The sequence below is a fragment of the Limanda limanda genome, chromosome 11 (assembly GCF_963576545.1).
Source record: "Limanda limanda chromosome 11, fLimLim1.1, whole genome shotgun sequence".
In the NCBI taxonomy this organism is placed as follows: domain Eukaryota; kingdom Metazoa; phylum Chordata; class Actinopteri; order Pleuronectiformes; family Pleuronectidae; genus Limanda; species Limanda limanda.
Window position 1 is genome coordinate 9,721,691 of NC_083646.1, and position 72,089 is coordinate 9,793,779.

Consider the following 72,089-nt stretch of genomic DNA (forward strand, 5'->3'; position numbering starts at 1 on the left):
TGTAAGTTACATGTATTATTGTCTTGTTATCATTCCACTTCTTCTAATAAGGATGAATGGACCTGTAGTCTGAGTGCCAGCTCAACAACAGCCATTCTTGTCGCTCTGTGAGGCTACGATTTCACTATTTAGCATCGATCAATTAATCATCAATTAATCATCAATTAATTATTAATTTAATAACTGGCACGAGACAAACTACAGCTGAGACTGATGAGGGTATATTTAAAACTAAAATGACCCTTCACTTCGCTTCACTAGATTTCTTGGAAATCAGTGGCGTAGTTTTTGCAAAACCCCTTTGAATTAGAAAACATAACCTTTTTGGAGAAGGTAATGGCAATCTGTTATAGAGGTAACTCCAAAACATCCTCCTTTAATGTGTGAATTAGGTTTGATCACCTGTAGCTGCTGCTGTGTTTCAATAAAGAGCTTCTGCGTTCTGTGTCCATCTGCTTTCAGTCATTTGTGCAGAAATTGCTTCATGTCATGTTTCAATGTTTCTGTCGATGTTTTTCTTGCATAAGAAAGTTACAAAATATGGTTGCACAGTTGATGTAATGGTGGATACCTGCTTGTGCTTTTTCTCATATGCAACTGGCCACTATATTTTTGAAAGGGTACATTGGTCTCATCATTTCCTGGAAAACATGTTATGCATTTTTAAAATAAAGACAAGATAATGGCAGAAAATGGCGTCGGCATTATATAATTTTATTTATTGTTAAGAAGTGGTTCACAAGGAAGATGAAATTGTTTTGTCGAAATTGTTTTGTCGCCTGTTTCCTCTCTGCTGCATGTGAATTAAAGGGACTTTGTCTAATGCAGAGCTGAGTTTTTTGTGTGTTTCACCCAAACTTTACATTCAGGCCTACACTTCACATATTGCTGCACGGGGAAATAAGCTGCAACTGAAAAGCAACTACACTCGGACTGCAGAACTGGGGTAATGGTTGTGCAATAACCGCTTTGGCCAACCTCACAAAGTATTCTGATCTGTTGTGTAAGGAAGTTGGTCATAACAGGAAAAAGATGTAACTTGGCGGTATATTGTGACAGGTTCTGCATATCTGCACATGCTGACAGCCAATAAAACTGGAAAAGTGCAGTAATTACCATCCACTGACCTATAAAAGTACCAAGATAAAAATGATGCAGTCAATTTTAAGACCATCTTCCTGGTTGTTGTGTTGAACCTGTTTCAGCATTTCCTTTAATTAGTAACAACTAAGAGAAGTCACCAATACTTCTCTGTGCTTCGCAGGAATTTACAAATTAATCCCTAGATGATTCAATTGATTTGGTTCTAATGTAGAAACTCTTGCATCTTGTACACGTGACATTTTATGAATCCAGATAGTTCGTGGCGGTTCAGTTTGTTTCCTTTGTAATAGTCTTGCTTAATATTTAAAAAACGTCTGAATCTTTAGTTCTGCCCTCTGCCTTTCTGACAACACATTTCTACCACAGCGTTGCCTTAAAAGGAAATGAACTCAACCCATAATTAAGAGTAAAGGAAGCAACGTTCTGATGAAGGCAAGATAACTGTGTTTATCTGGAGAACAGTTTAAAGTTGATGAGCATCATTATTCTGCACCGTGATGACTGTGTATTCTCAAAGTAACATCAGGAAACATTAGCACATTTCTGTAACATTGAAAATCTAAATGAATTTGGGTTGAAATCAATTGAAAAACACTTAAATTGTAAAATAAAACTAGTAGTATAGTTTACGATGTTTCTTTTCAGTCAATTCCAACATAAGATGTGAACAACAGAATATAGAGACTCTAGGAGAATGAATTTAGAAGAATGAGTCTACAGCAGCTTCAGTTTTTAACAGAGGAATTAAAATCTGTTACTCATGTTTTTAAAAAGTCTAAATCCTGTTTGCCGGAATCAAACATTGTCCTTCATGTCCAGACTCAAGTGTTTCTCTATATTTCCATTATTTGATCACATGAGGTCGCTGTTCTATTGCGAGTCACATCCTTACTGGAGGAGGCCATTGAACCATTCTCTCCAGTAAAACCATTTAGAGATTAAACACAAAAGAACTGAACTCAACACGCTTGTCTTTACTCAGATGTGACGCTTCAGTGACTGAGCTGCTGGGGTGGAAATAATCTGGAGTTCTTCCTCTTGATTTCTAAACAGCACCATATTGTTGTATATCCATTGTTTGTTTCACTTCCTTTTTCTAAATCTATCAGATGCAGGTGTGGTGTTCTGTATTTTCATCACAGTCAGCAAATAGAAACGAGCAGCATCAACACATTTGTGAGAAAAGTGAGATTTTAACCTATATTCAGAGTCACATTCGCCACCTTTTTTTTTGGACTTCAGTTTATTTCTATTTTAAATCTGTATATTTAACAACAATCACGTCTAATGTATTTGAGGTGTATCTATTATTCTGTCCAGCCCCTGTAAAGTGGATCCAGAGGTTGATTTATTTCACTTTAGACCAAATATTTTATTCTATACTACGATGCTTTTTGAATGTATGTGGCGTGTGGGCTGAACAAAAGATGGCCATCTGCTCTTATTTAGAAATAATCAGTGTAGTTGTTAATATTTTCTTGAACACAGAGAAACGTTTAATAATAATTTCCCATCTCATGAACTGGTAAACAAAGCTGCTTCACAAAAGTAAATGAAAAGGTAAAAAGTTAATTCTGTTAAATAAAGTGTTTGCTTGGTTCTACTGTCGACTTTGAACTTGAAATAAAGTAATTTCAATAAATCCTAATAGACCGAATTATAATAATCCTTAATGTAGCCTTTGTGTTTGCTGAATGATAAACTACAAGTCAGATACAGTCAAGCTGCGAGAATTTTTCCAGTTTTTTTTCCATTTCTCTCTTGCTTCTGCCACCATATCACCTTATATTTTTTTGACAGCTCTGGAGGCAGAAAGAGTCAGCGTCTGGCCTGAAGTGACTGGATACCTGGGGCCTGATGTCGCCCTGTCACACCGGTTCATCCAAAGACCAGAATAACAGATCAGGTTCAGTGGCGTCTGCTGCCACCAGAAGGAAAGAAAACCACCATCACCGCTCCTCATCGCCTGTTTCTCGGGGGAATATTCCTAGTTCTCTAGATTGCAGGGCAGAGAAATTATAAATGCGAGGTCGCACATGTGCAGCGGCCTTGTTGTTCAGTGAGCATGTAAAGCATTTTGAACAGGAAGTAGAGAGAATCCTAGAAATGAGCAGGAGCGTTATGGTCATCACATGAGTGGTAAATAAAATAGTGGGAAATTATATTTATAAATAAATAAAAAAGTAAAATAATGTTCTTACACAGCAGAAGGGTCTTGAAGTACCTTTACCTCTATGTCTCTCCTTTATTCAGCTACTTTCACGACCATAAAAACCTTCATAAACAGGTGTCTGAATTTATTATCAAATTATTGGGGTGAATAACAACACTGAAGTTATGTTTGAATTCATTTTAAAATAATATCACTGAGGATAGCGCCACCATCAACAGATGCAGATGTTACCAAGGATGAATACTGCAGGAGTATTTGTAAAGTGCAGCCACAGTTTACGTCTTTGTGATCAGAAAAAGTTTAACAATGTGTGTTTAGGTCAGATTCCATTGATGACAGAAAGGAACACGTCATGAGACATTATCAATATGGGGGCGGATCCAAGATATTTTTTTCTTTGCTTTCTTTAACATTGTGAGATCGGGCGTTTTTCAAATGTTTGTTGATAAAAGAATTCAGGCATGTTTAGGGAACTGTTGTTCACAAGTGTGGGGAATTTAGTGCAGATCCAAATACAAACCTGGATCTAGTGAATTTAAATGTTGTTTCATAAGGGGTCTGTCGGGCCTTGGTGCAGGTATGAGCTTTAATGAGTTCTACTCTAGTTGTTTATTGTTTTATTAAAGCACATTTAAGAGTTTGCATTGGTTGGGATCGAATCTCCTGAACTCAAGTGGTCAGACACAAACTATCACTCAACACACTTGTCTTTACTCATATTTGACGCTTCGGTGACTGAACAGCTGGGGGAAACTTCCTCCTCTTCTAAACGGCACCATATTATATTACACCCATTGTTTGTTTCATTTCCTTTTTCTAAATCTATTCTTCCGGTCAGATCCAGGGGATGGCGTTTTTTCTCACAATCATCAAATAGAAACGAGCAGCATCAACAAAGCATTCGTCAAACTCTCAGAGCTCTGACTTCCCTGCTCTGTCTGTGGCTTTCTGCCAGAGTCCTAGATCTATAAAAAGCATTTACATCATGTAGTTTGACGTTATTCGTTTCAGCAGAGCCACTGGGTGCCAGTGTTTCATTATAATGAAGGAATGTGTCAGCTGATTCAGCAGCGGCTCATTAATGTGTTTGTGGACAATGGTGGATCAATGTTGGTTTTGGTAACAGGACATGCATGGTTTGCAAAGTAGCATCATCAACATCATCATCATCATTTAACAGGCTCATTTTACAGGCTCATCTTTGTTCTGTTCATTTTTTATATTGAAATTGAACAAATAAGTTGATTAGATGCGACAAAATTATTATTTTTTTTGTTTAAGTATGCACCAGATTTGTATTATTATTATTATTATTATTATTATTATTATTATTATTTGTGGTGGTGTTACATTAGGGTTTCCTGCAAGATGTTACTTGTGGTCATGCTTGGTTTCTCATTCTCAGGCAGGATATTGTTTTTGACCCTGTGTGTGTGTGTGTGTGTGTGTGTGTGTATGTGTGTGTGTGTTTTTTTGTGTACGTGTGTGTGTGTGTGTGTGTTTGTGTGTGTGTATGTGTGTGTGTGTGTGTGTGCGCGTGTGAGTGTGTGTGTGCGCACACATACAATATAACAGGTTTTCCACAGACGACCATGGTGTTTCGGAGCTGATTGGTCAAAGGTCAAAGGTGAAGGTCAACAAAAATATGGTCAGAAAAACACATTTTCCAGGATATCTCCACAAATAATAGGACTAGAGATACAATACAGAACTTATATTAATCAGAAATGTATACCCTATAATAAAATATCACATGATGAGTGAATCCTGGAGAAGTCACGATGAAGTCTGAAAGTGATGTCATGCATAGTAGATAAATCCTTTAGGACGTTGGACATGACCTAAAGCTTTTATGTTATCAAAGAATGATTGATAATCACATGGTGAGAAGGATGTCGTCATGATTTCACTATAAAGTCAGATAATTACATCATGTAGTGAGGTAACGCTTTGATTTGTGCAACCAACATGATTTAAAACCTCATCAACAGCCTCTTGAAATCAAATTATCATTCTCATTACAATATAGAAAGTCAGTATTGCCAGATTAGGGGTTTATACAGTGCACATGCATCACCCCTCTTATTCCTCATGTACCATAGAGTTTTCATGTCTTCTGTAGTGTTGGGATGTAACTAAGTTAATTTACTCGTTACGCCTCTGCACCTTCTCGCTCCTTTTGTCTCGATGCATCAACTACAGTTTCCTTTCAGATCCATGTTTTGTATTAAACATGAGGAACTTAATAAAACACTCTGCACTGCGACTGGCTTTTGACTCCCAGGGGGAAGTCAACATTTTTTCCACAATTCAAACATTTGAGTTGTGAGCAGAACGACAACAAAGACATTTCACAGAAACACAACAGATTGGAAAAATGGCCAAAATCTAATATAAGAGTGTATTAGAACTTCTTTTATTTTTCTTCCCTACCCCATAAATCATCTCACGACCCCTCTTGTGGGCCTTTGAAGGAGCCTGATCCTTAGGTTGGGAACGACTAGACTAAACTCCCAAGCATGTGGTTGTATTTGAAGAATTTGAAAGTTGCTTCACCTCAACAAACTTCCAACCGTGAAGTCAAATGCGTCATGAGGGACTTTCCACTTGCAAAGCAAAGACACGTGTCACTGTGCGACTGTTTGTATCATTTTATTCCAAAAGAAGTTTGTGTGTCTATAGGTTTGAACAACTGGGCGATCGCTCTGCAGAACATCATTGCACCTTCAGCCCTGATGCCTCCCAATCACCAACCTGCACCCACAAGCACACGATAGAACCTCCTGCTCCTCAGTAGGAATAATAACAACAATTTAATCATAATATTCATCGTCAGTTTTAATAATCCATTTAGCACTAGTATAGAAATATGAAAAAATATCAAAGAAAAGAACATAAAGGTAAACGAAAAGGTTTGTTTTGCTGAGTGACCGTTCAGACACCCCTTCGGATTTGTTTTGTGACCCTCCCTGCCCTTCGCTATTCGTACTGGGGTTATGGTTTGTACCGTCCTCTTGCCTCTTCACAATAATGCATCGCAGCAAAACATGTTTTAAAGCTGTAGATGGCCGACTAATAGCTATATGGTGCTGTTTTTTAGGGGTTTTTGCACATTTGTTTACAGAGCAAGACAAAGACGACGAGGGAGAGAGATTGCGAAGACAAATTTGAAAACAATAACCTTTCGATAACAAGGAATCATGATGTGGTTGATGAGCGTGATTGGGTTTGTGAGTGTGTGTTTGTGTGTGTGTGTGTGTGTGTGTGTGTGTGTGTACACTGTGACGTCTTGTGGAGACAGTTCATCTCATGTGGTGTTGTCAGCATTCCAGACGCAGGCAGAGGTAAACAGAGAAAGAGACGCTTCTGCTGACAGCCATCATTCAAAGCAACAGCAGAACGTGTGCAGAGCAAACAATGTTATCGGCCATTATCGGCAACACAACAGCGTGGAGAAATCTGTTGCACCGAACGAAATGATCATTTTATACAGCACGGCAATTTTAGCCCCGACAACAATGTCTGCATTTATAAAGGGATTTATAAAGGGATGCATTGATGGTTTTGCACGTTACCTCAGACACATACTGCTGACTATACATGGGAGGGAAGCAAGTGAGGGATCATGTACCACAACAGTGTGATGCTATCAATGATGAAAGCATAAAAAACCTCAGCTACAGGTGAAAGAGGCAGCTGGTAGCTCTCCACAGACACAAGACTCGTGGAAGCCGCAAGTTAATGAGACAAGAGGATCTTGGCCCAAACGGGGAAACTGTCATTTTAAATTAGTGAAGAAAAAACATTGATGCATTCAGGGAACAGGAAACATTGACTTCTGAGAAGTGGTAATCAGCGTCTGAAAAATTACATTCATGATCTCTTCTGTCAGGAAATCAAACTATTAAAGAATTGGCAAATACGCACAGCATAATGGGAATTTGGCAATTACATGCTTTGGAAATGTTGAATCAGCTTACTCTCAAATCGTGAATATCTGTGTTTCCTTGAACACACCAACCAGAAAGGCTTTTCATAACTGCTGTATCAAACTGGATCTATTAACCACGTGTACCCCATGGTTCAGCTCAGTGAATCAATCAACAGGGAATATTTTGAGAACTGATTGGTGAACAGATTCAACAAACACTGAAGCTAATGCAGCGCAGTGTCGTTTAATTCTGACTTAGATGTGATGTCTGAAGTAATCATGTATTAAGGAATAAAACAGTACAGACTGACCGAGTTTAAGTTGCTTCTGCAGGGATTCTTTCAGTAAGGTGGGACACCACAGACAAATCCTCGCTACTCCAAACCTAAACTAAAGAGAAATCATACAGCAACCAATACTTCCTGATGTGCCGCACATTCAGTGTAAATAGGATGACTGCAAGTCATTCCTTTATAAATCAGCTTCTAAACGTCGGTGGAGAGAAGCTTTTCATTCATTTCAGCTAATTATGATGATCGATCCGCCTACAAACAGCTGAGGGAGGTGGTGATGCAGCCTCTCCACATTCAGTGTTTTCTGTTTGACTGTAAAATTAAATAATCTCATGTTGTCCTGTAAATACCGTGTAAAGCAGAGTGTGGGGACTGAGTGTGTGCAATTTTGTGCAGGTCCAAATAAAAATCAAGTGAATTTAAATGAGGTTTCATGAGGGGACTGTGTGTGTGTTTCTTCCGACTGCCCTTCTTATTTTGTTAATGTCTACAAATCTTACGTAAAAGACCAAAACTAACATTGCATTTGTCCGACTCTCAATACTTTCACAGCCATTTGTTTCCAGCGAAAACGCAAAACAAATGCAACATTTGTAGAGTTTCATTGCAAAAAAAGTAAATAAAAAAGGCACAGTAAATTCCTAGAGGAGCTGGGCACTGAGGCTTTAAGCAAATGTTAGTCAAGCAGAATAGTGTCTGTGTGGGACTATATTCAGCTGTGGATTCATATGCTTTTGAGTATTAGAATTAAAGTACAGGCGGAATATGAAGGTTTCAGATCTCCTCTAGCGGCCGCAAGTACGACTCTGACCCGGGCCTTTGCTCTGCGTCTTAATCGACGCTCTCAATTCACACCTAATGTCATATTAACAAAGATAGAATGCCTCATTAAAAAAATAGTAAAAAATGCTATTTAACTGAGGTGTTCATGTTCATGGTAGTGAATGGTTTGGCTGTTTGATGACAACAATGGAGCTCTATGTTTGTTTTGGTCTTTTCATGAGATTCCTTGAAAATGAAAAAAATAATAATTTATAAAATAATTATAGCCAGACATATTATTTAACGATCCCCTATTAAACATTAACATAATTTGTAATGAAAGCAGTGGCTACTTGCAAGATTAGGAATCTAAATCCAGGGAAGGGTTTGAATAATCGTCGGCAGTTATGTGAAGTGGACACACATTCAAAGTTAAAGGGCTAAAACATGCAAATCCACCAGTGTGTTCCTTTAAGTGCCGCAGCGCATGTACTGTAGAGTTCAGGTTGTTAGTGTCGGACAGTATAGGGGCTGTGACATTAACAACACAATTAAGAGAGAGCGCATTCTCCACCCAACCGCAGTGAAAAACATGTATTTCCTCCAAATCTATTCATCAGCATGTTTTCCTGTGCTCAACCCTCTCCTGAATCGGTCCCCAGCCACCGAGGGGAGTAATTAGGCAATCAAAAGCTTGAGACAGTATTGACGAGGCTGTGTTGAGTCTATCACTCTGGCAGGAGTCTGTGCTGTGGACGGCCAAGTCTGTCTGTTAAACAGAGAGAAGGGAAGAAGCTGCAGCTACAGCCTGCTGGCGCATTAACAAGCCCCTTAAAAGATGCCCAGAATTAACAGATCAGGACAGATCTAATAATGGAAGTAGTTCAGTTCGGGATTTCTCATTCAAATTCTGCTGTGTACTTTCCCTCTCTGCCTCTCTCTATCTCCTCTCTCTCTCTCTCTCTCTCTCTCTCTCTCTCTCTCTCTCTCTCTCTCTCTCTCTCGCTCTTCTTCTCTATCTTGTCCTCCCTGGCTCCGGCTCACCCGGTCTCTCTATCTCTTCTTTGCCGTGTGAACAGAGGTGAAAAAAAAGGCGTCTTGGCAAGCGTTACCCAGGATAACGAGGGACATTAATTTCACATTTCAAAGCCCCCTTGCTCTCTCTCTCTCTCTTTCTCTCTCTTTTTTCTCCCTCCATCTCCCCCGGTCTCTGGCCATCTGATTAGCTAACATTAGTAGAAGGGTGCTGGGTACATGGTTCTCCTCAGTGTGAGTAGTTACAGACAGACTTAACAGGGAGCACAACTTTTTACAGACACACATACGCACAGTGTAAAGAAAGGCAGGCCATCAGTTTCCTCTGCTAGTGTTTGTATGAAGCTGTTTTTAAGTCGTTTTATCCACAATCACTGACACCAGCCAAAAAAAGCAGCTATGGGGCACAGGGAGGGACACAAAACATCATGAACACAATTAACCATAGTCAAGTTTCTTAGTATGTAATAATCCACCATATTGTCACGCACAGTCTGTATTTAATTCCCACTTAGAACAATGGTAACAAAACAATAAAGACAACCAAAAACAAAAAAACAGGAAATAATTCTCTGAAAGTCTTTTTAGTTGCTGTTTTTAAATCACATACGGATACGGTATGTCCTCCAACAAGGCTTCATTTTACTAGAGGGGTGATTAACTTCCAGGCAAGTGTCAGTGGAAGAAAACCAACGGCCTCACATCTAAAGGTTAAGTGACAAGGGAGCGCGGAGAGAGAGAGAGGAAGCCAATGACGACCGTCGTCTGCGCGTCTGGGCTCAGATTTCTCCAACTGAGTCGATCACAGAAGCTTTAAACAACGGATATCTCTTTGGAGCCAGTTCTGTCTCTGCGGGCCTCAAGCTCACCTGGAGAACAGGTTTCAGTCTTCCTTGTTTATTCGTTTGCCTCGCTCTCTATTGGACGACCTTGCCAAGTTCAGTTTTTCCCCCTTTTGTTCTCCGATGAAATTCACCTGCGGAACCGAGCAGTGTTTCTCTGAGCAGCACAAATGTCCCCCAGTCACGTCATTGGATACCTGCTGCCCTCCGCCCCCGCCCACACGCCTCGGGTCTCAGTCCTGGTTCACCATTAGGTCTGTGGTGTTGCTGCTCTGTGGAGGTGGAAGGGGTCGGGCAGTATGAGGTGGGGGGCTGTGATGTAGCCGCCTCGGGCTGGGCCCCCCTCCGCCCTCACTGTCTGTGTTGGATGAGGATGGAGGCGGGGGAGGGGGTAACCTGGGCAGGGGTGCTGATAAAGGTGGTATCCTTGTCGAGGTCGATCCTAAACTGGTGCCTGACCTCAGGCTCTGGATCCTCCGGCACTCCTGGCAGATCCTCACGTGGGTGCAGCTGCGGGCGGGCAGCATCACAGGGGCGGGGGCCGGTGGAGGAGGGGTGGTGTTGGCGCCCAGGGGATCGTCCAGGAGCCGCTGCGGTCCAGGACCAAGATCTGAAAGCCCTGGCCCTCCTGCTCCACCTCCTCCACCTCCAGCACCACCTGTCAGGGGGCCTGCTCCACTGTAGAGCTTTCCGTTGCTGAGGCGCATCTCCCGAACAAGGCGCAGGGGCCGCGGGGCCCCCAGAGCGATGCGTGCCGGGTGGCGCAGGGCCGCGGAGCTGCTGAGGGGCCGACGGCGCCGCATACGGGAGCTCTTCTTACAGGAGACGGCGTTTCGGAACTCTGTGATCATCTCCTGACAGACAGACACCTAGAGAGGGACGGGAAGGGACGAGGAAGGACAGTAGGAAAGACGGAAGGGAAGGAAAAGGGAAGGAAGGGAGGCAAAGGTAGGAGGGGCGCAACAGACACAAAGTAGGCAGGCAGCCGAACAAGACAGTGGTAAGGCAGTACATGAATAAGAGAGCGCAGGGAAAACACAAAAGAAATGAAAGGACAACGAAAAAAAGGGAACAAGGCAGAGAAAATAGGCGTAGTAAAGCATGGTAAACGAAAGGTTTGCAGGAGAAGCGAGGGCACAGAGATCAACAAATGAATTTTGAAAACAGAAATGAGGAGGTGGAGGGGAAGGACGTGGAGATGGGTAGAGATGGGAGAATAACCGAGGAGCAGAGAGTTATTACAATCCAAACACACAAAACACCAAAATGTCGTTTAGTTTATGGGCACTTCATTATGACACTGTGCACTATGAACGGACAGGCAGGCCTACAGGTGCACTAACACAAACCCAGTCACACAAACGGCACAACCCCACACACACATCCCCATGTTTAAATAATATCTACAGGGATACACGACGAACAAAATGCACCAACACGTCCACGACAGACAAATACCACTCTCACTGAAATCATAATAGAAGTCATGTGCTCACATAAACAGAAACAGGACTCATAATCGGAGAACAGACACTGATGGCCGAATGACGGGAGGTGTGTGTGTGTGTGTGTGTGTGTGTTTGTGTGTGTTTGTTTGTGTGTGTGTGTGTGTTTGAGAGAGAGAGTGAGAGAGGGAGACGCACAGTGAGATGGGTAGAAGTAATCCAAGAATGGAAACGAAGAATACCAGCGTACATGTGAGGCATGTAAAAGAAGATACATCATGACATTTAATGCCAGGGGAAAAGATCACACTACTTCTTTATGCAAGCAAATATTGGCATCTCTCAATATTGCTTATTCGCACCATCAAGTTTAGCTCACAGACACTTGAAACTGCCACACTGTTTAACACCAAACACTAAAAAAAGGGCACAGGGACTTCAAAACAGGCACGGCATGCAAAGTAGAATCCAAGTCTCTGTTTGTTTTTTATCGTCTTTTGACACCATAGCAGTTCAGGGGCACATTCCTCTCATCTCAACATGCACATAACCTCAAACGTTACACAAGCACAGACCCACAAACGAACATATCAGTGGAGGCAAAAGGAAAAAGAAAATCTACCCACACTCACACACCCACGAAACAACGTAATCAAAAGGGTTGGCGGGGTGCCATGGGAACCTACTGGGGTGTGTCTGTGGTGTCGGCGAGGGCAGGTATGGGGGCATACCTCATCGGTCTCTGTCGAGCGGCGCGTCGACCACACAAACTCCATAATGGCCACAAACACGGCAATGATGAGGCCACAGATCAGCACCACAAAGATGCCCCCAATGTTCTCCATCCCCAGACCTGAGAGCGAGCCACAGGAGAGAAAACACATCAGCACACACATGCAACACTTTGTCAAAAAGGCCATTTTGTCTTGACTAGACACAGGGAGTATTGCGCAGCCAGTAAAAACTGTTGCATAATCTTTTCTGTGCCACCAGAGGAACTCTGTTAAATGGATGGTTCAATATTTTGGAAAGTATTGGCTTATTTCATTTTCTTTTTCTAACTTCTTGCCAAGAGTTAGATGAAATCAATAAATATGAAGTCATAGACAGCAGCTGATTAAATACTGGAGACAAACTCTGTCCAAATGTACAAGCTTCGTCCCAATGTCACACAATCAGCTTCCCATTTTGTCAGATACTGCTTATCCTTGGAGGATGGCGGAGGGAGCTGGATCCAGTCCCAGCCGACTTTGGGCAGAAGGTACATCCTTGTTACGTCGCCAGAGTGTCGCAGGACCCAGACACAGAGACAAACAACCATTCACTCTCAGTCAATTTAGACACATAAACCGAATTTGCATGTCTATGAAAAGTAAGAAGCTGGAGAACATGTTGCAAACACAGGGAGAGAATGCAGGCTCCACAACACAAGCCAGGAACCTTTTTGCTGTGAGGTGTTAACAACCAATTTAGAAAATTACTCGATCAGCCACTGGGTTGACAGCCTGTGTTAAGTGAGGGTCTGAAAAGCCTCTCAGTATTTATGGACCTTTTCTCTTCCTAAGGACTAAAAATCACAATTTCTCAGCCTCAAATTTGACCCTTCTTTTTAGATTTGCTCCAACCTTAAGAAAGTGCAAAACCAAATCGCTGGAGTGCTCCTCCAATTGAGTTAAAATAAAGATGAAATGACCCATGATGAAGTGACTGAGAGGGAATTACGGAGCCTGAAATGCTGGAGTGTTGAGATGAAGCTCAATGATGCTGAAACATCCGGCACAGAGTATTTTGTTCAAAGTTATTGAAACCATTTTTTAAAAGAGGTTTTCCTCTGACAGCAGCGGCTTTAAGTCAGAGGCATTTTCATTGTCTTTGTCATGTACGCAGGCACAGACTCTTAACGCTCTCACACACTCACTCACACACACACACACACACACACACACACACACACACACACACACACACACACACACACACACACACACACACACACACACACACACACACTCACACACACACACACATTTGCCTCGCACACAAAAACCGTCACACTCTCTCTAATATGATTTCCATTACACACCACCTGAGACAAACAGGAGACATTTGGGAAAGTAGATTGTGCTAAGCACCCTTCACAAGGACTTTAGGTTAGGCATTAGCCATTAGTGGGACTGGAGCAGAGAGTGAGGAGACTATTACTGGGGACATTAGAGAGAAGAAGGGAGTGGAGACAGACAGCTGCGGTCAACTGACCCTTGGCACGGTGGTCCTCCTCTTTAGGACATTGGCCCCCCTCCCACCACCTCCTCTTCAGTATCTCCAGCCTGTTGTTCTCCTGCAGCTGGAGGATGGCCAGCGTGATCTCATCTCTGAACGGAGACCCTGGCAAACGACAAGAAGGCAAGGATAAGAGAGCGAGCGTTGGAGGACGGGAAAAGGTGCAGAGGAAAAAAACAAAACACACACAGCCCAGACAAGAGGAGGATTATTCCAGAGGAGGAGGAAAAAAACGTGGAATGAGGAAAAATGTGAAAGAAACTAGGAGGACGAATCGCAGAGTATGAATTTCTGCTGCAGCCGAGAGATGGCTACGAGTGATCTTATGGTGAGAATAAAGAGCGGATTAGTGAGGGATAAAGAGCGAGAATACATCCAGACTGAGCCCAGCGGAGCAGCTGCTGGTCAGAGGGAATAACAAGCATGTCATGAACTAGATACAGTGGAACAGGCCGAGAGGAGTTAAAGGGTCTGCTAAACCTAAACCATATATTTTCTTTGAAAACATATGGTTATATTAGTGTTTGTATTCTGCAACATCTGTCTTGCTAACGAGTTAGAAGGAGGTAATGTTTTCATTTGCATCCGTTTGTCTTTCTGTTTGTGTTTCAGCGGCATTACTCAAACATTACTTGACGGATTAAAACAAAACGGTGTGGAAGGATGCAGGATGGTTCAGGGAAGAAGATTATAAAAATCATGGTGACTGTCTGCCGTTTTTTGGCATTATCATCCAGTTTCCCAGGCAACATGGATCGGGAACTTATATCTTTGAGTGTGTGCAAATTGGTGCAGTTTGATTGACTTTAAGGGGGGGGGGATGGGCCTTGGCAGAGGTATGCGCTCTTCTAAGCTTCTTCTAGTTTCATAATAAATCAGAACCCTAGAAATCCAAACTGTTGAAAGAGCAAAAACAAGGAAACATGTAACCCAACCCCAGTATCCAGGACACTAGTTCAAGCTGTTATCATCTATAAGACGCTATAAATCACCTCCCACCATGACAAACAATTTCAAAAATACAATATTTTTCCCCCCACCTCAATGCAGACCCTGAAACCCTCTCTCCATAAAAATCCCTCGCCCTCCGAGTGGGTTACATTGCACCTGCTGTGCACTGACGCATGGAAAGCAGCTCATACAGATGTTTCCTCTCCCAGGTAACGAGTGATTATCCCTTTTCCTGATGAGGTTCAGGGTTTTGGATCCAAGATAAATCCTCATCCTTCATGTTGAACCCTCCTGCTCTGTGTTGAACACGCTGACTCACACCTTTTCTATTTCTCTGCCAGAACTTGTGTTTACCAGCAGCAGACTCAAACAGCACTCTCCTCCTCTACAGGTCACTGGGGGTATAGGTGACCTACTACCTCACTCTGTAAATAGCTCTGAGAATAAAGACCCCGTGTCCTTGACTATTTTTGGAGTCCACTCTCTGTGAAGAAACTCAGCCTTGAGCTTAAAGGTCAAATATATAAGAGATTTGAAACAGTACGGCAGCAAACAACTGTTTTCTATTGAAGTATGTTTGTTGAGTAATGGCATCCTGAGCAGAGAAAGAAGCTCCATGGGACCTCCACGAATTTACAAAGCACAACGACGAGGCCAGCACAAAGTGCTCAGGTGAAATCAAGCTTTCACGATTCCCTTCACTGAGGAAACCGTGCTATTCAGCAAAGAAAGAGATTGAAAGGGCTCTGACTGGAAAGAGAAGTGGCTTTTTCTCACTATAGTGTCAGCTTGGGCTAATGGCTCTGGGTGGATTGCTATGCTGTGTTTTTTGTGCTGTTGCGAATACAGGGAGGTTTATTTGTGTGTTTTGGGGTCAATTTTGGCATTTGTTCTGATTCAAGATGCTGGTGCTCCTGATATGACATATTTTGTATATATTTATCCTTTAAGCATAGAAACAGTCTTTTAAGATCAGCATTTTTACATAATCATCTATTTTTACCACAGTAGATTTGACAATTAGGGACTTAAAACATGTTTAAATCCCCAACACTGCACTGGAGTTCTGCTTCTCTTTTTATTTTATCAATCTGGTGACATTGTTGCTTCTATCTCTTCAGTTCCTTGTCTACTGCAGTGTCACTATTGTCCTCTGAGCCCTCTCATATTAGTAAGTAAGCTGAGTCTGCTGATGTCCGGGTTGGGATGTCTGACATGGTGGAGATGAACAAAGCTCCAGTCTCGGGGTCAGAACCTCTGAAAGGGTTTGCAAAATGAGTTTGAAGTGCAGTGAGATTATTACCATAGAGGGAAATAAGAAAATATATATTCAACTACATCATTTGACATTTATTTTTCTCCAAACTTTCCTTTAATTCTTTTAATTTCCCTTATTTTTTCTTGTGAAAAACTGTGCATGCTGTGTGAAAAATGAAAAGAAACAATGTAATGAGAGAAAACCACACTGTTCCAACAAACAGTCTCCAGCCTGTGATTGGTGGCTGCAAGCGCATGTTGCTTTGTATCAAGACATTAAAAGGCTTGGAGCCAGTGTGTTAACATGCTTTGTGATAATATTTCTTTTCTTTGTTAAAAGCCTGATCTCACAACTATTGTTCTGTCAATGTTTTCTTTAACTACTGGATGTAGAACTCAGAAGACCATACATATTTAATAGGTTCCTGCTTTAATTAGTTCCTGCTATTCCTTTGCCTTAATCTACAAGCTACGGCACAGTTACAATAAAATACTGCAGGAGCGTTTGGAACCATAAAAAACGGATAATTGTTACAATCCTCCTGGTTTCGTATATAACACTAGATGCCTTTTTTTCGATTTCACAGTCGATCTAGGGCCTTTATGGATAAATTGACATGACAGCTATATGTGTGACCTTCTGTGACCTTTAAACGCTTGACGAGGCCAATCCCAGCCTTGGACCTTCGGGCGAGTGAGTGGAGGCAAAAAGACAAAAGCTGATTGAGTGTTTGCCATGGGGGCTCTTGTGCTTTTAAATGTACAGCTTGAAAGAAACGACCCTGAATAAATCAATACTGATGTATAAATCTCCTCTCAAAACATTTTCATAGGCCCACTGGAAGACTCATACATTCATTATCATATTTTAAACTGTGTGTAATTGCATCCTCTCCGCTTGAGGTGTTTTTTGTTTCGGTTGTTTATTTAACATAGCAGCAATTTAAAATGTTACAGATTAAAGTAAGTCAATATTCAAACGTAAGAGCCCACTATACATGAATGGATTTATATATATATTGTATATCTCTAAATAAGAACTATAATTGAAAAGTAACAACTTAGCAGATAGCTTTACACAATGATTATCTCTAACTGTGACGATTACTGTGACGCACTGTATTCCAAGCAATTTAACTTATGTGTGCTTATATTTTATATTCGTCTTATTTGAGGGTATTACCTTGTCAGTCATGCTGTGTCAAGAAATGAAATGGAGATGCTAATAAATGTTCTAGACTGCACTGCTGCAATTCCCTTTTCACCTCTCTCACTAAATCACCACAATGTTGACAAGCCATTCAACGTGCTGCTGCTATTGGCTCCTAACGCAAGACAACACAAGGTCACATAATACACTTATTTTTACCTCTCTGGCTTTATGTTGATCAAAGATTTCATTTAAAAACTTTTATAACCCTTATAACTTCGGGGGGATTGTGATTTCCAGTCAGTAGCACCTAAACATTGGAATAGTTCCCCGATAAGATTAAGGCATTTGGATTCTCTAGACTATTTTATTTGCTTTCTTATGTGTTTTTGTTTGAAATTCTCTTTTTATTTAGATTTTATCACTTTTCTTTGCATTTATCACATCATCAGGTCCAACAAGGAGAAATTTGAAAATACAAAATAAGCGTTGTTACCCAGTGGCATGCCGATGCCGTAGCCCTTGGTGTCCAGCAGGCCTCCGATCTTTGTGAGATTACAGTTGAGGCCGCGGTGGTATTCATTCATGGTGCTCTCCAACAGGAAGGCATACTTTGAATTGAGCACACGGGCAATGCCCTCCTCGGTGCTTTTCACAAACACACTGGGCTGCTTGGAGTTCATGTAGTTCCACATGCGCTGGTAGGTCTGGTAACGTGAGTTCTGCAGAGGAACGAGAAGACATCAACACAGATTCAACACTGACCGCAGACATCGATATGTTATCATTGGTATTTAAAGAAGAAATCAAATGGGAAATACACATAGGTCAGAAAATCTAGCGTGAATAATGACAAGTAGAGTACAACGTCAACAGCAAATAGAGGGTAAAAGGAGAGAGAGGACAGGAGAGTGAGAAAAAGTGAGATGAATTAAGGCAACAGATTATTTGCTCATGGCGCAGCTGATGCAACATCTTTTCTACAGATGGAGGTAAATCAGCACACAGGAGGGGGTGCAGCACTCAGCAAAATGAGGCACGCTCAAAACTGAGGATTGAGTGTTTAATGTGTACAATTACATGTTGTTTTGAGTGTAGATAAGGTGTGTGTGTGTATGTGTGTGTGTGTGTGTGTATTTGGCAATGAGTGGGGTAATATATACCACACTTATTTATATACGCAATATTGACAAACACCATGAGAAAGCAAAACACACAAAAACGAACATTGGCATCTAGCCATTTCCCATACATGCACACAACTAAACAAGTAGATTTTTTTTAAACATTCACCTACACAAACACCCACATGTAAACACACCTACGCACAAAGAAAACACACACACACACACACATGCGCGTGCTCTATGACAAACACAGATGCCGACACAGATGCCGGAAGCGCTTTCATAAGCAAACACAGGCAGTCAGCCACTTAACACAAACAGCCATAAAGAAAACAATAGAGCAACTCAGATATAAAGTCGCAAAGATGAGGACAAGCGTTCACTCCAGGCCCGACAATAAAACAAAAAAACACAAAAACTTCAAGATAAATGGTCATAATAAAGAGATTCAGGGAATTGTCAGATTGAGTAAATCCGGCTGCCATCACAAAGAGCACAAAATAACATCTACACACAAACAGTGCCAAACACAGAGACAAATCATATATTCATCTGCAGTGGCTCGTACCATGAAGAAGGTCATGGTGCTCCCTCCATGGATGGTGCCGTACCCGATGTTGGTCTGGTCGGCCAAGTCGTCGGGGGACTCGATGGGAACCTCCATCCTCTGGACAGTGAGGAATGCCGCCAGGTTGGCCGTGTAGGAGGAGATGATGATCAGGGTGAACGCCCACCTACGAGGAGGAGGCAGAAGGAGAAGAAGAGGGAAAAGGGTTAGTGTGGGGATGTGTGATGTGGACCGAGATGACATTTTAAACAGAATATCAATACACAGCTTTGGGGACTTAAAATAAATCGTGTAATACCATCAAGACGCCATCGGATCTGTCCCAAAACTATTCTGCAGTACAACAACTAAACCTTACCACAAAGAGCTATGTTCAGTGACAAGAGGAACAAAGAACCGGTGGTGTGGCCCCCACAGAGCCCTGATCTCAACATCACTGAGTCAGTCTGGGATTACAGGAGAAGACAGGAGACACTGAGACAACCTAAATCCTACAGGAGAACTGGGGAACCATCTCAAAGATGCTGGGAACAACCCTCCTGCCATAATAAATGTACCGAGTAGAGGCGGTGCTGGTTTGGCAAACGCTGGTCCTTTAGGTTATTTTCTGCTTATGCCAATTGAGAAATGGTTAAAGCTGAATTTGTTGTGCTTCTCAAAGTTTTGCGAAATGCAAATGAAATACAAGACAGATCGTTACTTTATCACACTGATGTTAAAATCATGCACAGCCACTATTTCCATTAATCAGCCCTGCTCATTGATTTGCAAAACCGCCTGAGTAGAGATTCCTCTGCATGAACAGTATAGAGATGTATAGCATCTCACCATATATAAAATACTGTACAATTAGAAACCTGAGCTACACTACACGTCTAAAAACTTTCTTCCAGAAGAATATCATGTACTCACTTTATTTAATAATCACTTCTATTTCATATCTTGTTCAACCTCAGTGTAATTTTCCCTTCCTGTCTTCCTCTACCCTTTATCTCCTTAGCTCTTAGCGATTATTATTTCTTTCTCAGCACAGCTCTCTTTCTACACTCACTCTTGTTGCCACAGGAAAATGATTGGGCCAGTATTTCTGTGGGCTTAGCGTTTTCTGTTTGCATGAAGAGCAAGCCCTTCAAGACCGAAACTTATAAGCTACGCGTCAGCTATATGACGAAAATCCCTAAAAGTCATTATCTTACACAGCAGATGTGTGGGGAAAAAAAGCATTAAGGAAAAGCAGATTGCAAATGCAGGTTCTTGATTAAGGAATGAGGTAGCCAGTAATTGATTTTTGACTTTAATAATATAATATATTAATAAACTTTATTTACATAGCACTTTTTAATACGAATTACAAATACAAACCATCATAAAAAGAAGCAAAGTAAAAGGGACAAATTAATAAAGTAAAATAATATAAATTAAACAGAGGTTTTAAGAATACTAATTTTATAAAATCTGTGTAGTAAAGTTACAAAATTAAAGTAAGACCAAAAGCCTAGTAAAAAGCAGTTTTATAAAAGCTATTTATTAGAGTATAAGGATTCAGCCTTGGATCTCCTCTGGGAGTTTGCTCCATAGAGAGGGTGCCATAACAGAAAAGACCTTGGTCCTCATCCTCGTATGTTGCTGGTCTCAAATTCTTGCCTACTTCACTAAAGTCGATCGATCCTATCCATCCTAAATGAATGTGTCCTTCAAATTTCCAAATTCCACTATGGAAGTTGCACAAAGGACAAAGATTTGCTTCCAAAGTAGTTGTAATGTCACAAATCAGACCTGCACAAGTCTTGAGCTCCGATTTAAGCTGAGCACTGGGACATTTTCCCCCTTTAGCACATGAAAAGGGCTTTCAATGTCAAACTCTAACACACAGTGAGGGTGAAACATTCAAGAGTAGCAACAGTAAGTCAAATACATGTTTTTGAGTGGAGGTGGGCACACACATACACAGCAATTCAGATACTTACCACACCCCACTAACACATCTGGTCGACAGGGCTCTGGGCATTATCTCTGATCCCTGCTGCATGAAGCCTCCAACAGGGAACCACAGGCTGTTTCCCAGTGTGTACTGGTTCTCCAGCATGTCCCTGCGCTCTCGCAGACACGGGTGAGGGTTGTACCACTCGTAGGGGCTCAGCCTGTCGGGGGAAACAAGGGGTCCAGCGGAACCGGGTCAAACTACAGAACAGTAATGCACTTCTGCCAATTCATTCATCAATCAGTCACTCGATACTTGTCAAACTGTCTGCAGGAGGTTGTGTTGGGTAAAAAACATCCCGGTATGTGACAAGCAACCCGTGTTCGACAAGATAAATGGTGATAGAGCGCAGATGTGAGCTGCAGATTATCAGTACAGTGTGTGATGTAATGTATTGACCTTGCAGCCAGGAAGAGCACGCAGCTGACAGCCAGGTAGGCGAGCAGCATAAAGAGCCAGACAGCGGGAGAGAAGGGATCGAGGAAGGAGAAGTAACCAGGCTTCCGACCCTGATGCGGTGAAAAAGAAGAAGAGGAGAGGAAGGACAATAAAGAAACAGAAAGGCGCCGACAGACAGACAAACAGGCAGGAGGGCACACTGTGATAGAAAAGAAGGTGTCATGTCCCAGAAGTCAGTAATTGTCCCTGCTGCACCACAGGAGGGCAGTGTCCTTCACTGCACTCCCACTGCAAGTCTGCAGTGCTGTGATACGCTAATGCTACAATCCATAAATGCTCTATTTCACAATGCCTACTGCCGAAGCATACTTGGCCTAGCCCCAAAACCTCATTAGCAATGTACAGCTGCCACAGTCACAGAGTTACAGAGCACGGACTTACTGGGCAATTTAAACTACACCAATAAATTTCACTATGGACACAGTGGCTGCAGCATCCTACTTTCTATACAAAAACAAGCTTTAGCTTCAGGAGACGAGATCCACAGCCTGATTCCTGAAGTGTCGTCTAACAACTGTCATCGGCTCCTGTGTGACCCTTGCTCGCTTGAGAGCAGCGGACACGGTAGAAATGAAATCCAGTCCAAGGTCCGGAGTAAGTTTCACCCAGTGGTCGCCCCGCAGCCCCGGATAACACCCTCACCAGCTGAACTCTGTACAAGATGCTGATCCCCAGGGTCATGAACGGCTTAGAGAAGTCGATAACTTTCTCTCTCTCTGACGTGATGGTGAAGCCCGCCACGGCCAGGTCTGCTTTCTGTGGGATCGACAGGGAAAGACAGATGGGCAGACGGATAGATCATAGTGGGGGGGAGCAAGAGAAAGACAGAGGTGTTGGACAAAAAAAAACGAGAAGTGGTCAGGTAGCTGTGCAAAAACACTGGACGTTGCATGAGAACATTAGGGTACAAATAGGAGCTCACATGTATCATGGGAAAAATACAATTCTGTCCTCACATTTGAAAAAACATAAAGACATGAACTGTGTCCACTTCCCCATGGAACACACACACACACACACACACACACACACACACACACACACACACACACACACACACACACACACACACACACACACACACACACACACGCACACGTTATCCCCGTCCAAATGAGGCTAATGGAAGTAAGCACTGGGTGTATGGTCTCTCCACCTGTATAAAACCTCGCAGGTCTCTGGTCGCTCTGCCTTCCCTCCATCTCTTCCATTAAAAGCTAATTGATGAACACGGGCCGCTAATTAGAGCTGAGTGATCAGGCAGTGGGGAGGGCAGGGAGGGAGGGGAAGCGTGGAGAGCTGGGGGAGCACCAGTGTGGCAGGCCCCACACAGGGACCACAGTCTGGTAATTGAAGTATACTGTATGGTAATTAAGCAGAGAGGGGCTCTCATTAGCCTGCTTCAACCAGAGTGTGTGTCAGAGGCGCACTGGGCCTGGACAGGGGGGAGAAAGGGGAGGGGCGGCGGCGGTAGGGGGAGGCGGGCTGGGTTATGGGAGGGTTACTGTGTAGAGGGATGGCGCAGACAATTTTAGGCAATGCTACCACTCTCTTTTGGGGAATTATCAAGTCAGTTTTTGTCCTAGATAAGAGCCTTACTCCCCTCTGAGGGCAATTTGAGACATGGGAAGTTACAGCAGAGTTGTGGTTTGGGGGCTAAAGCGCGAGTGTGTGCGTGGGTGGGTTTGTGTGTCCATGCTTATGTGTGTGTGTGTGTGTTTTTGTGCGTGCCTGTCTGTAGAGACACTTGTTTGAACATTTGAGCATTTTTCTGTGTCTGTGCTTTTTGCATGAGAGTCGGAGAAAGAGGCAGAGGGAGAGGGGGAGTACTCACCCTGTTGATTAACTCTCCAACCATGCCAGTCCAAGAGCCGTTGGGCTCTGGAGCCCCGTACAGCCCATCATCCACCAGCTTGATCTTGAAGGAGAATTTCAAGATGTTGGCCAGCTCCCTCAGCATGTCGACGCAGAAGCCCTCGTACTGGTCGTTACCCTGGTACTCCTGGTAGTTGTCCCTGCGCATCACATACGGGTTTTCCTGCACACGGGGGGGGGGGCACAGGGAGGCTCAATCCAAAACAATTCGCATTCTGTTTGAGCAGAGATTTTAAGGCTCAAAGTTTACAAAAAGAAAAATATTAAAATTATATTAAAGGTATAGTTCTGCAAGGAAATATGCTAATTTGCTTTATTTAGTCTTTCTAAAGCATTCTCAATCTCTACTCAAAATAAATAATAATAGAATAATTAGAACGTTTATTTGTGTAGCATAATTCATGCATTCCATTGTTCGGAAAAAAATGTACAATACAAAATATATAACGTAGATCTCGTCATTTTTAAAGATTCAAAGAAAGAGTTGTCACATCTGATACCTTTATAACTGGATTTTAAAGACATTGCAGGGAGAACATAATAAAAAGATGAGTTGCATCACAGGATTCAGATTTTCATATTTTATAGAATATCGTGGCCTTGGCTGAACAAATTCAGCTCATTTTCTTTATCAGCTTCTTGTGAGTCACCCCTGGTGTTATGGAGGTCCAGTCCTAATTGCTCAAGTTCTTTGTTGAAAGTCATAACATGGCTGGTGCAAAACGCTGTAGTGGATCGGATCAAAGACAAAACAGACAGAAACAGTGACAGCCTTTGAAATAGACCTGGGTACAAAGAGAAGACAGACGGCCGTCTTCTCCACCGAGCGTGAAGCCAAATGAAGAAATCCTTCACAAAGCTTGAGTCATATGTCCAGAAATCCCTCGACACATAATCAAGGGTAAACTGATCCTGGGAGAATAAAGCAAAACAGCTTGGTTGGCTGGGAAATATCTGCGTATAAGCTTGCCACAACAAAACCATATAAGACTCCTCTTTGTTCTACTATTTTAAATTCTAATAGGATTATCCTCCTTACTGTTTTTAAAGCACTCGGTGGTGCAGGCAATTTCCTGTATCAGGTTGTTTTTACACATCTATTTCCAACCTGATGATGATACAGCAGCATCATGCAAGAGCTTTATTGATTTTCGGATGTTACATTACTCATGAGGAAACCAGCAGGAGACAAATCATAGTATTTGGATTAAAGCAGGCGACCGTGATTTTTGCCAGTTTGAGTTCAGTAACACGTCTCTCTCTGCGCTGTGTCAGTTTCTATGACAGCTACAGTGACAGCAGAATTAGCAGAAACAGACCACAGCGCAGCACGGGCTGCGGCACAGCTTGCACGGCAAAACACGAAAACATCTCCGACCTCGCCAGGGCAGCAGTCCAGAAAGTAGGCGCGACCTTACCAGTATGGTGGTGACAACGAGTGTCTTGTTTGCCAGCGTCTCCGAGACATTGATATCCAGACTGGTGGAATTCATCGCCAGGGTGTTGTTCGAGTACCAGATCCCAATCTAGCACAGAAGAGAAAGTGAGTGGAAATCAATGGTCATTGTGGGATAAATAATGTGCTAAATAATCTCTAGGTACGCTGCAACCGTTACGCTGTCACTTCAGGCTACAAGTAAGCATTCCAGTGAGTACATTAACCCTATTGGTCTGGTTTATAGTACCTTTGCATGTTGAATATTTTATGCCTTGCGTTGTTACCCATACTGTTACATGCTGCATACACACGTTGAGTTAATTGTTCCCACTGGAGCTATATAAGAACCTGCAGTCTATGCACTACTGTTAAAAAACCCCGATGTTTACGGGCAGAGCAACGAGCTGAGACAAGATGGCAAAGATGGTAATGAAAAGCATTCATGATCAGGAGCTTCCCTGCCATGTGTATTTTCCTTCACTTACACCATTTTTAAATTGCACTTAAAAAAAGGCAACATATTTCCATTTTATGGAGACAGTAAAGTCACTTAGGCACATAAATGCGTGATTAAGACCTCGGCAGCGCGCACGGAGGACCCTGCGCATCACAGAGGAATTTCTTCGGAAATTATTAATGTACATCTTTCAGTAGGTCAAACGAGAGGTAACGATTCCTTCAGAGAGAATTACAGTTTGTCTTTGACACTCTGTTTCCAGCTCTGACATTTAAGTGGACTCGATTTTTTCCTTTTCTTTCTGTGAACCACCGCAGCCGGGCTACAGAGCAGGTGCTGCCGAGCTGAAAGAGGTGAGTTAAAACGATAATTACCACAATGCAAGTCTCCCACGGAGATGAAGTCTTGATTTAACCGCGGCTATCAGTTGGCATTTAGTGTTTACACAGAGTGCAGATGGCCTCATGGTCAAGCCCGAGAAAACATATAAATGGAAGGTGACGAGAGAGTGTTTCCCGGAGTCAATGAACCGCAGCGCAATTCGCTCAGTCTGGCTCAGCAGTGATGGGTGTATTTATGCTTCATTTAATCTTGACTTTGAAACACGGGGGGAAATGGATTTTGATTTCTAGCTCCCCTCACTTTCCATCTAATGTCCATTGGAGGAGTCTTCATTGACGGAACGAGGCACTCAAACGGTGCTTAATACCTCGTTAGCTCGGACCGCCGTCGTTTTACTTTGGTTCCACAAATTGTCCAACAACCCCTTAACAAATGTGTTGTGGCTTGTTACTGATAGATCAAAAACATAAATAAACACCCGAACCGAGAGGACAGATCCTGTCCGGGAAGATGAATGAAAGGGAATAAATGCATAGAATGAAAACTTGAAAGCAGGATGATAAATATTTTAGAAGAAGAAACACGCAATAAAACACACCCTAGCGCGGTTTAACACACATGCTGCTGCAGATTTAATTGGTCTGGATTATGGCGATTTACGTATACTAACGTTAGAAAAAAGATATTGCTGAAATACGTAACACAGTGTTTTAATGACTTGAATTGCTTTTGTTACACTGCACTCCGACAGTAGTTTATGAGGAACACCTGAACATTATCTATCCAACCAGGTTGCTTACATATATTCAATGCATATGAAGGTCAGGAGCTTCACGTTAAACATTCGAACGAGGAGAAATGTCTGTGGAATATTGGGCTGAATATTTCAGTTTTTTCAGTCTCCAGATATATTTCAGATTTAACAGTCTCCAGAGTTTTCTAACAATGGTGAAAAAAACTAAAAACATCCTTTGAGCAGCGGTTCTGCAGACGAAAAAAACTCCTCTTTGATGAAAGAGGTCAGAGGAGACTGGCCTGACATGTTGGAGCTGACAGAATAACCGGATAACCGCTCTTTACAACTGTGGCGAGCAGAGGACCGTCTCGGAGTGCACAACGTGTCGGACATCGAAGCGGACGTCAGCCAAGAGCAGACATGACGGCCTGCAGTGGGCTCACCAAACACCGGACATTTGAAGAGCTGGAGAAATGAAGCCTGCTCTGATGAATGTGGATTTCTGCTGGGGAGATGGAATCAACAGCATCAATCCACACAGCCAACCTGCCTCGTGTCAACAGTTCAGACTGGAGGTGGTGGTGGCGTAATGGTGTGGAGAATGTTTTCTTGGCACAGTTCGAGCCCCTGACTACCAATCAATTTGAACGCCACAGCCTATCTGAGTGGTGTTGCTGACCATGTGCATCGCTTTATGGCCACAATTTACCATCGACTAATGGCTACTTCCAGAATGATAATGCTCCATGTCTGGTCCCTCTGAACCGTGCCAGTTACAAACACTGATTTCCACAAATTAATGTCATTATTTATGGCCATGGGTAGAAAATAAACTAACATTAATGAAATATCATCCGTCAGATGAGAGAACGTCACGTCAACGTGCAGCTGTGGCCGAGGGAGGAGAGATGCACAATGCTACACTCAACACCGCAGACCTGCTAGAGATGTAGCATCTAAAATTCAATTGATGAAGTATGCAGGCAGCTAATGTATTCTAGCCTTCAGATAAAACAAATGTTTACACACATTATCAGATGGGAGGCTGTGGTTCTGTGCCGTCAGGTGAAATCCGAAAAACTCAACCAAGTAAAAATATTTGGCTGCTACCAGGGGACGAGGCTGACCTCAGAGTCAAACCCGCCTCTGAGCGTTGTTCAATCAGACAGTTGATCTACTTCTAACCCAAAGCCTTAGGCCCATGTGACCTGGCTGCTACATAATAACTGGTGACTCCTGACCTCTTTGTGGCCTCCTCTGTGTTTCTCCAGGATCCTCAGGGTGTAGTTGGTCCTCTGACCTTTGCTGTTGAACTCCACACGGCCTGTCAGACCATCGTACTCCACCTGGAGGGGGCGGAGGTGGAGAGGGACACGTGAGGAAATACACGAAGGATGCAGGGCAAAGACAAGTCAATGAGAGGAGATTGGGTAGGAAAAATGAGGATAGATTGCGAAATAAATAAATACAGGCAATCTGCTCTGTGAGACAAAACATTCTTCTTCTCACTATCCATCACGATTAGACAAACAGATCATATCAAGAGTGATTAGGAGGGAAGAGTGGGTAAGAGACAAAGAGAAGGAAAGAGCAAGAGAGACAGAGACTGTGTCTGAGGCTGGACCAGACAGGGATAATCAGTTTCGGATCAACTAGGAGAAAGTGACTGAGTGAGAGGCTCAGACAGAGAAGCAGAGAGAGTCAACAGCTTCCTAATAAGACTTGCACCTCGCAGCTCAGCTCTGCCGCTCCAAAACCCAGGTGCTGGCACAGTTAGCGAGATCTATGATGAATGGCACGCTGCTGAAGATGGAGCACACCATGATGTTGACTAACAAAGACAGATGTCGGGTCGGTGGGGCGGAGGCAATGAGAGATGAGGCTCGGGCTGCCTTGACAACAGGTTGTCAATGAGACTCACACACAAACACACGCGCACACACACACACACACACACACACAAACGACCAGAGATGGGAGGTGACAAAGAACAACAGGAGACAGAGGTTACATTTGACACCAGGCGAGGATGATACAGAATGTGGTTGTACTGTCGGCATTCATCAATAAATCAATCAGGAGGAAAATGAATCACCTATTCATGGTCATTGTTTGAGCCATTTTCCAAGCAAAAAAAAACTACAATGGTTGTACAATCTCAGATTTGATGATTTTATCCTTAGTGATTATACATTTAAAATTTTGGCTTTTGTTCAGACAAGACAGATTCTTTTCATCGTCAATAAATATATATTTGTTGGTATTCTCTTTGGTTTAGCAGTCATGGTTTTGTTTGTGTGTTGTCTACATTTTAGAGGCTGGAAGCAACAAATGTTTGACTTTTTGCTTTTAAATGAAGGAAAACGATTAATATTTCCAAAACAACTGTCAATTAATATTCTGTTTATCTTCAGTCATTTAAAAACAGATATGTCTAACATTGGCTGGTTTCAGTCTCTTAAATTAAAATAAGACAGATCATTTGAACTCAGGCTGCAGATACTGTTTGTTTCCGGCATTTTTGCTTCTACGTGACTGATCAATGTGAAGATAACGTTAAATAGATTACGAAAAAATAGTTCATTCATTTTGAGACATTAATCTACTGATGGTTTCTGCCTCAATATGAAGGCTTTGTCTCAGGAAATGGCAAATGTCTGTGTCACTATTTTCAGACATTGGTTATTTATCACTCCAGTTGATATTGTCACTGTGCATATGATGGCTGTGTGTAAAGATAAGAAAAAAAACATCAGGCTCCTTTTTCACCCACACTTCTTATGATGTATGCATGTGCATGTTCATGCGAATGAAAATTACCATGGGGTACATATGAGGGGGTGATTGCACATCACGTATTGCTCACAGGCCGACTGATCAAACGTTTACCATGCGCAGGTAGTTCATCAGACTGGTCCCGTGTTGCCAGATTTGAGGTGAGCTGCAGCTGAGAGGCTTCACACCGATTTCCTGACTGCGGTTCAATTCCCTCACCGCCCCCACCACCACATGCACCGCGTCAAACATCAGCGCTGACGAGAGCTGTGGAAGAGGAGGTGGTAAATGGAGAAAAACAGAGGGGGGATGGAAACATAGGGAGGAAGGACAAGGAGTCAGGAGGAAAAAAAAAAAAGGCAATAAGGAAAGAGGAGAGAGGTGCAGGCACAGATGATTGAGTGGTTAACAGAAATGGAAGGGGGTGGCGGATAAAATAAGAGGGGAGAGAGAGAGAGAATAGATGTGCAGTATGAGTAAACCAGTGGGGAGGATACACAGATGGATACATCAATACCCATTAAATACAAGCAAAAGACTAGCTGAATCTCTTTAACAGCTCCATGAATCAGTGTGAGGAATAAAGTGGCTTAATTTTTCCTGGCATGCAAAACAAAGCTGTAAAAATTACTGGTGGATGTGTGCATGTGTGAGTACGCCTGAGTTCCAGAGACTGACCGCGGGGCCGGGATATGTGAGGTCGCAGCCCTCCCTCCAAGAGAGGTTGAGGCTCCTGATGAACTCCAAGTAGAAGGGATGTGTGGTGTTGAACATGGAGAAGCCCACAATATTGGAGTGCTCATCCACTATATCATCCAGTCTTAGGAGGGGGAAGTCCTAGAGAGAGAGAGAGAGAGAGAGAGAGGACGAGTGGGAGGGGGGTGTTTGTAGAGACAGAGACAGAGACAGAAAATTCAGGTGAGTGACAATGTTGACAAAGCATCAAACCTCTGCTTAGAAGAAAAATACGGTGCAAAGAAGAGTGTGATAAAGAAAAAGAGAGGCTGCGGGGAGTGACAACATCTAATCTCTAAAGGAGAGAGAAAAAGGGATAAGGACAACTTGGGAAAAGAGGAAAATGGTGATAGGTTGATGAATCCAGTATCGTTTCACAGAGATACACACACACACAAGACGCCGCATCTGAGGCACAAGAGAACATCACACAGAGAGGGCCAAGAGAGGAGAAAAAAATAAATCAGGTCTGCAGCATAAAGTGACACATTAATTCAAATGGCAGGAGGGGAGGGGAGTATATCAAAGCGGCAGATGAAAACACTGGAAGAGTAAAGAAGGTGGCGGGTGGCAGAAGAAAAAGGCCACATCTCGCTGTCATCATCTTCACCTCAGACCCCTTTTTACTTCTGCTTTTTTCCCCCCATCCTCCTCTGCACTTCCACATCTTTGTACAGTACGTTCATTTCTCAGATCTCGCCATCCTTCATCTCCTCTGCCTGTCACCTCTGTCTTCGCCCTTAATCGAATACTTTCTCCGCCTTAGCACCTTCGGTGGCTCATAAAGAGACAGAAAAGGAAGAGCCGAGGGGGAGAGAAAGAAGGGAGCGGGGAGGAAAAGACGACAGAAAGAGAGGAAGGGGAAGAACTCTTACCATGGTGGTGAGGATGTACTTGTAAAATGCTGATGTCATCCCCAGCTCGGATGCCTGTCGAAAAGAAAGAGAGAACATAAGATGAAATAGTAAGTCCGGGGGGGATACAGGATGTGGAAGCAGAGAACGAGGGAAGATGGAGGGAGATTGGCGGAGGGAGAGATGGCGAGGGCAAAGGAGCGGAGTTATTGAGAAGCAGAGAGCAAAGGAGACGGTCGGGGGACAGAGTGGGAGAGAATGTGGGGGAGGAGGCGGGCAGCATACGTTAATCACAGTTTTACATCATCAGGCTAACACTAGGATATTTCGCTGAGGGGCGACATCCGCTCCAACGTGCCCAGTGAAAACAGCCCATACGCATTCAAACTGTGAGTCACTGGGCTGGCTATCGGCGTCACAGGCCGCACTATGAATCAGAACAAGCCTGGGTAACATCTGCACCGCATCCCAGCTAAAGATGTTCTTTTGTCAAATACTTTCTTAAGAGAGTAAAGTGATTGTTGCTGGCAGAGATGCATAAATATTGTTCGCTCCGCTGCTCCGGGGGCAGAGAAGGTAAAAATAGATGTTAATTCTATTATAACAACAACTGCAGCCTGTGGAACTTTGAGCGATACGTGACTGTAACCTGAATTTTCCAAGCGGATGTACAAAAGAAAAAATACACAAATCCCTTTGAGCTATACCGCGTGTACTGTACACTGGAGTAACTTCAAAACCTGCACATGTGTGGGCGGCTCAGAGAAATAGATTGATCCTTGAGATCTGACCTTCTTGAGGATGAGATAAGAGACAGAGGCATTGGCGTCGATGATGATGGTCGCCACTTTGTCATCACGGATCTCCTTCAGCAGCGGCGTGGGGTCCAGGTTGTCGTCCAGCATTCTGACTGACAGCGTCTCCCGGGAGATGAGGAAGCGGCGGACCAGCTCCTCCAATCTCAGCAGGCCTGAGGCAGAGCCGAAGCAGAGCCGGGTTGCATATCATTGTCTGTATCAATAGACATAACTCATATTTCCAAAAAAGTAAGCTTTGCAGGACCTCTGAAAATCGTATCCTCGGATGCCTATATATTTGTGTCATTTTTGCAAAGCATGATTGATGGTCTGTCTAAATCTCCAGGAAATGAAACATCATTTAATGTGCAGGCTACATTATGTCTTCATTCATGGCATTTTTTTTAGTGGGACTCGTTTTTCTTATCTATGGTTCTGTTTTCAGGCCTGTATTTATGATTGTCCTAAACCTAAGAGAGAGATGTCTTTGTTATTTGAAAAGAAGGAGATAGGCTATGGGCTAGGGAAGTGAGTGGTGTAGATAGCGCCACCATGAGGCCATTTTTACAGCGCTTTATTATATAATCATAACTGCATGGATGCACATTTACGTACGTCCATTCACACACTAGCTATTTTGAGTCAATAAGTGCATTGTTAATACTCGGATTGTGCACTCAAACGTGGGTAAAACAATAAACACCTGTCACTCTAAACAGTCTCCAGCTTGCCTCTGTGATGAAAAGTGAGGGAGCATTAATGGATTTTCTTTTTTGTGAAAATGGCAGCCAGGTAGAGAGTCACGTTGTTGTCGCTGCTGCAGACATTCCATGTTCCATGACTCAGAGAGCACACAGAAGAAGGAGCAGCACAGCAGTAGATCACAATCACTGTCACATGTTGCAATGGTCATTCACCCCCATGTTCGATTTGGGACACACACTGTGTACAGAATGTACAGAATGTACAGAATGTACTGCACGTGCATGCACTGACTGAAGTCTCTTGCTTGACACACAGCAACAATATTTTCCCCAGTGATTCTTTTTACTTTCAGGCTATTTGTTTTCTCCTATGAACATTACAGGCTCCTGGAGGGAGGCAAGAGCACAGACTCGTTGGTGTATTTTTTAATAAGTTAAGCATAAAGGAATTTCTGGCCGTCAGCCTGGATGTCGGTCATTACATTTTATGTCTCACATCATATGCATGCATCTTCACTTACTATTCCTCTTTAATGTCACTCCTAAAGATTTCATCTCATCTTAATTTGGTTCATAAAATACTTGGATGAGCCAAAAAAAACGAACATTTTGAGAAAACATAACTCAATCAATTGAGCCTTTGAGTCTGAATCATTTGAAATTCATCTTTGTACAAGACCTTAATATTCTCAGACAGGGTTTATGTATCCTCCAAAATTCATGGCTGCCATCAGCCAATCAGCGTGACAAATTTCTAAACATTTGCTATTAATAGAATAATACATTTTGAGGGTTGTGCAGCCTTGGCAGAGGTACGCGCTCCTTCAGTGCTTTGTAATTCGCTCGGTCTGTTGTCTTATCCCTCAATAATTGCTTTTCAGTGGTTTGAGCCACGTGTGCTGTGAATGACACAGAGTGTGTTCAGAAAAATTTTAAACCGTAAAATTAAACAACACAACAGGGAATGCAGGAATACTTGCTAACCTCGAGCCAGAAATAAAGATGGATGGAGAGAGGGGCACAGCTGCAGGAGCAGAAAGACTGGAATACAGTTCTTGATACAATTTGCCCACTTCAAGCAAGTTCCTCTTGAAAATTATCACAACCAATGGCAGTCAAGACTCACTTGACATTGTGTGCAGAATGAGTCTTTACTAGAAAGTCTACCCTGCTGCTTCCTAATTGTAATTCCATAGTAAAGCTCCCCTAGCTATGTAAATAAGTGGTGGGGCAGGCATCCGGGGGCTGGGGGTGTGAGGAGAGAGTGAGGAGAGGAGAAAGAGAGAGAGGTAGCACACAGAGCCCTTCAGCAGGAGAAAGCCTCTGTAAGCAGTGGGGTAATCACTGAACCAGGCCAAAACTTTAATTAGTTTGAGGAAGGAGGGGAAAAAAATCAATGCACTTTACAGCTTCCTCTCCTCCCCTCTCTCACTCTCCTTCCTTCACATATTCCCTCTCTCACACGGCTCTAACCTCTCTGTCTCTCTCGTCTTAGTGCTGTGCTCTAGTTAGTTCTGTCTGTCTTTATCCATCTCGCTCCTGTGCCGCCACCGTCTCCTCCTCCTCGAGCTCGGTCTCTTCCTCTCGCTGTCCTTAACCTCATCCATCTCATGAAAACTGCATAATGGAATTAGGCTCAGATAGCACGTAGTGACCCAGGCACCGCGAGAGAAGCATACGTCGGGAAGTGACCCAAAATCTCCCACTCGCTCTCGTTTAACTGAATATCTTAGGACTGCTGCACTTGCACAGGCTGGGTGGAAAAGTCGGATTAATCCCATTAACAGGCGGTTGCAGAAATAATCGGTCGCTAAATACGTTACTTAATTAGAATGCACGCATGGTGGTGATGTGAATGAAATGTGTGACTTCACACATCACTCGGCTCACTGATGAAAATGTAAGAATGTCTACTTCACTTGAACGCATCACTCTACACGGGGGTAAACAAGATGAATAAAACGGGTGATCTGGTGGTAAACATTGTCTGATGTAGAACCCAAGCAGAGCCACACACACACAGAGACACACACACACACACACTGCTAAATGCATGAAGTAGCACTCAAGAATACGCACATGTAGAGACAAAGTAAAGCAAGCAGACAAAACATTTTTATATCGAACGTACACAAACACACACAGTCATTCAGCAGGTGGAACAAGCCTTTTGAGTGGCAGTCAGCACCTATTCTGCAGCCATGGCAACCAGCTCCATGGCGATAGATAGCGCAGCCAAGTGGGTCAGAGTCTGTGAGTGTGATAACCTTGTAAAGATCACCTTCAAGCCGAATGTATTGCACACACACACACCCGACGGTAAAAAACGGCATCTTGTGGCCCGGGCGGTAAGCATCAGACTATCTGTTGCCTCTAATTCTTCTGAGAGAAAAGCCTGTTGAAAGACGACGCTCTTATCTTCCCATTCAACCGATGATCAAAACTAGGAAAATATGTCTGATGCCATTTCAAAGCTCTCGCAGTTCAATGAAATGACGAGTCCGCAAGGAATTCAGCTTACTTTCAGGAAACCGTGGGATGGCTGGCAAACTGCTGGCGAGATAATGAAAGCATCTCAGTGATTAAATCATGTTTTCATAATGCCCCAGCATTTGTTTGTCATAATCTGCCCGAGTCACACTGCGATGAGAAGTGTTCAGTCTTAAATAGCCGCACTTATTCTGTATGTAATTGTCCTTCACTCGTTCGGTTTCTACGTGGCTGGTGAGAGCAACAACTCATCCCCAGCTCAGTTTCCGTCAGGGCTGCACAAAAAGAGTCATCGACTATTCAGGGGGAAAAATATATGATTTTTGCAACCTCCTGCTGCACGTATAGTGTATTCCGTCATTGTTTTTTTCACGAAGCCCTGTTTGAATACTACAGCCACCATCCGAGTCCAAGCCCTTTAATTCCTGCCACTCTTGATAGGGGAGTGCATAATAAATCAATAATGCACTCTTTCAAAATGAAAATAAAAGAGGGCTAGTGACTAAGCCTCAAATCCCTTGTAATGTTAAATCGGTCTGAGTGCCTGGCAAGTTAAATCAAACGTCCCCTAAGTTCCTCCACAACTTGAAAGCATTTCACACACGAATATTTATTAAATGGGTTTGGCCTAGCAGCGCTCTGAGGTGGATGAGAGATAGTGCGCGATGGCATGAGTAATGAATAGGAAAGGCTGTAGCGTGAGCCATGTTCTGAACTCTAACAGCAGACAGAACTTTATGACCAGACTGTCAAACTGAGTGTCCAGCAGCACAACACTCATATCCGCCCATACAGCCTGAATGTGCCAACACTCCCACAGAGGCATTCGCACACAAACGTACACATGCAGTCGGTAATAAGCTCGGAAGAACACAACTGATTTGTGCGTTTACACCCACTGAAACGCCAACATAACCTAATGCACTGTAACATCCATACAGCAGACAGCATGGGTACTCACACTCAGCCTTGGCACAGACCAGGCTGGCTGAGGGGTAACTGAACGAGCGCAAGATGGCTCCGATGGCCAGGCTCAGGTCCTCGTTGCTAGGGTACAGAGTGACAGAGGCGAAGCGCAGGTACGGCAAGCGTGGCGTCTCCTCGGGTCCAATCTTTACGTGAGGGATCTGTGAAGAGAGAGAGGGAGGAAGGTAAGCAAATGCTAATGTGACATGATTGGGTCCCCTTCCAAACACAAACAACGGGGAAAGAAACACACAGTTGCATGAGGAAGATCCATTAGAAATGCTTGAGGGTGAAAAGGGAGATAAGAGAGTTGGCAGAGAACAGAGAGACCTGAGGATAAAAGGCTACAGGAAGAAAGGAGAAGGCGGTGGGGAGAAGAGGATGATGGTAAATTAGGTGAGAAAAGGCACAGAAAAGTGAGTGTTTAGAGGCATTCATCACGACGTCTGTGTGGGTGGGAGGTGCAGCGAGTCAGAGAGAACGAGCTACCAGTTGTGTACATGTTTGTGTGTTTACCCTCCACACTCACCTCCTTCTCTCCACATATGTGACTGACAGTGGAGCCAGAGGCGGGGCTGGCAGCGGGACCTATCACAGACACGACGCCTTTGGGTAGAATCTGACACACTGAAAGGTAAAAAAAGAAAGAAAAAGAGAGAAATAAACACACCTGCCCTCTGCTTCATTCCGATGGCAGCACTGAGCTGCAGTCAGGGGGAAGGTGTGGAAATACAAGAATGCAACAAAGACACATGAGGATTTCAGTTAAACCACTGATTCAAGTGTAACAGCACAAGCCGTCTCATTTTAATCTGATTTATTTTGTGATAAAGACTCGGAGGACCACAGCAGGGCAGCCCACGGGCGGCTTCATGCTATTATTCACTTGTTTAAACAGATTTTTAAGACAATTTTCTCCCATTTCATCTGTGGCATCAGAGCAGCGCTGGTAAATTGGTCACCTTCAATTAACCCTTTTTGCTGTGGGACAATCCCTGAGAAACAGTTTCACGTATTTGTCTAATATTATTAAATTACATGTTTATTAACTCAGAAAATCTCACTGTTAAGCTTCCTAATTGACAACAAATGTCTCCATTAATCTCATTTAGGCCTAACTCACTAATTTCACACCTTTCCTGTCAAACATGTGCAGTTATCAATTTCAGTCATTTACCACATTTAACTGTATATTTTATCACTAGTGTTTCTTTCTTTATTGTATTCTTGTAAACCTCTACATGTTATGAAGCCTACTTGTTTAAATCATGCAAAACCAGAGCTGGCGCCAGAGGAAATAGCCCAGATATCATGTGCTTATTCATTAGCTTTGGCAGAATGGTAGGTCGATTTTCTTGCCTTTGGATAAAGCCAGATTATCTGTTTCCCCCTTTTAAGGGATTTATGCTAAACTAAGCTAACCTCACTAACTAAGCTCCCAACTGTTTGTACACTCATCTAACTCTTGACAGGCAAATTAATTGGTGCTTTAGCCAACAGGTATTTCTTAAAAATTCCTTTAAAATGATCTCAGAAATCTCTGTCTGTCAGTATATTGTCTGTGTGACAACCCACGACAACAGCAACATCATCTGATTCTCCAGGTTGGAGCTCTGAGTCAGACTTCACTGAACTCTGAATAAACAGGCAAACAGCTCTTTGTGCAGCAGCAGTGGTTCAGCTTCAGGGGTAAGAAATCTGCCAGCAGCATCACCACAGGCCAAGAAAACAGCCCATTCCAAACTGGTGGTTTTAGAACAGGCACTGCACTCGTTCCTTTTAAAATCAAAAATCACACTGAACAGTATCCATCACCGACAAAAGTTGAACCTTAGAATGCAATATGACTAAAACCTTAAGAAATTGTATATTTTTCATAAAGCACAGTTATCAACGATAGTTTCTAAAATGTTTTCATATATACAACAGAAAATAGTGTGGTGACTTAACTGTGAAATTCTGAGAGTCAAAAAGTTCTTGTTGCTATTTTAATTTATCCCAATTAGTCCTCCTCAGTTCCTGTCATTGTTAGTCTGTGTGTGTGTGTGCCTGTGTATGTGTGTGAGTGTGTATAAGCCCACACTGTGTTCATGTGTGTGGGAGTTTGTGTGTGTGAGTGTGTATATTCCCACACTGTGCCCGTGTGTGTATGCATGTGTGAGCATGTGTGTGATCGGGGGTGCGTGCCTCAGACAGCCGTAGCTGTAAGATGATGAGTTCTCTGATCCAGAGACCAAAAAAAGGGCTTCTAGCAAACAAGCCTGTCAAAGTCTCCTGCCCATCGGTCAAGGACACACACACACACACACACACACACACGCACACACACACACACACACACACGCACGCACGCACGCACGCACACACACACGCCTGTAACTCAAGCATGCAGATATGTACATAGCCTTTCTCAAGCACATACAGATATTTTGCCAGTAGCTTGTGGCACGGTCAGTGAACTGTTGGAAGAGGAGGGAAGAGGAGGGGGGGGGTGGGTCTGTCTCTGCTGTGGTTGGATTCAGCCGAGCGTCTCCGTCAACTCCTAACATTCTGTTTTAAGTCTGTGTATCGATACAAATTTAATGGAGTGTCCTCTGTGGTGTGCTGCTGCGTGCTGCTGGCCTGCACTGCTGGTCTGTGTTAGTATTTGATGGTTTGTTTTGGGCTTCACAGTAGCTTGTGCCAGCTGTTACTGGAGGGCACTGGTCCCCTCTGAGAGGCTTAGTGGTCCATTACTGGTCTCCAGTGACATGTAAACTAATCAGCTTGAGCTCTTACTGGTTTCCTAATCACACGTAAGTGGTGGTCCTTTATCATTCTTGTCATTTGAGGCATTTGCTTTTTAGAAAATGTAATTATATCAGAACCCCTCTTAAGTGTTTCGGGATAAAACCTGCAGTAGACACGAGGCAATAGTTGTTTTAATTCATGGACTAGTTACTATTTAATATTAATATACGATATTAATAATAATATCAACTGGCATTTTAATTGGTCACTTTTTGCTCGAGCTAATTAGACACCATGCCGTGTAATGGATTTTGCTGGATTTCATCACTCATGAGGGGTCGTGTGAATCTGCTGTACTGGTCTTCTCCGACATGCAGCGGCTCCACTCACTGGTGTCTGTAGTGTCGTACTGGGAGTCTTTCTGCAGCTCGTATATGTCCACCTCCACTCGGGCACGGGACGCGCCCTCCATAGCGCTGTTGATGTTCTCCCTCGCTAGGGCCAGCGCCAGCCGCTCCCCGCGCCCACACACTGACTGGTCATCCAGGATTGCAGCTGGAGAAGCAGAAAGGGAAGAAGGGATGGGTGAAGCAGGGGAGAGAAGACGGAGGGCACCGGACAGAGGAACAGGAGAGGAGGAAGCAAAAGTGTGTCAGTGGGAATGTATCCGGGAAGATGAACTTTGATGTTATTCAGAATAGTAAGTGATATGAAATCCACAAGAGCTAACTAATTAGCCTAGCTAAACTAACTGGCTGCTGGCAATGGCTTAATCTATACTGACCATAGATTGTATCTAATGATAGATGACAGCTTCCCAATAACGAAGCCAAATCATCTTGATCGCCCCCTAGTGGCTGGCTGCATTTCCATATTAGTGGACTGCACATAAACCAAACCACATTGATGTTAGTTCAAGAGCTCATTTAAGCTTAATGTGAATACAGTGTTTTAATCATTTAATCAGTTATTCAGTTATCAATTTAAAGATGGAAATCTGAGACTCGCAATTGGCGTTGAATCTGATTTGAAGAATCTGGCTCCAATGATGTCAAATGCAAGATGGTGGCATCTTTTTTATAGAGACTAGTACAGACATGACAATGGTATCAATGCGGCTAGAGAGCAAATAACCAATATTAACCAATATGCTGAACTAGTCCTTTGAAGAATATAATCTTAATGACTATAGCCATGAAATCAAATTAAAATGTAATTAACAATACAAACATCTGTAAAAAAGGTGGGTTATATTTGTTGGTGTGATGAGTCTGTATTTACGACCTAATAATAAAAATAAATATAACAGTGGAATTTCTGATCTCAGATGGTGAGTCATTACAGATTTTGGGCTCAATCGGGCTCTGGGAACCAGCAGAAGACCATCGGCTGATCTGATGGGAGTCAGCAAAACCTTGACATGCACAGTCAGGAGCTCACACACAAAAATAATATTTCTAACTTCTGATACTATCCAGGAGATACACTGATATTTTAAACTTTCAAGAGTAAAGTGGTTGGTTGCATGTATCTGGCACCTCTGCCTGCTCCTGGTGAGGATTTCATGGTTCAAACGGAAATCTTGATACTGCAACAGAGCCTCTGAGAGAACCTGTCAACTGCCAATCACTCTTTGGCTTGCGATTGAGAGAGAGAGAGAGAGAGAGAGAGATGGCTAAACTTTTGCTGCAAATTTCTCCTAAAAGGTTTTACTGCATTAGCTCAGTTAGGACAACATTATAAGTGCTAATTTGGCTTTGAAATGCTTTCCTGTCACCCTGGCTCTTACTGTCCAGCTCAGTGTGGCATCAAACACTTTGGGGCACTGACGCAGGCTGAAAACCAACCATGAGAAGTATGTGATGAGCAAGGTGAGGAGGAAGAGGAGGAGGAGGTGGAGGAACAGCTGACCACTCACCCATTCGGACCGAGGAGAGCAGGGGGGCCTGACTGAGGGAGCGTGGCGGCATGGTGACTAGCAGGAAGGAGAGGATGTGTATTGACAGCAGCAGTGCTGGCAGAGCCGGCATCTTCTACTGCTCCTCATGGAGAATGGTCTGCTGGCTGCCTGTACCACCACCTGGGGAAATATAGGACAAACCGCTTGTTACTGAACAGGCACACAACCGTTCTCATCTTCCTTTAAATTGTCGTCGTCCTGCAGCTTATCTTCCTCTGCCGTTTCCATGTAGTGGGTGTACCTTTAATTGGACAGCACATAGAATACACTTTTATCCTCAGCTGTGAAGATGTTCATTGTCACATCACAAAGGCAGTCCGGCCCCGTTCACACGCACACAGCCCATTTCATTATAAAATACAATACACACACACACACACACACACACACACACACACACAGCCCATTTCATTATAAAATACAATACACACTCACACACACACACACACACACACACACGTCTGTAGTAATGTCTCATGTAGAAAGTCGGCCGTTTAGCGGTGACAGGACTCAGCCTTGAAGAGATCTCCGGAGGCAGCTCAAAGACAGCATCACAGCAAGTGTGCACGTGTCAGCGTGAATTCACTCATCTGCACTGTACTTATACATGCATACATTCATATAAACACATGCAAACACAGCCACATAGGAACACTGCATCACACACACACACACACACACACACACACACACACAAACACACAGACTCACAAGCACAAAGACAACTGCCTTGAACACGAATAAAAAAACATATACTACACTCCCACACATTTCCATAACTCCCACCGTCACCACTAAACACACACAGGAGAGATAAAAAAAAAAAAAGCACACAAAGGGCGCTCGGCTGGGCACTGACTGACAACATGACACGGCATGTGAAAGGATGGAGAAATGAAGGGAGGGTTGAAGACAGAGGAGAGGAGAACGAGTGTTGTGTGACAGGCAGGCGAGGGACTGCAGAGGGGGGGGGGGCGGGCTGTTGACCTGGGATTGTTTCAGATGTCCGGTTCACCGGTCCGAGCTTCAGACGGGCCTGACAGACGGCTGAGATGCTCAGTTCACGACCTTAAATTGACCCTTGCAGAGAGGGGGGGTGTGAGTGGCAGAGGGTTGACCTTTGACCCTGACAAGTGCATGCGAGGGGGAAATGAGTCCACATGTGTACATCAAAGAGGCAGACGCCAGTGTTGTGTTGAAATGGAACTCATTATACAGAGCACGTTTAACCAGGTGAGCTACGAGCGCGGCCCCCCCCCCCGTCACCCTGTTTAACGAACATCCATCAGCTCACAACACGCAGCCTGTTTTACTTTGAAATCTTCTGTTTCTTCTTTCTTTCTTTCACGCTCACCTTTCCAACACTTGTCTCACTTTGATGTTTAAAGCACATCAAAAAAATTATAATCAGCAACTCTGTGCTTTGAATTCCTCTTCACCTCTCACCAACCCACGATGACGTCTTTGTCCGTTTTTGTGTGTGTGTGTGTCTGTCCTCCGTGTGATGAACTGCCCTCCCTCTCCTCCCTTTCCTCCCTTTCCTCCCTGTCTGACTCCACGTATGTCTTGTTTTCGGGGTTTGTTGTGTCAGAGGATGGGCCAACGTGTGCACAAACACTTTGGTACTACTAATAGCGTGCGACACACTGTGCAAGTAGACGCCTTGCTCTCATTACGGTTGCCCCGGCTCAAAGTGAACAGAGGCAGGGCTTATGTAAGGCCATCTGTACGTGTGACACAAAATAAAATAACAGCCACACAGTGGGAGTAACCTCGTTTTTTTTCCCCCCACACGTTTCCGATAAATCAGTCTTGTTCTAACACATTGTGTTAGATTAAAGGTGCAGGGGAATAATTACTTCTTCATGCTGTTTATGTATTTGTGTTAATGTGTGTAATGCTGCACATGTAGACCTACGACACAGACAGTTATTACAGAGCTGATTATTGTGACCACGCAGAGAGGTGCAGTTAATGACCGGCAGAGCTGCGTGTTGTGTTGCACAGTCTACTCCATTGTGTTGCCTATTAACGCTGTATTCTGTTTGCCTCTCACACCAGTGTTCTCTTTCTCAATTTACTCGCCTTCTCCAAAAGTGTGTGTTTGGCGTCTGGACCCGTGTGTTTATTCCAGGGCATGTATGAACCAGAGTGCGAGTGTGATGGCATATTGATCGAGCCCGGCTGAAGTGGCGGGCCCTCAGGTGCAGTCAATCAAAACAATGGGGAGCCTATCATGGGACCACTGCATTTCACGGGAGCCATCTGATTGGCTATTACCAGGAAGCAGATTGCCATGATGACGAATAAGATCCTCGCTGAGGCTATGCCTTCATCAATGATGGGATGGAACCGGTGCTATTTCATTGTTATTGAGAGCTATTGACAGCATTAGACAGAGAAGATTACAGCATCTATACTCTGAGGAGGAGAAGAAGAAGTAGAAAAAGAAGAAGATGAAGAAGAAGAATAAGAAGAAGGGGTTTTGATGGAGGAGATGGAAACCCTTGATAGAACTAAAGGGAATGAGAGAGAGAGAGAAGAGTTGAAACAGAGAGGAATAGGCTGAGGACGGTGAGGGAATAAAAGAAGAAAATTGAATGCAGAGAGAAGAGATTGGAAAGTGTTTCTGCAGAAAGAGAGACGCAGAGTACGGATAGAGATGGAAAATACAGAAGTGCAGCGGTGGAAAGTACATTTACTCAAGTGCTGTACTCAGGCTTTTATATTAGCTTTTACTTTTCATCCACTGATTTTCAGAGGGAAATATTCAAAGTCAACCACATTAATTTGATGTGACTAATTGCAGCTAAGATTATACTGCGCAGTATATGATCTACTCATATAATGTGATTCATGGTTCTGAATGAAGCAGCGAACATTAGACGTGGTTAAAATTAGCTCCACATCACCAGACTACAACACTAAAATAATGATTATATTATACTAATTCATCAATAACAATAATCGGATACATATAACACATATATTCTGTTTTGTTATGTGGCTCCATCATTACTTCAGCATTAAACCCTGTTTATCACCGCGCCGGATGTTTTATCACTAATGAGTCGTCAGTGTTCTCTGCTCTTACTTACTGACAAGAATGGATAATCATGGCATCCGTCTCTGAAGCTCGGCTGCCAACGCTTCCAGACACTCTCATTTAAATCCTGTTGAGCACAATCCAACAAAAACATTACCTCAAATATCCCAGACTTCTTACCAACCTTTATGCAAAGCACATGTTCTGGGAGTTTAAAACCTTACTCTTCGATATTCATCATCACTCATCTCACTAATTCTATTTTTCTATTTGTTGCTTGATGTTCCTCCTGTTTGCAGGTTGACTGTTTATCCGTGTGTCATTTGAACGGAAAAACCTCGATCTGGGTGAAACTGCATGATTAAAACCACATTGTGACATTAGTAGTTAAATGAAGCCAGGGATCTGCCCCGCAGCGCTGCAGGAGAGCGACGGGAAACAAGTTGATGTAGTCGAACGAGGCGGAGGGGAAGCAGATACACTCGGAGAGAAAGGAAAACAGAGAGAGTATTGCCGTGTTTAATCTGCCAGGACTGTGTGTCTGGGTGCTGTACGTGCTCTGTTGTTGTAGCAGTACGAGGGCTGAGTCCCTGTAGCAGTCGGGTGTCAGTCTGCAGGGAGCTGGAGCAGCGAGAGGGCCGAGCACAGCCAGACTCGTCTGAGCCTCACAAAAAAAAAAATACACACTGCCTCTAGCCCCCCCCTCCCCTCGCTCGCTTTCATTCTGCACCCTGCTGTAAGTCACCGAGCATGCTGGCACCGCTGAGAAATACACAAAAGCAAAAATACATAAATATCCTAACTTGCTCCTCTGTGTGTGTATGTGTGTGAGTAGGAGAGGGAGAGAGAGAGAGAGAGAGAGAGAGAGAGAGAGAGAGAGAGAGAGAGAGAGAGAGAGAGAGAGGGGGGGAGAGGGGACGTTCATCCCGGTTGGAGATTTAGCTGCTTGCTGCATGCATTCATCTCAGTGTGTGTGTGTGTGTGAAGGCAAATGCATTTTTTGTGTGTTTGCCGTTCTTCTTTGTGCGTGCGTGCCGGAGACTTGGCGGCTTGCTCACAGTGTCTGCAGAGCCTATTATAAAAGAGAAAACCGTAAAATCAGAGATCTTAATTATCTGGAGAGGGAGAGAGAGAGAGAGAGACAGAGAGAGAGACAGAGAGAGAGAGAGAGAGAGAGAGAGAGGAGGGGGGAGGTGAGGGAAGAGAGGCAAAGGGAGGGCCAGAGTGGGATGGAAGGAAGGAGTGAGGGAGGGAGGGAAAGGGGGAGATAGAGAGGAAATCAGAAAATGAGTGAGCGCTATCTCGGCGTACACCCCCGGGCAGATGAGGGGAGGATGAACAGAGAGTGAAGCAGTGGAAGAGCAGGATGAGCGATTGCAGGGGAGGAGCGAAGGGAAAGAGGGATGCCAAGAAAGACAACAAGAACTCCACTGGAGAAAAGCAGCTTGAGGGCGGGAGAGAAGGGTGTCGTTGTTAGGGGATTGGGGGGGGGGGGGACTGGCAAATCATTTGTTTTGCCCCTTCTGCCATATTGTATGACACAAGAAAATCTGACAGTTATCATAATGGAGGGATGACTCATTCCCATAATTGAATTTGCGAGTGGAACGGCTTCAGTGGATTTAAGACGACTGCACTGCCAGTCACTGAGGGACAGACGTGTTGTTCTGTCCTCTCACAGTCTGGAGTCCTTGTTGACTAAAGGCAGCCGGTCCCCTGTCGCTGGGTGAGCAGGAGGATTTGTTTACCCCGAGACAACACGGGGGGGGAGTCTGGTGTGTGGATCAGAAGGGTCTCACCTCCTTTGGCCTCCTGCATCATTAAGTGTTTGCTGCTTTCTAATATCAAAGCAGCATCACGTGGTCTTCATCGTGCTGACTCTGCACTTTCTCCCTCCACGACCTCCAAACTCAACCTCTCTGCCTTTCTCCTCTGTCTTCCCTTCACCCTCTTCCCCACATCTCTCCGTTCCTCCCTTTCTCTTCTGCGTCTACATTTCCTATTTTCGGTGGATTTTTCCCTTCACATTTCCTCCTTATTGACTCCCTTGGTTCTCTGGCTTTTGAGAATTTTCGATTTCAGACATGCCAGGTTCAACATTTGAAGTAAATATGATTAATTCATGTGATGTTGTTCTGCCTGGGGAGCCGGTCTGTACATCTCAAATTAGATTTCTGAACCTATTTATCTGAAAGCAGAATGTTGGGTTAAAGGTGACATTAGCTCGGTCAAATGTAATAAGAAAAGGAAAAATGCGGTGAACTATTCTAAATGCAAAGTAAATCGTATAAAGGGGGCGGACAACATGAACATGAGCAGTAGAAGTGCAGCATGAAGTGTGTTGAGGCCCAACTGATTCACTAGATCTGGATTTCTGGGGGATTCGCACCAAATTACACACACTCATTAATATATGGATCCACGAATTACTCCCCGAAAAATCAAAGCAAATATGAGTAAAAATGTCATGGATCTTCACCAAAATTAACTGGTTTCCTTCTGTGATCATTCCTCAGCAGTTTCTGTATAATAATGTTTACTAACAAACAAACGCAGACGGAAACATGATCTCCTCAGCGAAGGCAAAGAACCACAGTTCCCACTTCTGACTCTCTTCAGTGACGAAAGAAAGAAGCATCTGATGACGTCTGATACAGGAACATCACAAACTGCAGCTTCAAAACGCTGCTGAATCTACATCAAACAGAAGTTATGAGCAGAGAGAACATTGATGCTCTGCACGATTCTGTAAAACCACAGAAAACATACAATCCTTCTCCACGGTTAAAGTGAGGGAGTTTTTTAAAAGTGCACTTGTATCTATTAACTTGCACCGAACACATTGTGACAGGTATGTTCAATATGGATATAAATCCAGTTTTCAAAGAGAAGTTTAAAACATGCAACTTTTATGAGAATGACAGACAATTAATCATTAATTTGACAACATTTGAATTATTTATGAAGTAACATGGACTTTTCAAATGTTGAATTTTTTGCTTTGAACTGTTTTCTGTGTTTGTAGGTTGAATCTCTTTGGGGTTTTTCTTAATGTTGGAATAAAACCTTTTTGACAAAGTCACCTTGGAACCCGGGAGAGTTTGATTTAAGTGGAGGAGAATTTGTAGAGCAGGTGAAAAAAGTCAGACAAGAGATCACAGCTCTTCTTGGTCTACTTAAATTAATAAATACTTTTTTGGGGAGTTTGACGTCAGTGCCCAGATGTTTCATTTATGCAGCGAAGTGATTTGCACGTATGGTCTTTTGTAAATTGTCGGAGAAACGGTCAAAATAATAAAACATGGAGGAATAAAAAGGGGGAATAATCCTCAGGTGCAGCTTTAATTCAGAAGCTTTGAGGGCTGCTCCTGGATCGTACAGGTGTTGACGTTCATCAGTCAACACGTGCCTCCTACACGTTTTCACCTTGTCCTCCCCTCAGCAGGTGTGCAGGCGCGCCGATCGCTCATTTCCACCTCTCCGCCCCCTCTCTCCAACACCACCACCCCCCCCCCCCCGCCGCCTGTATCTCCTCTCACTCAGCCACCATCTATTTTGTCTCTTCGCCTCAGGAACACTCCATACCCCTGTCTCCTCACTGACCTCTCTCTTCTCTCTCCCTATCTTGGCTCTTGCCCGTCTCCTCAATCTCAACAGTACACTTTCTCTGTTACAGTCCTACCCTCCACCACCACCACCACCACCACCACCCCCCCCCCCCCCCCCCCCCACACACACACACACACTCTCTCTTGCCTCTCCCTCTCTTCATTGGACGTGGATAAATTCTTCCCAGAGTTCTCCTTGACAAAGAGGCCCTCAGCCAGTGACACCGCCTGCTTGGGGAACCACCGAGCTCCTGAGACACTGTCACATCCGAGTATGTCACGCCTAAACATACACACACGCACTGGCGCTACACACACACACCCACACACACACACACACACAACACACACACACACACACACACACATACACTCTTGAGGAAGGTTCAAGGAACATTGTCTATGCGTGTGTGCGTGTGTGTGTGTGTGTGTGTGTGTGTGTGTGTGTTTGTGTGTGTGTGTGTGTGTGTGTGTGTGTGTGTGTGTGTGTGTGTGTGTGTGTGTGTGTGTGTGTGTCTGTGTGTGTGTGTGTGTGTGTGTGTGTGTGTGTTTGTTTGCTTGGTTCAACGTGAGAGCATGTTTTTTTGTATTCTCGACGGCAGAGCATGTCTGTTTGTTTGTACATGCCAGCAGTGAATTTGCATCTCAGCCTTTCTTACCCCCCGCTGATCAGATCAGAGTGTGTGTGTATAGTGTGTTTGTGTGTTTGTGTGTGGGATGAGGAGGACGGGGGGTGGAGCTCAGAGCACCGCTCTCCCCAGGAGCTGTTTTAAAAAGATGTGCTGTTCAGTGTCACTAGCTGTCGACGCAGGTCCCACTTGTTGCAGCTGTGGCTTATATAAGCGCAGCAGTTTAATCACAATTAGGAAGCTCTCCTTGAACTCTCTCGCCCCCTGGCTTGTTTGGAGAGCTCGAATTTGCATTCGGTACAAAGCCTTGGAAAGAGTGATATTATAACACATGGCGCTGCAAAGAGAACAATGTCTGGGTGAGAATAGAGCGCTGTCAGTTGGAATCAGTGTTAACCATCGGATGGACGTCACAGTGGATTTTCACTTCCATCTCCAATGGCTGGTTCGGGTTGTGTTGTAGGATTTTATATAATAACATGGTACATACTTAAGTGCTTGGCTTATTATAATCCCATTGTTGGACTGTAAATCCCTTGTGTTTTGAACTGTTACAATTTTCTGCTCATTCTTAGTAGTTTTCTTCTTTCAACTACTTTTTCCTCCGCAGAGCCAGCCAGCCGAGGAGGAGGAGGAGGGGGGGGGGTGTCTTTTTGAATTGCCTCTCCTGAGACTTCTTACTTTTTTTTTTTGCGTGTGTGTGCTTCAGGGTTTCATGAGCGTGTGTGAATAGTATTTTTCTTGTCTTCTTAGACAGTTTACACCAGTGGTGTGAGCTCGTTAAGCCCATTGAGATGAACTCAGACGTTGGTATGTGTCGTACTGGTCTTCGCCGATATCCGCTGACTTGATTTGACGAGGCATCAGGACGTCACATTAACACAGAAACCTCCGATACGTTTCAGCTGACGACTGACGCAGAGCAGCAATGTTGCATGATGAAAGCGTTTCAGAGTCAGAAGTCTTTCCGATCAGTCGCAGCACAAAGGCTGAACAACGCAGACGGTTTGTGGATCCCGGCAGCTTTGAAGTAACCGGATATTTACGGTGAAAACGGAAACAACACTGCTGTGTACAGAGGGACAGACAGAGGCGGGATGTGTGCACTGCCGTAGCTCGGTGGTGAACCGATGAACCGACTCCACATAGCTCTCCCACTTAGACACCCACACACACACACACATCAGATATTCACACACACTACAGATACATAGAGATCCACGCAAACATGCCCAATATATTCACCTTCATGGCCGCACACACGTACACACATACAAGGGTGGTGGATTAAATGACTCAGATGGCATTTGTTCTCTCTGCCTCTCTCTCTCTCTCTCTCTCTCCCTCTCTCCCTCTCTCATTGTCAGGTTTTGCTGCCGTGGCAACAGAGTCGGAGATGAGAGGAGGAGGGAGTGGGAAGTGGGGAGTGTGAGGGAGATGGAGAGAGCCAGAGAGAGAGAGGGAGATGGTGATGGAACAGGTAAATGAGAGATCGGGGAGTCAGAGCCCACTGGTCATGTGAGGCGGGGCTCTGTGCTGCTGCTGCAGTGTGTGTTTTTCAGACCGAGATCCGGCAGAAACGGAAAGAATGTGTTTTTTGCTACGTGACTGGGAACAAGCGTGCAGGCGGCGCCGGATTCGTGTGTGTGTGTGTACATACGTGTGTGTGTGTACTGTATGACTCGGACATGTTGCGGGTCCACTCATGTTGTTGTATAATTCTGTAACCCACGACTACATCTAAAATTGGTCATCTGAAATCAGGGCGAGCCATCACACTCTGAGCTATGATAGAGGAGGAGAAGAGAGAAGCCCAGAAAAACCAAATAAAGGGGCAATGGAGTGCTGTGAAGGGCTCTTGTGTTTCAAGTTGAACCCACATGTAGGATTTCTGGCTCGTGTTCTTTTCGTCTGTACTAATTTGCTCTGCAGAAAATAAGCAGCCTGCTCAAAATTGTTTCTTTGTTTTGTTGTTGTTTGGGGGGGGGGGTTTTCAGTTGCCCGGGGCAAGAGACAAATTCTCTCTGACTGCACTTCTCAGATTCACTTCAACATCTGCGATGGATTCATTTGCAACTATGCAAAGTAACTATGCAAAGACCAAAATATGTAGGGCAAGCTACTGCTCTCATTCAGGAGATGGATGACGGCAACTCTCCTGCAGAGGTAAACCGTTGAGGAAAAAATACATAGTTTCAGAGGATTTCACAATGACATCTGCGAGAATTCGTTTTTCCTTCTCCTGCAGGAACATGTGCATGGATGTGTAATAAATGAACAAGAGTTAAATCATCTTTAAGTTAGAGGGATTTTCACGATCACTGCAGGTATTATGAAACGTTTTTCGAGTCTCTCAGTGAACAGACAATAAACTTAATCGTTTTAATATCCATCCATCTATCCATTATCCATATTATCACTTCACACTCCTGAACAGCTCGCCAGCGTATCACAGGGCCAAACAACCACTCACACTCCCATTCACGCTTATAAACAATATGGAGTCTGTGTTTTAATAATAAATAGTAATTTGTAATAACGTGCTGCCCAGTTCCACCTTCTGCCTGAATTCAACAACCTCTTCCCACATCACTTCTTTCTTCATTCGTTCCTGAAACACATTTACATTTCAGGCAATAAATTAAAATAAGAACTAAATATAATGAATACAAATAGAGTAATTATCTTGTTTACTTCATTTTTCTTCATCTGACATAGTTTTCTGGTTGTGTTAAGGGGATTGAGCCTCGGGATAAACGCATGAAAAATACAATTTACTATTGAAGCAGCTGCTGAAATAGATGAGAACTTTGCATTAGTGCCAGATGGTAAATATAAGCCATGAATAATACCATGCGACTCCAGACTCCAGCGCCAATCTGTGTTGACTCAGTGACAATCTGAAGTCTGTGTCTTCGTAGATAATACTGACTTTGGCCTTCCTGTTATTATAATGAGAAAATCCGACTGTCACAGAAAATAACTAATTCTCAATCCACAAGTATATAAATAAAGAAACCGGAAATAACACAAAACCATTCAAGGTAAGTTTATTTCCTCTAGCTGAACGTCTGGGTGAACAGACAAAGAAACACAGGCCATCCCAGTAGCTGTATCGGACTAAACAATTGATCAAATTATTTATGAGCAATTCCATTAAACAGAAACAAACCAGCATCATCCATATTGAAAAGGCCATAAAAGCGATCGGATAACGATAAAACCCTGAGGGATGTTTTCTCATCGCGTCTCATGAGGACAACAACGCGGGTACGAAGGCAGCTCGTGACCTTGGTGGATGTCACTCCCTCTCTGCCATGTTGTCTTTCATTCTGCCGTATCCAGCACAAGGGAAATGCCACGAAGAACATATATATTTTAATAATCATAATGTCCTTTGCCAGATTGTGGAGTAGCTCCAATGTACAGAAAATGCCACATAGCTGGAGGAGGCAGAGAAATAATGACTTTGCAGTATACTGATTGCATAATGCCATAAATTATCATTTTAATCAAATATTTCCATCAGTTCTACTCAGTTTTAATTTGAATTTATAAGCGTACAGATGATATTGATTTCAATACCTTAATTTAAATGAAAAGCTGTCCAGGAAAAACTGCTCTCATCTGAGCAGACCACGTTTTTAGCTACTAATCACATTTCTGTGCATTTATCCTATCACGGCTTTATTTTATTTAGTTATTGTTATTAATTGATAGTTTTTAGAATTATATTTTAATACTATAATTGTCCATACATTCATTAGTATTTATGTCATGAAAACTGCTTGAGACAGTTTGTCCAATCCTAACTGGCCTAGTTGAACGATTCAACCAGCCATGATGCAAGCTAATCACATCAGATTAGTCACATAATTACGTTATTAGATCAGTGGTATAACCATGGGCTAATGGTCAATATTTATCGTAAATTATTTCACACTCTGTCTAAATATGTTGTGCGTCTCTTCAAGAAGTTGAATAATTCTGTCACACACGACTGAGTCTAAAAGTCATCTCAGCTCAAGACGAGACATCCCCCCATTAGACCTGATAGGGAGTGACTGGAGAGGGGAGGGGCAGCTGGATGCAGCAAAAAAAAAAAAATGTGGAGCGATGGGTCACTTCTCAAAACGCTGCTCTGCATTAGTTTTGCATTAACAGCTTCCTTTTTTTAAATTTGTTTATCCATCTTTGTTAAATGATTTGCCTACAACAGCTTCCTCAAATTGTCTCCTGATGCCCCAGTCATGCGTCATACTCTCCTTTTCTTTTGCCTCTGAGGCACAGTTACAAAAACAGAAAAGGGATCTTGCATGAAGCTACATTGAGGACTTATGGAGGATTCAACCACTTAATATGATTAATGAAGACAAGTTTTTCTGCAGTGTTTTGGGGATACGGATGCTTTTGACTTTAGTTGATGAGCACATCACTTTCCTTCAGTGTGATGCGACAAATGTGCAAAACTCAAGCTGTCCAAAATATGGAAATTAGACGTTTTTCTTTTCAAACAACCCACAACACATTGCTGCACTTTATTTTACTCCCAATTTTAATACATATACACAGGAGGAATTAAAGGAATATAAAACGATAAGGTCCTAATTCAAAAAAGACTTTGTTGCCACAGGAAGTACAAAAGTGGGATTTAAACATAAAAAGCATTAAGCAAATACAACTGCCTTCTGTCGACAGTTAAGAATAAAGTATGTTTGGTCATGAGCGGATCCAAAATATTCTCTAGACGTACCAGATGAGAGTATAATCAGTGCTTCTGCTGCTCAGATTGCGTTTTAAAGAAGAAAGCTGTTAACTCCAATATATATTTCATCTTCACATGGGTATGATGGGATTCAGTCCATGGTCAGCAGCGGAGCACTGGAGGCCAGAGGTCTGGAGCAATAACAAGGACTCGGATGATCAAAAAACATCGCGTCTGACAAATGATGAATAATTTCATGCCATTTGGGCCTTGATTCTATCTGTAAGTCAATATTTAATGTCCCTCACCAGCAGGACAGATTGGCTCTTCAACCCGTCTCCACGAAGCACGTTTCAGCCGAGCACCAGAGCCGCCTCGCTGCAGAGGAGCCATTGAAATGTAAGAAGAAAAATAAAGGGCCTATTTGTAAGGGAAATGGCTCCTTCTGGCCTGCGTGAGCACATGTTTCTGCATATGGAGTCTGCATGAACTGAGGGTGACCTTCACAAGATCAATTAAGTGATTCCCATTGCCGCTCTGTGGTCAAACACTGCTGCACAACATCCAGTCCGTCTTGTGCAAAACTGCTGGTTATCCCCTCCGTCGGCTCTATGCTAATAGATGGTAGCATATGCGAAGAGCGATGTCGGTTGGAATATTTATGCAACAGCACGGTGTTTAATGCTGGATTAGCATTTGTTTGCTCCATTGTTCAGTAAATCAGAACCAAGCACTGGTGAATAAATGCATGATGCATCTAGCTAGCCCATTGGTACATTATCATTAGAAGTTCGGCAACTTACTAAAGAAATATGAATACCCACATTAATTTTTCATACTGCTTACTACTGGCATCTCAAATTAGAATCCCTCATTCATGATACTTGATCTAGGTCATGTTGAACTTAATTATGGATGAGAAATGTGTGTTTGTTCAATTGCTTATTTGTTTGAATCACTATTTGCAGGGTACTCCCGCTGTATTCGGGCCCAGGGGCTTTATTATTCCTCTTTTGTACACAGAATGAATGCACTACAATATGTATTCACACAAAGGGATTTCATGTGTACAGGCGTGTATTGGTGTTCTGTATGTGCCGCTCATTATGACAGCGGGAAGGAGGATAATGCTTTGTTAGTCTGGCACCGCATTCTACTGGTGGTGGGTATGGAGATCACATAATTAGGCTGTTGGCATAATGCAGCAGATGCAGTGGAATTAGCTTTATATACGTACGGTGTTTGTAATGCAGCCGACCTGAACCCAGATGTCACAGGCTCAGTCTATAAGATGGGCGCCGTAAAACAAAAGCTGTTGTGCCGTCAAAAGAAGCTGCTGCATAAAGCTCCGCAATCCTCATGACAATGTCCAAAAACTGCCTGAGAGAAGAGAAAGCAACTCTCTAATCCATAAAAGAGTGGACACATCCCGGTGTTATGGTCGATGGTAAAGACGTAGATTTAATTGAATTGCCCGTATTAGCATTTTAACTGCAATGTATGTCTTACAGTGTGTTGCTGTCCATGCTGCAGTGGCGATTACCGAGGAGCCCGGCTCAGGACTTGGCAGCGGCTAAGTGCGTTTCGTTAAAAAAACAGCGCTTTGGATTTCCTGTATGTGTGAGATAAATGTAAAACAATATAATACGACGGCGAGGGAGAGCGGCGGCTGCGGCTGCTGAATTTACTCGTCCGTTTTACTGCCGTTGTTTTCACATGGAGTGGCCGGTCAAAAATGACTTCCCCCCCGGGACCAAATGGGGTGTGATTTGAAAGTTGCCCTACATTTGGCTCCGCCGCTTCCAAATGCACCCTGTCAACTTGCGCCTCTCTCTCGCTCTCCGCCCGCCTGCCCGGTGGCCGTATGCTTGGTCAGGTGAGTTATTGCCAAGACTGTTGCTTAAACACTCAACCCACCCCCCACCCCCCACCCCGACTCCTGCACCACACATATGCACCGACACACAAAAACATGCGCACACACTCAAAGTCGTCCATTACTGTGCCTGTCAACCAAGCGTGCAATCAATACTCCCCCTCTGACGATGTAGGCACATGTGATGGAAGGCAAAAAAAAAAAGGGAGGAGAGGGGGAGGACAGCAAGGGTAAAGAGGGGGTGTTGTAGGGTGAGAGGGGGGGGAAAGAGGTGCAGAACGGCTGGGGAGGCGGGAAGTGTTGGGCGACGGGGGGTGTGAGACTCGGGGGCAGCGGGTGATGGAACAGGGGAAAAAAGAGAGATGACAAGAAAAAAAATGTCCAGAGAGAGAGGAGACAAACAACAGAGAGCAGTGATATATAACAAAACACAGAGATGGAGTGAGTGTGGGAGTGGGAGATGGAGGACAGAGATGAGGAGTGGCAGAGGCAGAGGAGAGATGGAAAATAAAAGGGAGGAGAAAAACAAGAGAGAATGTGTGAGGGAGAGCAAAATGGAGAGAGGTTGTGGGTGGATGAGGAGAATGCTATATATAATGGCATGAGGTTCAGGAATAGACCAGAGTGATTGTGTTTTTTGATTACCTAACGCACACATCGCCAAACCAGAGGCAGCCACCAGCTGACATTAAAGACCACCAAACACACACACCCTACACACACACGCACCCTTTGACACACACACACACACACACACACACGCAGGGATGCACTCGACAAAGTAATGCTGGCAGACGCAGGCCAGCAAACCTCATCTTCATGCTAAACTGAACTAACTCTCCACTAAAGGGCTTCTGTCGTCTGGCCTGGATTGATAACGGAAGCAAACACTGCCCACTCACAAACACACAAACTCCGACACACACACACTCCCCACGACCACGTCTCATATACATAAAAAAACAACCCATATTCACATAGAGACAGAGGCGTATAGCTGTATGGTAAACACTCAATCCAAGGGGCCAGGGTTCTCTCCTGCCGCACACATGCAGACATAAAACACACACAGCTACTGGGAAGCTCTTAATTCATATTTTTCCTTCCTCTGCAAGAACTTAAACCTTTTCTACGCTCTACATTTTTACAGGAGAGATAAGGAAGCAGGGTTGAACACAGAGAATCTACATCCCTGTATTACCTGGTAATCTGCACAAATTCTGCTTGGTTATTCCAGGGCCAAGAACCTGTGGGATTACACTTCTTTCATCGCATGTGTGAAAGTAGTGTGTCAGCAGATCTAATAATCGGTTTACTAATACCAGAGATCTGTGGCTCGCATATCTTGACAATTATTCCTATTATCTGCTACACACTGTGTATTGCTAAGGCCCAAGTGTTGAATTTGGTGCAGTTTGGTTCAATATTCATGAGCTTTGAAACAACAGGCGACCAGCGTATTGAAGCAGTGACGGCTGTGACTCTAAAACGGCAACAGCAAGTTCATGACAGCAGCAACAACGTCTGATTCTGCAGTTCGTGGTTCTGCGAACTGAGTGGAGTTTCACTGAACTTTGGATAAACGGGTCTTTGTGCAGCTTCATGGTTCTGCAACTGGTCTTTACTCACCAAGGCTCAATTTCTTCGACCGTTTTATAAAGGGCCAGCAATACCAAAGGCAAAGCAAACAGCCCATTCCAGGGAAACCAAGTAATGTTACCAGACAAAGTCTAACCCTGAGATGGTGTTATAATGGTAACAAAATAAGATTGATTCCTGCAGCAAAATGGCAGATTACAGTTCAGCTGTGTGGCAAAATACTTTTGATAAAACCAGTGCAAAGGAATGAGAGAGCAAAATGTGTATTACAAGTGGCTTAATGAGACGTGCCAGCCTCGACGCTTAAATCAGAGTGAAACATATTCAACCAGTGGAGCGTTGAGTGCAGAGCGCAGAGAAAATGTTACAACTAAATGTCCATGAACAATGCTTCTATGTCTCACAGAAACTAAAACTACATCCCAGAATGGCTGCAGTGCACAAAGTAAAAGCCACAGGTCAGCACACACTCCCACAGTCCCATACTCAAACGTGTTCAAGCAGGAGGCCAACGCTGCAGAATCATCGTTCTGTGCAGTGTGATTAGAAGTTTTTTCCACCTCAAAGACTGTGTGATATTTTCAGACAAATAGTTTTTCTACTAAACCTCACAACTGAATCAATATGAAATAATAACATGAATAGAACAGATAACATTTGAGGAATTATTATCTGTAAGTGCTGTGGTTAAAATTGCACTTATATCAATGAAGTGATATAATAGAGGGAAAATTGAAAATATTCAACACTATAAGGTGTGAATATATACAGTAAGTGTAGTTATTTGTATGTCTCTATCTGAGCTACTTCTCCTCCATTCATTCCCAGCGATTATGAAAATAACATTTCTGCATGTGTGTTTTTGCTCGTTTTGTGTAAGAGAGCTTTGACTCAATGTTGATGTTTGTGCGAGTGTATATATTGGTGTGTGTGTGTGTGTGTGTGTGTCTGTGTGGATACTCTGTAGAAAGCTCTACACAGCACTGCCTGGTGTGTTTTCCCTCCAGTCTGAGGCAGTGAGAGGAAATGCTGAGGGCTCAGAGGGAATGCTACAGCCAGGACACGGGAGGAGCCTCTCTCCTCTCTCCTTAGATCTCAAATAACGAACAAAAGGCAACCAACACTTTGTGTCTCCTCACCAAGCTGTGGAGTCCAGGAACGGCTGAGTTGGGAGAGAGGTAATGCAGGTTCTCCAGTTTCATGGCTGCGTAGCGCGGGCAGTGAGCTGCACGCAGCCAAGGTGATCCCTGCCAGCCATTTTGCCCGGCATTTAGTATTAATTTTCCAGGCGATCAAACCTGCTGCCAGGAGGTGGAGGGTGTAAATGTGCTTGTGTGAGTGGGTGAGCATTAAGGTGCTGCCACAAATCGTGAGCAAAAATGCACGTGCATTTACACAAATGGCTGTGCAGATGCAGGCTCCACCAGCCTCACAACTGTTTTGTCACAACACAACAAAATGGTGAATAAACTGCACTTTTCTCATCTTATCAACCACTTACATCACTTCACACTACAGGTCACATTCACCCATTCACACTGCACTAATGCTATTCCAATTAGTGGAGAACCCGCTCCACCTGCTTAGCCACAATCACCCCCCCCACACACACACACACACAACTGTGTGTGCACATGTGAGGAGGATGTGTGTAAGTTAATGAATTTGCAAACCTGTGTGAATTGTGCACAGGGCTGATTAAGAACACGGGGACGGATCCAGAATAGGCCAGGGGCCAGCAGACCCGGGTCCCTGTGCGCAGGCGGTGGAGTAAACCTGGATGCTCACAGCTTCCTGCTGGGGAAGGATAAGGGAGAAAGGGGGGAACGCAGGAAGTAAAGAGAAGGGAAAGAACAAAAGAAGCGGTAAAGATGGGTGAGCTGAGGAGAAGGAGGATGAGCAGAGGAAGCACGTTTTGGGGAGAAAAGACAAAACAGCGCAGTAACAGGATGAGCAGAAGAGAGGACGAGGGGAAAGGAGTGATAAGGGGCAATGAGAGCAGAGAGAGAAACCAAGGGGGGGGGGGGGGGTAAAACATGTTGTGTTGTGGTGTGGTGGTAGAGGAGGACGGGAAGGAGGGGAAGGAGGGGAAGGAGGGGAGAAAACAGAAGACAGGGGGGGTACACAACAAGAGGAGAGGAGCTGAGCAGCAGTGCCCTGGCAGCGTGCAGCCATCTTGCCTGCAGGGGACAGAGCACCCGGCCAAATATGGTCATCAGGACCCAGCTCTGTCCTACTTTCTCTAATGGGCTAAACCAGAGCCTGGGTGATGCAGGAGAAACCATATATGGTCAGTGGGCAGCAGTGTTGGCTCCTGTCTCTCTGATGTGTGGTGCTAGCATGAGTGATGCGGGACTTGGGCCTAGCGTACAAACACAGCCCTATAGCTGGCTGCTCACACACTCATTCCTCCACAGCCTTTATTCAACAGCAAGCGAGTTGACACTTTGACCCCTGCCAGAAAACGCCAGTGGGGGAGGCTCCTGGCCTGTGTGAGGGTGACTGAGCAGGCGGTGAACACATTGCACCTGTCCATCTGTGTTTGTGTGTGAACGTGGCGCCCTCCTCTTCTCACGCAAGTGCGCCTGCTTGCTAGGAGGCGTCTGTGTCACCCCACCCGGGGGCTGCAGTGGGTTTCTGAGAACCCTCATCAATCTGTGAAGACTAACCTCTGGTTTCACTTCGGGCCGTGGTGTAATAGACCGGAGACGAGCACCATACGCACACCATGAGGCCAGGTCAACAACCTTCCGCTGCAACATCTGTGCTCATGGCCGGCGTTCAGGAATGTACATTATACGGCTCAATCAAGGGCATCGCTGCAATTCAACTCTTGTTATATCACTGCGCCCTCTCCACGTTGTTTACAGCTTCAGATGTGAAGGCCGTGCTCCCAGACAAAGGGACAAAATAATAATATATATACAGCTTCTAGCAGACATATTTTTCATTTCAATTATTCCAACTCCTAATTCGATTGTCTTGTCCACAGTGTTTTTCTTGGCAGTGTCCTCCTCCCCAGGACGCTGGGACAAACTGACAAATGCTGATCCCAGAGCTGTTGTCGTGGCCAGGAGATGAAGTGAGCCAACAGTAAAACACTGCTCCTCATCTCATCTGCTTCAGTTGTCCTATAGGCAGGTCTTGTTGCTAGGCGAGTTGCTATGATTGACCAGCGGGGCTCACATCCATACACAAAGCACATTTCATTCCTGCATGAATTAAGCCATTATATGCGAGGGAGTGCTTCCAACAGGCTTCATCGCGGCTTCGGAGTCAGGAGCCGAAAGAAACAACAGCGTTCAAGCAGATGTGCAAACAACTTAAACAACTCGTCCAACTCTACTGTTAGACCAGTGATGCGGAAGGACATCACTTCAAAGAACGGGTCTGCTAGGTGGGATGGCTCTTAATGTGACAAAGTGAAGTCCCCGTACACTGCTCAATACACCGACACATAAAGGGAGGTGTCACTCTCACTGTCGGTGAAGCAAATAAGTCTTAAATGATCCGAACACAAGGGCCTGCAGAATAAAACAACAGCAGCTGACTAACTATATAAAAAGCAGTCGGTGCAGCCAAGAAAGTAGCATATGGATTTAGAGAATTGTGACTATTACTCAGATTCATAGGAGTGAATATACCGAGAGACTTAAACATACGCCTACATGCAGGAAGAAATGTTTCGTATAGAATTTATGCAAGCGTACCCTTTATCATCTTAATTTATGCACAGTGGGTCCACATTTGCAAATGCTTTCCCTCTACACGGGGAATATATTTTTAACAACAAATCTGGATTTTGCCCAAAATGTTCAAATGTCACTTGTGACCTTCTGCGAGGCACCATTGTTTTCATCAGCCACTGATCTGGTGTGTGTTTAAAACAGGCCCCAGTGTGGAGCTTAGCTTCTGTTCATCCTGACAGTTACACTGACAATGAGGCCTGTTGGCATTAAAGTATTGGTTAACATTCAGCTACAATGCTTCGTAACAACTCCACTGTGGCTGCTAAGCCCCGTATTAAAGCGTAGATAGCTCGCCAAAATGGTTCTCTGCATGCCACCTTAGACAGCCATGCTTTCATTTAGAGTCCCGCTGAGCAGGGAACATTTCAGACTTCCTGAAAACACAAAACACTAATTTCAAGTGAGCAATTATGTGTCCACTCTATCCTGGCAACTGTCTAATAAATCTGCACAAACAAAAAAAACAAAAAAACGTGAGGCTTTTCACCATTAAAGATTCAACAGTGGTCAGGTGTAACAGAAGAAGTAGATAAGGAGGAGAGACAGAAACAAGTAATGTGTCAATGTTAAGTGGGTATACACGTCAACTTCAGATGAGTTTAAGTGCTGTGCTAAAGACTCTGCCTGTGGATGGATGGGGTTAGAGAGGGGAGGGATGGTGGGATAGTGGGGGAGGAAGACGGCCCTCTGTTCCTGTCAGGTGAGCTGACACACACTCGCAGTTCCTGACAGTGTTTTATTACGAGTTTGCATAACATGGACCCTCACCGATGTCCGGTGGGAGAACTGACAGAGCAGGAGGAGCTTGTGAGCGCACGTGGGAGAATGTACGTGTCCTGTATTTGCCTTTGCTTGCACAATGCCTCATAAAGACTGCATATGTGCGCATTTGTGCACATTTAAATATGACTGTGTCGGTGCAGGTATGTCCGTGGCTGTCAGTGTGCAGGCTGACGGCTGTGGATGACACGTCCCGTTGACAGTGGGCTCAGAGCGGGGATGCTAGTCATAACATAACAGCAGGAAGGTGGGAGGACATTACCTCTAAGTACTCACACACACACACACACAGTGACACACTATGACACAGTGTTAAAGTCATATCAAGGTCCCTATTTAGATTGGCTATCATCTCTGACCTCCCTCTCTATCCTCATTAGTCGGACCAGACAGCCTCTGCAGGCCTAAAGCTGCCGCAGGCCCACACGCAAGATGTCACATTGCTTCATCAGTGGTACAGTAACTAATGCACGCAGCACGTAGCTTCCATGCTGCTCGCCGATGACTTGCTGTGCCATAACTGACTGTTTGATTGACATTCTCGTGATAGCCTTTTTGCTAATCTGGAAGCAGGTTCCAAATAAGCTCATCAGCTTCGCTCTTAAAGAATATATTTGTCTGCGAGGCAGGTTGTGTAAGATCTTTGTAGCAGATTGGAAACAGATGACGGTGAGTGTAATACTGCACCAAGGCTGTGAAATGACTGCAGAGACTTCCGCTGTCATTGGAGAAATAGTTCGAGGTGCAGGATGACTGGAGAGGAGGACATAGCATGAAGTCTGGCAAAGCTCCAGCTCTGACACAAGGGCCAGAAATGGGTTCAAATCAGGCCTGTGTCACATTCCTCTCTCTTCACATTTTAGCCTTAATGTACTCTCCCCCCCCGAAAATCCTAATAAAATGCCAAAGTGAAGTCTACTGGCCACTCTTTTAAATGTCAGATGTCAGGATGTCAAATGCCCCTCGAGTACGACCTTAAAACCGAAATGAAGGTTGAGGCGAGCATCATCTGAGGACGTCATCTGACTTTATCTCGAGGCCCCATCCAGCCTGCCTGGACTTTAATTATTAATGTGAGCATGGGCAACAGAAAAAAAAAGGGCAGAACTCAGAGATCTGTACCTTGGTAAGTCTTTACCTGGAGGACAAAAACCTTTCATTATCTCTGCCTTTCCTTCTCTCTCTCTCGGTCTTTGTTCCTAATTCCATTTCTTTCTCTGTTTTCTACTTCTCCTCCTCCTTTCTCCGCGTGTCTCAAGTCGATTCAGTTCAGTTCAAAGGGTCTTTATTAGCGTGACCGGCCCTGTGGCGAGGAGCCAGCGCAGTGAGAGGGAACGCTGTAATGGAACATCAGCGAAGCTCCGAGATCTCAGCGCCGCTTCGCAAACACTCAACAGGTGAAAGAACATGGAGATGAGAGAGCGGTCTCAGACTTTTGGGCGCCACTGTGTGTGTGTGTGTGTGTGTGTGTGTTTGTGTGTGTGTGTGTGTGTGTGTGTGTGTGTGTGTGTGTGTGTGTTTGTGTGTGTGTGTGCGTGTGTGTGTGTGTGTGTGTGTGTCTGTGTGTCTAATCTTTAGGGTTTATGTGTATTTAGCAGATTAAATTGTTTTATTAGGCTCATACAAAAGGTAAATATGAAGAACGCTGTCGCCCACACACGTCTAGCTCGCGTTGACTGACAGTCACATTGTGTGTTCCATGCATTAGTCATGTCTGCAAGGGGGACACGTCCACCGCATCCCAAGTAGCTACGACTGGAATCAGAGAGAGAGACAAAGAGAGGGAGAGAGAGGGAGAGAGGGAGAGAGACAGGGAGAGAGAGGGAGAGAGAGAGACAGATTTTGCATCAGCAGCCTCATAAAACGGTGTCTGATTTTAAACCCTGTGGTTTTATGGTTTGCTGCCATCAGATACCACAGACAGAAATTAAATATTTTGGCATTGGCGCGGCGCCAGGAGGTTGGGAGGTGAGAAAGATCAATCCAGCAACAACCTCCACAGTCGAGAGCAGTTGCTTAAATAAAAAGAAAAGACCAGCTTCGAATTTTATAAATTTAATTACAATAATCCCAACAACAATTTTCTAAACCACCCAAGAAACACTAGATAGGAAAAAGTCACGATTACCTACGGAGACCCTAACATGTGCATGTGACTTATTATTTACATAGGAGAAGAAGTCAGAGGTTTCCTGTTGAGTTCAATAAAGATCCAAAGTGCTGATGTGACATAAAGGTTCACTAATGTTCTACTAACCTCAATAAATCAATGCAATCCGTGGTTGAGAGTCTCCAGTCTTTGTTAAGCAGTAAAACATGCTCTTTATGTTCACCACGCACAAGCAAAGATAAATGAGAATCTGTTAGAGCCTTTGTTCGTAGAATTACAGCTTTTCGCGTAAAAGTCAAACTGTTAATTTTCTTTAAGATTCTTTTTTTCATCGTCATAATTCTTTAGTCCTCATCCTTTCTTATTATTGGATTGTGCACGGTGCAGTTATCGCATCTCTGGATGGATTCACACTCAACTAGCCTCCGATTGAAAAGCTGGGAAGCTTTAAATGAAAAGATTTGGGAAACGGCGTAGAATCTATACAGCTGAGTGAATGTATGAATTTAAGAAATAGGATTCAAAATGTTAAATTCAAAGCTGAAAAGTGTTTGGTTGCTGATAGAATTTCAGGAAGAGCTAAAGCTATTTCCCCCAGCGTCCAGTCTTTAAACTGAACTAAGCCTTTGACTTTACCATGACCTCCACGTTCTCAAGTCTAATCAGGCAGGTCATTAAAGCAGCTTTAAATCATGACTCCGTGAAGATGTGGAGCAAACATTTTCCGGGTCAGATATGTCCACAACAACAGGAAAATATCCGGAACATTCAGGTGAGGGGGGGGCCGTATGGCTAAAGCATTCAGGAGGCAGAAATTACAGCACATCAATACCAGCAGCTGCCCTTTTCACCAAAAGCTCTCAAATCTCATTGTCTTTTCAAATTGATATCTTCTTCCTTGCCGTCGTCTACGTGTACAACACGGTTCCTCTTCATCATCCTGAGATACGACATTCCTCCAGTCTCATGTTCTCACACAAAGCCCCTCTGGGAAATTTCAGGAAAATGTCCAGGGTTCATTGAATGTCTGTAAGAGAATTTTCAAAAAACTTGAACTATTACTTCTGGATTGTGAGAATCAGACTGATGATAATATGAGGATCCTAAAAGCAGGTTGTTGTTTGTTTTAATCACCACCATGTCTTTAGAAACAGAGTGAACTGAACTATAGGGCAGGAGTTTTGATTATGTTGCAAAGGTCAATGAGATTTAGACTCAGGTTTTCCTGCTAGTTGGACTTTTTCTCTCTCTATACAATTTCTCAGGAGCCGGGGTGAAAATTAGATGTTTCTGCACAAGCTTCAGTTGCAGCTTATTGACAAACATGTGTTCCACTGCTGGACAACAATGTGCTGCACAGTCTTTGTTCTCTTCCTCAGTGACAAGATGTTCGATACTACGATGCTCTTTCTGTGATGAGCACATCCTCAAATCTAATGAACACAACTGAGGGTGTGCCACACACACACAAACACACAAACACACACACACAGACACAAACACACACACACACACACACACACACACACACACACACACACACACACACACACACACAATGCTATCAACGAAACACATGGGCACACACACCTACCCAGGTGGTCCCATACCCCCATGTGTCTCAAGCCAGCTCACCTATTAGAAAACCAATCATGTTCTGCACCTGGGCCTATCGACACTGTCAGAAATTGGACTTGTTTTCCTGCATCTGCTTATACCCTGTTCGACACATGTTCCGTTTGTCATAGAAAGAAATTCATGAACGGAGCTAAGTCATCGCACTACAGGAGTCAATTATTTGTCAGGTAGTTGTGTGTCTGTATATTGTGAATTGGAGAGATAGTAATAGAGAAAGTGGGAGAGTTCAACAGGGCGGAGAGCGAGTACACGCTGTGCTTTCAAAGCACAAAAGCTGATCCAGAATCAAACTCATGAATGATAAGAAAGAAGAAGGTCAGGGAAGGTCGGAGTGGTCAGCGTTTTCCCGGTGTTGTAATAACTTTACAAAAATAGAGAGGAGAAGGAGAACAGGAGATAAGTCAGACAAATACAAGGGGTCAACACAATAACGTGAACAACTTCACAGTCTTATGTAACCCAGCGCAGCAGCTCTGCAACAACTACAGCCTGTGAATGAACACTCTTTTGGCATCGAGACGACAGAACAGTGTGAACTTACAAAGGTAGTTACTGCAGTTTTGGACTCAGCAGGATTATGGTATGGGGTTTTGGAGGTATTAGTATGATATGCTATGTGCCAGCAAGCTAAAGTTCCGGGAAACAATAACTGAATCTTGCAGAAATCCATTGCTTAGCATTCAGGCTGAGAACAGACCTGCATTAAAATCTGCAGGGGGCTGCGAGCAGTTTACAACACTGTGAGCCAGGATTTCTCTGCTCTGGAAAGTTATCACTGCAGCAGTCTTTATATCTTTGACTGCAATGATCGCATCCAAGAAACATGATGTTCATAGAGCAAAGTAATTCATCAGGAGCGTGCGCTTGACCCTGTGTGATTGGCCAACACACCGACGTGCAGGATGACGTTGGACTGCAGCAAAAACAGTCGAGTCAAGTAAAAACGACCGACTCATTCAGATAGATTAGGGGGTTTGGGGGTTTTTCAACCAGTGCTGTTATCTGACAGGTTGAGTGTGAAATATCCCAAAATAGCCTCTGAAATAAAGATAAACTGCCTTTGTAATAATATGACCTTTCCTCTGATGCCAGCGTTGGGCCAAAATTTAAACTTTGTGGTTGGAATATATAAGTTCCCGTGTTGACTGTGACTCACAGACTTCAATATTATATATAAGGGGTGTAAATTTGTATTAACTTCAAATTCAAATCAAAGCATTCAGTGAACAGTAACGGGCCGTGCCCTTTACTCATACATTTATAAAGTGTCCTGTTGGTACATTGAGCGAATGTTTATTGACCCAAAAGTGGAGTCTTGAGCTACATTGGATAATCGTGACAGTAAATCGTCCCAGTGTTAAATGGGCTGAAGCAGTTTGAATTCAATGACACCACAAGACCTTAACCAGACCTAATGAAATCCACCGGCTTCACAGAAACGTTAGCGTGTGTCTGCGTCGAGGCGGCGGAGGAACCACGATCAAACACTCATGTCATTTGTTAAATTTTATTAAAACAAATGCTGCGCTCGTTCTCATTTGTTCGAGCTTTTCCCTTTAACATTAAACCTTTTACATCCTAATTGGACTCTGCGTGTTCCCGCCGTCATAGCACATCGGTTTCATAGTTAGTGCACAAGCACTCACTTTACTCTTCCTTACTAAAAGGATGTGGATATGATGCAATATGTGAGCAACGCCTACATTTCCTTTGTGCATTGAATTGTCGGACAACAGCGAACATCAACAGCACGGTCGTCAGTATGCACGATGGATATTTTGAAATACACCTCATTTTCTCACTGTTATCTAGAATAAGGAAACAGCTTTATTCTGCTTTTACTGGCGGGACGGATTTTGACAACTTCATTGAGTCGAGTCGGGATAAATCCAAACATGCGACATGTAATTAAGACTGTCAGTGTCCTCTGTGACACTGTGATGGCTGGCTGCCGCCCTCTAATTATCCTGGACTGTAAATATTGTATAATTCCACATTGAGCAGAAAATTACACAGGGGTAACACATCCAGGCGCTAAACACCGCTGATAAAAGATGACACGCGCTGGCGGCTTCGTCTGTAGCTGCATCCGCGCGCCTCACCTTTCACCTGTCTCTCAACGTGCCATCATCCACCCCCCCCCCCCTCCCAAAACACACACACACACACACACACACACACACACACACACACACACACCATGACGCATCCACCATTCAGCATAATCACTTCTACACCACGGAGGGACAGAGAGGCGAGAGAGAAACAAAGCCGAGTGATTAGCTTGACATCACAGAAAATCAGGGTGCGATAGAGGAGGGTGTGAGCGAGCGACAGAGAGAGAGAGATAGAGAGAGAGGAATGAAGAACAGGTGAGAGACAGGGAGAGGAGAAAACAAAGCTAATAAGACAGTGAGATACAGCCAGTCACAGAAGAGGAAACGTCGAAATGGGAGAGGAAGAAAAAGAGACGGGCAGAATCGGCGGAGAAGAATAAAGAAAAAAGAAAGACTCACAAAGACGGGATGTGGAAACGTGGTGAAGGCAGACAATGAAAATCAACACCATTTCATTTTTATTTAAAAGACAGAGGCGAAAAAAGAGAGAGAGAAGAATTCCTTCATGGCCGAGGAAATAAGAGCGATAGAGAGAACATGCCTGGAGGATATCACTATATTTATAGTCTACTATGCCATTATTTATTTCTTTCTCTCCCTCTCCCCTGCTCCCTCGCTGCCTTTGATGGGTCCAATTTTTAATAACATGCATATCTTTGTTCTCCTTCTTGATTAAGAGATGGAGATTGGGAGGACAGAGCCGCAGGGGCCAGTGAAGACCACACTCCTGCTGGATGGAGGACGAATCTCCTTCCTTCCCTACCTTACAACATCCCTCCAGCTGTTTCCCCACTCCTTCACAACACAACGCCCACACACACACACCCAGCCCCCCCGCCCAGTGTATCTTCATCCTATCATCAACATCCAACCCTGCGTTTTCCGTCTTGACTTCGGTCCCCTCCCTCTTCCTGTGAGTAGCCTCCCTCCGTCCGTCCTCCAGCTATCTGTCTTCCTCGCTTCCCCGTCCACACCCCCCCTCATCTTCATCTCATCAACCGCTCTCTGCAGCACGAACACAGGAGGGCCTCCACTCCACTGTTCATTCATTCTACAGGAATACATCATGACCCGACGCTCAACATTAGGACTGCAGAAATGCAATTTTCAGATATGGATGGACATTTTGATTGGAAATAAAATAACATAGAATAGTCCTAATGATGTTGTTACATCTGTCCAGCGTTCTGTTCTCACACAGCATATATACATGTGATATGAAGATGAAGACGAATTGACCAGTCAGAATTCAGGAAAGGTTGAAACTATGGACCCTTGAAGAGCAGGCTTCTCATTTCTATGTTTTCCTATGTTGTCATACTTGTAGCAAAAATCTAACTGTGCCTACACCACCAAGGTTAAGTCAGGGTTGATCTCTATAAGCAGGTTCTTCATGTGTATTTACAGAGTCTTTTGGCGAGGGACAAGCTTTGTGGGGCCGGAAGCCGCCTGCTTCCTATTTCTAGTTTGTCCACGTTCGAGCAGCCTTTGGTTGCCGGCAGCTAAACCGTCCATGTGGAGCGAGAAAGAGGTGGAACAAATTCACCGGAATACACCGGCTACCAGCTTTTAATTTAACCTGCATTTATAAGCAGATAGCTTTTAATAGAGCTTAGCCAAAATGTCATCTGGAGCCAAACACACAAAGGCCCTGCAATGTTGGCCGTCGCCCCCAGGGGCTAATTTGCCGTCACATGATGACACATTATCATGTTAACATGCAACATTTCGATAAACATTCCCTTCCCGTTCTTTTCCTCTGACACGACAATGACTGCTAAACAGTTTTGTCTCTTGAGGATCAAACGTGTAATTTTTTAACATTGTCTCGAACAACCAATGCAGTTGTTTTTAATGAGAGGATAATCCACACATTTTAAAACACGAGTTCTGAAACATGATCCCGATTGTTGTGTAAAGTCTTGTTCTTCATTGTTGTCTCAAGTTTTTCTCTTGAGTTTCGCTGTTGGATTTTTGCCTTTGGAAAAGCATAAAAGAGACTCAACCCCTCAAACTCTTCAGCTACAAAGTGCAGCACAATGTGAAAGCTGATAAACAACAATATTGAATCATTCCTCTGCCCTGTGTAGTATTTATCCTGTAACTGTATGATGATGATTTACTCTGCCAGAAATACTTTACGAAGACAAATCCAAGGCTTTCTGTGCACTTCATCATTATGCAGGAGTAGATGTCACTTGCTGAACCAAAAAAAAAAGGGCTGTGTAAATGATTTAAGAACAAGCGTTTTCTGTCCCCCCAGCCCCCCACACCCCCACACCACCTCCGTCCTCTCTGCTCCTCTAACTCACGCTGCTGGTAAGAACCCAGTCCTCCAGCAGCCCCGGCGTATTGACATGACAGCCATCAGCACCTCTGCAGCCCCGGCCTTTGTGCTCGGAGTCTGGAGACGTGTGGATGGGTGTGGATGTGTCATCATGTGTCACGGCATGCGTGGTTCATTTAAGTGTGCAGAAGTTGTGAGTGTAAGTATTCAGTACATGCATGAATACTTAGTGTGTGTGTGTGTTTGAATTTGAGCGAGGCGCTGTTTGCTGATTTGTTTTCGGTTCATTTTCTCTCTATTAATTAAATTGAAATAACTTGTTATTATTCAGATTAAAATGTTCGGTTACAAGCGTTCATTCTTATAGATTAAACTATCTAACATCATGAAATGTGTTTAGCTCCAAGAATAAGCTGCTATTTTTGTATTAATGTAAATTGTTGAAGAAGATAATAATGTATTGTTACGATCTGCAACACATTCTGCATATAGAGAGCTATTACTCTTTGTACTCGTATATTTTATTAATAATACAACTGCAGTTTGCTTGAAGGGAACAGTGCATTTAAATAAAAAACAACACTGAACATTTTTGTACTTACGGTATACACATCATTTGCCTTTATTTATTTGGAATGTATTATCCACATATTTTATAGGGACAACTTTTTGGGTAGAAAGTAGTTCCAAGTAAAATGGCACATACCTCTGCCAAGGCCTGACAGTCCCCATATGACACCACATTTAAATTCACTAGATTTATTTGAGTTTGCACCATCTGCACACACTCATAAATATCAGTCCCCAAAACATACCTGATTTATTTCACCCAGATCCAGGAAAGTTATATTTTTTTTAACCCACAAATCCTGGTCTGTAGGCGGCTGCATAATGTGTGTACACTCTGCTTATTAAAAACACATAAGGTCTGATCCAACATGCAGTAAATCTGTTCATCCTGCAGTGAGGCGCTCTCTCTTTTACCTGCATAATCCGCCCTTATAACAGGGAAACGCCAAGATGGCTTTTAAAAACAATGGGAGATTCTGATTGGTTAAGTGCAACATTTTTGAACCATGAGCCTGGTGCTGCAACCTTTTTACTCACTGCTAAACAAGCAAAATTGGATTTGAATACGCCCGAAACGCTTTTCCCCCATGTGCCTAAGACTATTAGCTTATAGATGGTTACAATCACGCTCTTTGTGTGTCGACAACAGCCATGTCTGTGGGTCAGACCACATTTAATGCACTGCTTCACTCACCACCCAGTGTCGCAGATTTCTGGCGACCATCAAGCACTCTGCTTCTGTCTATCTCAGACTATCACGCCTTTCTTTTTGCCATTTCTGTTTCACTGTGACGCATCTTTGCTCTCGTCTCTCTTCAGCCTATAATACATGCCTGGCTATACACACACACACAGACACACACACACACAAACACACACACACACACACTTATACAGATTGCAGAAATGCTGACACACAGATATTCTTCCTTCCGCATGAGCCTTCTCCTCTAAGCTTCAGGTCAGGACGGAGCACATATCATCAACATACCAGTAACAGCTTAAAGATTGAATCTCATTCTCTGCACACGACAAAAACAAAAACACATGTACACAGAATCACATACACACAATCGCACGGTAACGCATGAGCTGTATTTATTTTTCATTATCCTTCACCTTCCCCAGAAACCTCAGTTTTCCCCCCATAGCTCTTTGCTAATAGTCATCTTTCCCTCCCTCGTTCCCTCCTGAAACAAAGGTGAAGGGCACAGAAAAGAGCAGATGAGGGAGGTAAAGAGAGGGAGACTCTAATGGTGATGTTTTTCAATTGGGTTGATTTATGGCTGGCTGTTACCATTATTTTGCCATTTACACCGGCAGACTGGAGGAACCATGGCTGGACAGCTCAACCCGGAGGGAGGGAGGGAGAGAGGGAGAGAGAGAGGGAGGGACGGCGAAAACCAGAGCCACAGGAAAGGTATGGCAGGTAGGGAACAGCGGAGAAAGATGCAGCCATGTTTTCAGGATGAAGACGACCAGGGGCAGAGAAAGACGGCAGAGAGTGAAGGAATAAAAGGTGTGAGTGGGAGAGAGATAACAAGAGGAGAGAGCAGAAGGGTCTTAATGAATGTAAGGCAATAACAATGAGGTGAGGTAAATTGTCCATTAACTCAAGGGTTCCTCATGCGTGTGTGTTGCCTGACCATAACATTCCAATTTAGCAGGTTACACTCGGATGCTTCCCGGGCGGAGACATGCAAAAACGTCTTTAGGGCGCGGAGTTAGTCTGAAGTGAGACAGAGGAGGAGCGATAGAGGAGGACCGATAAGAGGCAAAAGTAAACTGTGACAGAGGAAAGAATGGAGGAGGCAGGAGAGTAAGACAGGGAGAGAGCGAGATGGAGGAAGTTTACTGGCGGAGGAGAGTTAAAGGGGGGAGATAGGGAGCTGTGTTGGGAGGAAATAGTGAAAGTTGAGAAAGCAAGCAGGAGGGGGAGAATGGATAATTCAACTGGAGAGGAGGAAATCCACTGGGGGATGGAGATACAATCAGTTCCTCAGATGCGGAGGGAGATGGCCACAGCACAGGGACAGGATCGAGATTTCAATACAGCCCCGAAAAGAACAGAGAGCGCCGCATTATCACACAGCGAGAAACACCATTATTACCTTGGACAGCCCCTGAGAGAGTGGAAGGGAAAACAAAGAGTGAGCCCGGGCAGCCGCAAACGACACAACAATTTGGTGGCAGTAGCGGAGCTGCGCTGGATGGGAGGTTAATCCATTTTAATTGGCCGGTGCAATCACAGGGTGCGATGAGGGAGATAATGATAGAAAGGACAAAACGACTTCCAGCTCCGACGCCGCCTAACCGGCCAAATTGACTCTGTCACATCAACGTCACTGCAGTGATTCCACGACGGATATCAAATGTCACATATCAATTAATTTTTAATGACTTGAACAAGTGCACAGCAGGAGATACGGCACCTCGTCCTATATGCCGCATATTTGATGATGGCGGCGTTTGCCGAAAGTGACGGCAGGCGTTTGGCCACGTTTCCCCGTACATCGAACCAAACAAGATGAGACACCTGTCATTAGCACTTATAATGAGTCCGTTAGCTGTCTAGCTGGCTGGTGGTGCCGAGCCAGGAGGAGCCACACACTCTGCCCCGGCACCTTTAGCCAATAGCATGACGTATAGAATTACACTTCCTGCCCGGTGCCCTGGCAGAGGGGATAACATTTATCTGGCTAGGATGTTCTGAGCAGTTTTGACAGATGTCAAGTTGAAATGATGAAACATGTCAAGAAATTATCAACAGTTCAAAGACTCTACATCGGTTCAGCCCCCCCCCCCCAAAAAAAAATAAAACACAAGGATGAGTGTTTACATAGTGTTTGGTTTATGCTTAAAGTGTATTTGAATGTGTCTGGGCCCATGAGTGTGCATGTACACATGTGTGTGCGTGTCTGGGTGTGTTTATTTGTTTATTTGTTTGGATGTTGCCAATGTGTGCAGGAAAAGGAAGAGACACACACACACACCCACACACACATTCACAAACACACACACTGTATAAAAAGGATTAGCTCACTATTATGAGGAGCTGTCAGATGCCTATAAGACCAAAACACATTTTCCCTCCCATCTCCCTTTAACCGATTAATCTCCGACCCAATCCGCCTCAGAGAGACTTAGAGGCTGTTACT

General features: G+C 43.9%; 1 protein-coding gene across 2 annotated transcripts; it reads right to left on the reverse strand.

Annotated features, from left to right (window-relative positions):
* Positions 1–10,373: 10,373 nt before the first annotated feature.
* Positions 10,374–40,287, reverse strand: grik5 (glutamate receptor, ionotropic, kainate 5). Of its 2 annotated transcripts, XM_061080980.1 has the most exons (20): positions 40,176–40,287; positions 38,648–38,812; positions 36,057–36,154; positions 35,523–35,688; positions 31,362–31,540; positions 30,592–30,645; positions 29,660–29,818; positions 29,096–29,248; positions 27,448–27,552; positions 24,652–24,759; positions 23,193–23,396; positions 22,001–22,114; positions 21,299–21,408; positions 20,886–21,059; positions 18,919–19,084; positions 17,720–17,945; positions 13,842–13,970; positions 12,317–12,438; positions 11,637–11,673; positions 10,957–11,009 (listed from the first exon to the last, which is right to left on the reverse strand). In XM_061080980.1, exons 1-20 carry the CDS (start codon positions 40,285–40,287, stop codon positions 10,957–10,959), a joined length of 2,634 nt encoding a protein of 877 aa, XP_060936963.1. The 2 variants fall into 2 exon arrangements, with proteins under 2 accessions (XP_060936962.1, XP_060936963.1); XM_061080979.1 differs by lacking the exon at positions 11,637–11,673 and having other exon boundaries at positions 10,374–11,009; positions 12,272–12,438.
* Between the last annotated feature and the right edge of the window lie 31,802 nt (positions 40,288–72,089).

Excerpts from the sequence above, each read along its gene's own strand:
- grik5 (XM_061080979.1), bottom strand. The coding sequence starts at position 40,287 with ATGCCGGCTCTGCCAGCACTGCTGCTGTCAATACACATCCTCTCCTTC. Across the intron at positions 29,819-30,591 it reads AGTACATCCTCACCACCATG|GACTTCCCCCTCCTAAGACT; the intron begins GTAAGAGTTCTT and ends CTCTCTCTCTAG. Across the intron at positions 21,060-21,298 it reads GTGCTCTTCCTGGCTGCAAG|GCTGAGCCCCTACGAGTGGT; the intron begins GTCAATACATTA and ends TTCCCCCGACAG.